This window comes from Macaca mulatta, chromosome 6, assembly GCF_049350105.2.
Source record: "Macaca mulatta isolate MMU2019108-1 chromosome 6, T2T-MMU8v2.0, whole genome shotgun sequence".
In the NCBI taxonomy this organism is placed as follows: domain Eukaryota; kingdom Metazoa; phylum Chordata; class Mammalia; order Primates; family Cercopithecidae; genus Macaca; species Macaca mulatta.
The window spans coordinates 44,148,290-44,206,191 of NC_133411.1; the positions used below are offsets into that span (position 1 = coordinate 44,148,290).

Here is a 57,902-nt window from a genome sequence, read left to right on the forward strand (position 1 = left end):
ACTTTCCTCTGGGGTGCATCAGGCCTGGGTTTCAACAGACCAGGTACCAGGACTCCAGAGGCCACCAACCCTGAGCTCAGGGGATTGTGTGCCCTGTCTGCTCCATTGTATATTATTGCACACATACAACCAAATTCTGCAATACTTTAAATTTAGCAATTCAACAGTAGAAGACAATACTGGGAGAGTGAAAGACCACATTAAGAACTGGGCAATGGGCCGGGCGCGGTGGCTCAAGCCTGTAATCCCAGCACTTTGGGAGGCCGAGATGGGCGGATCACGAGGTCAGGAGATCGAGACCATCCTGGCTAACACGGTGAAACCCCATCTCTACTAAAAAATACAAAAAAAAACTAGCCGGGCGAGGTGGCGGGCGTCTGTAGTCCCAGCTACTTGGGAGGCTGAGGCAGGAGAATGGCGTAAACCCGGATGGCGGAGCTTGCAGTGAGCTGAGATCTGGCCACTGCACTCCAGCCTGGGCGACAGAGCGAGACTCCATCTCAAAAAAACAAAAAACAAAAAACAAAAAATTAAAAAGAACTGGGCAATGACCAGCCTGGGCAACATAGTGAGACCCTATCTTTACAAAAACTACAGTAAAAAACAAATGAGCCAGGTATGGTGGCACAAACTTGTATTTCTAGATTTCTAGCTACTCTGGAGGCTGAAAGGGGAGGATCACTTGAGCCTGAGAGTTCGAGGCTGCCAAGGCCATGCCAGTGCATCCCCAGCTGAGTGAAAGAGCAAGACCCTGTCTCAAAAAAAAAAAAAAAAAAAAATTGGTCAAGTAATAGGGAAAGCATCCTAAGCAAAAAAAAAAAAAAAAGAAGAAGAAGAAGAAGCCCGAGGCATTACATTGTCCAACTTCAAACTATTCTATAAGGATGCCATTACCCAGAGCAAATAAATGCAGAAACACATATTGTATGTTCTCACTTATAAGTGGAAGGTAAACCTCATACACAGGAACACAAAGATGAGAACAGGGCAGGATGTGGTGATTCACGCCTGTAATCTCAGTACTTTGGGAGGCCAAGGCAGAGGGGCAGGGAGGGATCACTTGAGGTCAGGAGTTTGAGACCAGCCTGGCCCACGTGGTGAAACCCCATCTCCACTAAAAGAAAAAAAAAAAAAAAAATATATATATATATATATATATATATATATATATAGCCTGGCATGGTGGTGGGCACCTGTAATCCCAGCTACTCGGGAGGCTGAGGCAGGAGAATTGCTTCAACCCAGGAGGTGGAGGTTGAAGTAAGCCAAGATCATGCCACTACACTCCAGTCTCGGTGACAGAGACCCTGTCTCAAAAAATAAATAAATAAAATAAAATAAATATGAGAACGATAGAAAACTGAAGGACAACAAAAGGAGGGAAGGAGATAAGGGGGTATAGGCTGAAAAACTTCCCACTGAGGACTATGTTCACTCTCTGGGTGACAATATCAATAGAAGCCTTAACATCACACAATATACCCTTGTAACAAATCTACACATGTACCCCCTGAATCTAAAATTAAAATTTAAAAAGAGGCCACATAACACAATAATATTATGAAATACCATAAAAGGCCAGGCATGATGGCTCACGCCTGCAATCCCAACACTTTGGGAGGCCGAGGAGGGCAGATCACCTGAGGTCAGGAGTTCAAGACAAGCCTGGGCAACATAGTGAAACCCCGTATCTACTAAAAATGCAAAAAAAAAAAAAAAATTAGCTGGGAGTGGTGGCAGGCAGCTGTAATCCCAGCTACTACGGAGGCTGAGGCAGGGGAATCATTTGAATCCGGGAGGCGGAGGTTGTGGTGAGGGGAGATCTTGCCATTGCACTCCAGCCTGGGCAACAAGAGCAAAACTCCCTCTCAAAAGAAACAAACAAGCAAACAAACAAAGAAAACAAAACAGGTATTTTTATTTTAAAAATGGGCGACTACCCTGGCCTCCTCCTCAGTAACATTTTGACCCTTCAGGCATCTGACAAGCATTGCTCTGGGGTAGAAAAGGATCCAGTCTGCTCCAGGACTATTAATGCATTTGTAGGCAATAATGAACTTTCTAACGAGAGTCCCCCAAAACAGATTTCCCTGCACCAGAAGGGTAGTATTTTTTCTTTTCAATCCCTAAAGCAGCGTGTTTAACTAGATAACTTCATCTCAGATGATAGGACTCTATGTAAATCTCATTAATTCCATCTCTTGACGTAATTTGCTTCTGAGATTAAGGTTCCCACCCACCTCCCTGAAATCTGATTTGGACCCCCAGGAGTCCAGAAGAGTATAAAAACGCAAAAGATGTTGACTTCTGAGTCTCACATACCCGGCGTCAGCTGGTGAAAAAAAGACGCGAAGGAGCTGCTGTCTCCCCTCCGAGTTTGGCAGGCCGGGGGATTCCGCAAAGGAGGCCGCGGTGTCAGATGCCTCCAGCCCTGACCTCAGTACATTCGGTATCCTGGATGCTCCCTTCCTGTCCTTACCCTTGCGAGCTTTCCTGGGACGGCCTAGATTTCCACTGGGACCTACTTTCCGCTTCCTGCGTGCTTCTTTGCTGAAACTGCCAGCGAAAAAATTTCTTTCCCAAGCCTCAGAGCACCTTGAGGCGGAGCCCAGAGTCCCCCGCTCTGGATCCCGCGCAAGAGACCCAGGAGGAGCCGCAGGAGCCCTCAGGAGGGCCGGTGGCTGCAGAGTGTCTCTAGGGACGCCCGCCCCCGCAGCCTCCCTCGCAACTCGCCCCTCGCTCCTCAGGCAGACAACTCCAGCCTGACAGGTCCATCCGAGGAGATCTTTCAGAGTGTCAACCAACTACGGACCTCGGAGCCACCAGCCAAAGTTCCAAGACTGCTGCCTGCAGATTGCATGCGCTTGGGGTAGACGCCCTAAGAATGTGTCCACCGCCCGTCTTTGGAGTCCTGAGCCCTGAGATTTCCGCTAAGACCTTCTATGGAACGATCTCTTGTAACAGATGTTCTTACAGTAACACGTGAGTTCGCTCAAAAGCGATGGAAGAAGTTTTGTCTTGCGATCACTTTGTGCCTTTTTCTTTCCCCTTCTCAATAAAATTGTACACAAATGTGAAATTCCTGTTGCCTACGTTCCTGTTAATGTTGGGTAAGGATGAGGCTCAAGGGCGGGGTGGCTGGCTGCTGGTGCCAAGACCATCACGGGTACCCTGAATCCCCTAGATTTGCTGGTTACAGGGCAAACAAAAAATATAAAAAGTGTGTGTCTTATGCAGAGATTGGAGGGGAGAATAGGCCAGGGGTTGTGCATGGCTGGTGACTCACAGGCTGAGTCTACAGGAAATCCGGTAAACAGGCATCAGACCTGAGAACTTACTGCAGGAAATTCTCCTGTCCTGAAGCCTTGGAACTTTCTCCCTCTGAAGGTTTGCACCTTTCTATCTTGAGATCTTACTAAACTCACTCATAATTTCTGGAAGTTTTCTTCTAGACTCTTTAAGATTTTCTCCACAGGCTCATGTTCTGCAAGTATGGATAGTTTCATTTTTTCACTTCCAATGTATACGCTTTCTTACTCCTTTTCTCACCTTATTGCACTGGCCAACAATTCCTGTACCTTGTTGAATAGAAATTGTTGGAGCGAATTTCTTGGCCTTGTTCCTGATTTCATGGGAAAAGCATTGAGTCTGTCACTGTTTCATACAATTTAACTATAGGTTTTTGTAGACGTTCTTTGCACGGTTGATGAAAATCCCTCAATTCCCACATTGCTGAGAGCTGGTTTTTAAATTTCAAATCACAAATGGATATAGATTTTCTTAAATGCTTTTTGTGCATCATTCGATAGGATTATACAGTGTTTCTCATCTAGCATAGGGTGAATTATACTGATTGACTTTTGAGTATTAAACCAGCCTTACATGTGGAATAAACCTTACGTGGGCATGGTATTGTTCTTTAACATATGTTTCTGATTTCTATTTGTTAGTATTTTGGTGAGGATTTCTGCATCTATATTTAGGAGCAATATTGGTCAGTAGTTTTCCCTTAGTGTCCTCTGTTTGCTAGGAAAATGCTGATCTCATAAAATAAGTTGGGAAGTATTCCATATTCTTTTATTTTCTAGAATAAATTGTGTAGAATTCATGTTATTTATTCTTTGAATATTAGGTAAAATTAGTGAAATAGTAAGAACCTCTGGGTTTGTTTTTTGGAAGATTTTTGACCATGAATTCAATACCTTTAATAATCACAAAAATTGTCAGATTGTTTTTCATGAGTTGGGTAGACTGGATCTTGTGGGATTGATGCACTTTATCTAATTTGTTGAAATTATGCGTATGTTTTTAGACCATTTTAAAAAGTTACCATTGTGGGCCAGGTGGGGTGGTTCATGGCTGAAATTCTTTGGGAATTTTGGGAGTCCAAGGTGGGCAGGTCACTTGAGGCCAGGAGTTGGAGACCAGCCTGGCCAACATAGCAAAACCCTGTTTCCACTAAAAACACGAGAAAATTAGCCGGGTGTGGTGGTGCACGCCTGTAATCCCAGCTACTCAGGAGGTTGAGTCACAAGAATTACTTGAACCTAGGAAGCAGAGGTTGCAGTGAGCGGAAATCATGCCAATGCACTCCAGCCTGGGTGACAATGGGAGACTTTCTCAAAAAACAAACAAACAAACAAACAAAAAAATTTACCGTTGTGAATAGGTTGATCAACATAAAGACACTGCTAGGTAATACTTTGCCTCTCTAGATCCGCTTAAGGCTCTTCAGTCAGCACTATGTTGCAAGAAGCAACTTGTATGGACAGCACTGGAGAGCTACTTTTGCTCCCAGACTTCTGAATGAGTTTAGGCACTGAAAGACACCAGCTGTACAGAGATATGGATTAATAATTTATTACTTTGTTTTGTTTCACCTGGACCTCAGGGTATTTATTTTATCTGAAGCCGAAAATAGGCTGGCTGTGGTGACTCACATCTGCAACCGAAGCACGTTGGGAGGCCGAGGCAGGAGGATTACTTGAGGCCAGGAGTTCAAAACCATCTTGGGTAATAGAAAGATAACCTGTCTACACACACGCGCACACACCACACACACACACACACACAGTAGCCAGGCATGGTGGCATGTACCTGTAGTTCCCGGTACTTATGAGGCTGAGAAGGGAGAATTGCATGAACCACGATGGTTGAGGCTGCAGTGAGCTATGCTTGTGCCACTGCACTCCAGCCTGGGTGACACAGCCAGACCTTGCCTCAAAAAAAAGTGAAAAAAGAAAAAAGCCAAAAAATACTGTGGAGTAGCCTTTTCTTCAAGCATTTGCTTGCTTTCTCTAACACCACTCATTCTACTGCCCCTACTGAGCTTGAAATGATAATGCTTTCTTCAGGTGCCAGGTCTGGAGTGCTGATGCACCTATCTCAAAATGCTGTCTCAAAACTCCAACAGGGAGCACCTAACTGTACTGGGTGCAACATTGCTAACACTGAGCAAACAGCAGTCCAGGACCGTGGAAACAACAGTCTCTGGGAAACCAAGGACTCTGTGACCAAGAGAAATCGCCGATTCCAGACATAGCCGGTCTTAGAGAGATGAATGGCGTCGTCATCGAAAAAACAGGGACTCGATTGTTTGTAACAGAAATACCGCCACAAACCCTGGTACAGGACAGCCGACACCGAGAACCACGGGAAGTGGCTGAGAGCTGCGCCCCCACGGAATAACTGCCAGTCGACACAGTGCGAGTGAGAAACCGGTCACTTCATGCAAAGACCAGTACTGCCACGGAAAAGAATCCGACGTCCCCAAAAAGCGGTGCTACTAAGAGAAACGGCCGCTTTTGAAGAAAACAGCCGGGAGCGCGACTGAGAGACACTCGGCTCCCAGGAAGAACGGGCATTTGTTCCAAAACACAGCCGGATAAACTGAGAACCTTCGGAGTGGTTGCACCGAAATGGGGTTACCCAGCACCTCAGCGTCCTGGGCTCTAGCAAGCCTCACAGAAACAACCGGCAGTGCTACCTCCGAGGAGCACCTAGAGCAGCAAAATTAGCAGTAATGCCATCGACGAAAGGCCAGTTAGGCGAAAAGAGTAGAGTATTTAGTTCCGGGGATTATAGGCCAGCGCTAACCAGACAACATAAAGCTGAGGGTTGACAAACCAAAAATTAGTAACAATTCTTTTTAAAGGGCAAGTTAGCTGAAACACACACACCCCGAATAAAAACAATACATTTGGGAAAATTCATCAAATGAAAATGCAAAACATAGAAAAATTGACTCTACAAAGAAGAAAATGCAAACACCTCTAAACAATGTGGTTTCACAGCTGTGATATCGCTGTCAGGCCTATATCAATATCTGCTCGGTCTCACCAGGACTTCTAAGGGACTGCAGGCACCGCTAAACCGCTACTTTCTACTCCTAAAATATCTTCTTTAACGACATGCCCGGACTTCTATATTTAAAACTCAGGCATCAGTAAAGCAGGATAAGTTATTATGAAACCGAAAGTTACTGGAAATAAGGAGTCGCAGGTATGGCTATGCTAGTACTGGTTGCGACTAAATATGGACTTGCAAGAGCTAAAAAATCACATTCACAGGGGCACTTGCAATCGAAGCATGTACTTGTCACTCTAAGAAATCCCTAACCCAGGACTCGCTCAGAATATTTCAAAAGCAGAGTTAAGCATCTTTATCGCAGGTGAAATAAGCCGTTACTTATTCCGCTTAAATCCGAACTTCCTATGCAGAGAAACCACAGTCAGGGCTATATTCCGAGTGTAGGAGGTTTAAAATTCCCGAAAAGGCAGTCAAAGCAGGCAGGGCCAAGCCGGACCTGCTGTGCCTACCGGAATTGCTAAACCCAGTTGTGGTACTATTAAGTAATTGGTAGTTCTCTTGTAAGCCACTCTAAACTGTTCCAAAGAAAAAGACACAGAAAACACTGCTAGCCGTCACCCATGAATAAGTAATCTTCTCAATTATTTATTTATTTTGAGACAGGGTCTCACTCTGCTGGAGGGCGTTGGTGCTATCGGCTCAAGCCCACTGCAGCCTCAACCTCCTGAGCTCAACCAACCAGCCCACTCCACCCTCTGGAGTAGCTGGGACTATAGGTGCACGCCACCTCCCCCGGCTAATTTTTGTATTTTTTGTAGAGACAGGCTTCACCCTCTTGCCCAGGCTGTTCTCAAACTTCTGAGCACAAGCAATCCGAATGCCTCCAACGCTAAAAGTGCTGGGATTACTGCTGTGAGCCACGCTGTCACACCAGAATAAGTAACACTAAGAACTGATCATGTGTGAAGTTATATTAATATAAGTAATTGCGTGGTCCTTCCACGAGACATAGCAACGATTGATCAAACTCCCACTCTTGAACGTGAATAAAATTTCTGAGTGTAAAACAAAATGAATTGATAAACTGAAAAACAGAAACACTTGTTAAAAATAAAATTAAAAATTGAAATTAAGAAGACGTTATAATAACGTAAAAGACTTGATATAAAATTAAAAGTAAACAAACAATATATTTAAAAAGGAATAATTAGAAAAATACTATAAATAAGATTTAAAAACAAAATGGAAAAAAAATTATAAATTTGCCAAAAAGTAAGGATTCTATACTCATAAAATAGATTTCTCAAAGTTAAAACAGATACAAGTGAAATATTTAATAAAATAAATATAAGTGTTTAAAAGACAAGGAAACTGAAAGTAATAAGCCACACGAAACAAGAAAGAAACATCAGGAAAAAGGAGAATTCAAAAACGGACAACCAGCAATGAAAGCCCATCTTAATGTATTTTTATTTTCTAGGTGGAGACGCTTGGTAACTGAGCATCTTTTCAAGGAGAAGAATCCAAAAAGCCTCCTGCTGATATCTAAGGCTGTTTAGCTCCACAGATTCGTAGGCAGCACGCCCAGAGTACAGAGAACGCGGCAAAACCAACGCGAAGAATCCGCTCCAGGCAGTCTGAGAAACCCCCCGGGGGGTGGCGCCACAGATGGAGGGCAGGAGGATGGCGGCCTTCCAAAAGGCACCCGCTGTCAGAGACGTCGGTGTCCTGCTGTCTGTTCCAGGAATGCGGAGGACTGCACCAGGAAAGCTGCTGGAGCGTGAGTCTGTCGGGTTCCTCTCCCTGCCCCACCTCTTCCACGGATGCCTCTTGCTGCTTCTGTGTCCCCGGCCAACCGAACTCAGGGGACTTCGCTGTACCTGGTTCCAAGGTGCTCTGGACTCCAGGAAAGAGTCCGTTTTGCCAGTAGACTCCCGGTAGCCGCCAGCAAGGACTGGAAAGCAGTCCCAAATCACAGCTGTCCAATGAGTACTCTCCTAGTACTGGATACAAAGGGAGGGGCCACGGCCCACGATCTTCTGAACTCACAATAGGCGGAGACCCGGGCTCTGGCGCCACCTCGGGGGAATCCCAAGGCCGCTTCACACAGCCAAGAAAATGTTGCTCCATCGCTTAAGCCTCAGACCAGGAGGAAACAAACGGTTGCCCTGATCAAGGAGGGAGAGCCTTCTGCACTACCCTCAGCCTGGGTATTTATGCTCTACCAGAGCCCGTGGGCGGAGGCCAGTCAGATATCAAGAAACTCATTAGTAGCAAATGCACGAAGATTCGTAGACAAATGAAAAACGATAAAATTTTAGAGAGTTCATAGAACCAAAACGAACCGTGATTCCGACAGAAAAACATAGCGAGAAAAGAAACCGAAACGAAACAACGCTAAGCAAACCTTGCAGAGAACTAGCACTACAGAACGCACGTATTAAAGAGCGCTGCAAGGACCAAGAACCACTCGTTTTCGGGAAATGGGCGTTGCTGCCACCGGAAAACTGTCCGCTGGGGCTCTGCGCTAATAACCGTCTTGCTAACGAGAAACTGGCACGTTGAACTTAGCAAGCGCCGGCACCTAGCGGATAGCGCCGGTATTGCCAAACAAATATCCGTTTCGGCGCCGTAAGTGGGGCTGCTAAAGAGAAAGAGCGTGCTCTTAGAAAAGAGCGGTGCTTCCACGCCTAAACAACCTGTTTGGAGGAAATGAACCAACTCTGTTTAAATGTGTCGTGCCAGGAAAATGTGTTGTGGCATGTTAATGTGTTTTAATCCGCTCAGTGTGTTTGACAGGTTTAATATGTTTTAACCCGTTTTAATGGGTTGTGACAGAAAAAGCACCGGCTAATGGTACCACGGAGTTACTAGTGCCAACGGCAGCTGGGTGCAATCACCGTTCTGCATGGCAAAACGGGGTTCAGGAAGTTCCTGCGAGATACTAGCGGTTCTAGGAGCGACAAAGTGACAGCACTGAGAACGTAAGGACCCCGCGAACGGGAAACGTCACGTTGGGAGCGGCAACTGAGAAAACGCCCAGTGGGCGCTGCTAGCAAACGTGCTGATACAAAACCGCCAGCTCCGCATGGGAAGCGGAGCCGCCAGACAGAACCCGGAGCCTAACACCAGCGAGGCTAAGACCGAGCTCGGCTCCCCGGCTCCTGAGAGAATGAAAGTCAAGAAGCACGAAGCTGAGACGCTCAAAATTAGTAGGAAAAACAAAAACAAAAACGTAACATTTAAATAAAAATAAAAATTTAAAATAATGAAAGTCTGAAATGCAAGTAAAAACGCAAAACACATCGGTAACACTGTCCTCAGAGCAAAATACACAAAAATAATGTGCATTTATTAGCGAAAATTACAGAGAGCGAACCGTACAAAGAAGAAATTACAAATATGGCTAAACGATGCAATGCCTACCATTAGAATGTTTCTGTCACATCTAAAGCCCTGCAGGTTGCTCCTGTCATAATTTCCTATGACAAACAAACATAGCCACGGTTAAACGTGTTTAGGTGCGACTAAAAAATCGTAGTAACTGGTATATGCCGATTCGGTCCACAGGAGGAAAAAGTCGCGATGGGCGGGACTTGCTATTGTCAAAGGGAGCTCGGTAAAACCGAGAAATCGCGTTCGCCGGCCTTCCTGACTTCCCTGGGAGTTCTGAAGACACTAGACCACAAGCCTAGCTAAGACGGGACTCGCTATTGCGAAACCAAACTTGGCATAAGAGCTCCCAACACCGCTAAACTGACCATCACTAAACCTTTACAAAACGAAACAAAACAAAACAAAGAAACGCATTCGCTGGTACCCAGATTTCCACAGGAGTTAAACGTCTCCTGCGCAGCTAAAGCAAGGCTCATTAGTAGGAAACCGGAACTTGCTAGGACTAAGAAACTTGAGGCTGGGTTGACCCCACGGCTGTTACGATTAGAAATCCGAGGCTACCGGAGACCCGGAGCTGCTGACAAATGAGTCACAGAGTAACTTCGCCTTCCTATGGCAAAACGGTGACTTCCTACGGCCCAGATATCGCAGCCAGGGCTAGACCGGTGTTTGTCTTAAGTCAGGACTTGCTTGGGCTGAGAAATCACATTTTGGCCGTTCCCCTACTTGGACCGGGGGTAGAAATCCTGGGCACCGCGAAATGGAAACTTGCTAGGACCCAGAAGCCAAGGTCGCGGGAAACCGCGGGGTCCTGCGACAGAGACGCGCAGCGGCGCCGCCCCAGGACTGCGTTCTGGCGGCCGAGCCGGAACCCGTGCGGCGGCCCTGGGAAGAGACTGTGCCCGTGCAGCTCCCCTGTCACCGGCTCCGAGGAGCCTTGGGCTCCGCCCGCCCAGCCCTGCAGCACCCGTCCGTCCCGCAACGCCAGACTCAGCGCAACTGGGGCACCGGCCACTTCCAATCTCTCAGATCCGTGGCCTGAGGGCTGCCGCCACCGAGAAACGGAGGCACAGAGCTGCGAACAAGAGACCACCGCTCGGCGAAATGGCGGTGCCAGGAGCCTGGGAGGGAATGCAGCCAGCGACGTTGTCAAGGACAACATTCGTTTTGGCGCAACCAACGGTGCTGTCACCAAGGAACCGTCGACTCCGAGAAAAAAAGAGAAGTTCGGCCACCGAGAAACTCCGTGCAGCAAGTGCTGTGACAGCAAAACCGCCGGCTCCGCGCCGGTGGCGAAAGAGTCGACGGAAAGGCCGGGTGCTGCCACCGCGACGCCGGCACCAGAGGGCCTCGGATGGAGAAAGCTCCGCACCGAGACAAGGAAACTGTGTACGGCACAGCTAGCGGTTGACACAAACAGAAAAGTGTCTGGTCTGCTAAGAACTCTACAATCATAAAATAGATTTCTCAAAGTTAAAACAGATACAAGTGAAATATTTAATAAAATAAATATAAGTGTATAAAAGACAAGGAAACTGAAAGTAATAAGCCACACGAAACAAGAAAGAAACATCAGGAAAAAGGAGAATTCAAAAACGGACAACCAGCAATGAAAGCCCATCTTAATGTATTTTTATTTTCTAGGTGGAGACGCTTGGTAACTGAGCATCTTTTCAAGGAGGAGAATCCAAAAAGCCTCCTGCTGATATCTAAGGCTGTTTAGCTCCACAGATTCGTAGGCAGCACGCCCAGAGTACAGAGAACGCGGCAAAACCAACGCGAAGAATCCGCTCCAGGCAGTCTGAGAAACCCCCCGGGGGGTGGCGCCACAGATGGAGGGCAGGAGGATGGCGGCCTTCCAAAAGGCACCCGCTGTCAGAGACGTCGGTGTCCTGCTGTCTGTTCCAGGAATGCGGAGGACTGCACCAGGAAAGCTGCTGGAGCGTGAGTCTGTCGGGTTCCTCTCCCTGCCCCACCTCTTCCACGGATGCCTCTTGCTGCTTCTGTGTCCCCGGCCAACCGAACTCAGGGGACTTCGCTGTACTTGGTTCCAAGGTGCTCTGGACTCCAGGAAAGAGTCCGTTTTGCCAGTAGACTCCCGGTAGCCGCCAGCAAGGACTGGAAAGCAGTCCCAAATCACAGCTGTCCAATGAGTACTCTCCTAGTACTGGATACAAAGGGAGGGGCCACGGCCCACGATCTTCTGAACTCACAATAGGCGGAGACCCGGGCTCTGGCGCCACCTCGGGGGAATCCCAAGGCCGCTTCACACAGCCAAGAAAATGTTGCTCCATCGCTTAAGCCTCAGACCAGGAGGAAACAAACGGTTGCCCTGATCAAGGAGGGAGAGCCTTCTGCACTACCCTCAGCCTGGGTATTTATGCTCTACCAGAGCCCGTGGGCGGAGGCCAGTCAGATATCAAGAAACTCATTAGTAGCAAATGCACGAAGATTCGTAGACAAATGAAAAACGATAAAATTTTAGAGAGTTCATAGAACCAAAACGAACCGTGATTCCGACAGAAAAACATAGCGAGAAAAGAAACCGAAACGAAACAACGCTAAGCAAACCTTGCAGAGAACTAGCACTACAGAACGCACGTATTAAAGAGCGCTGCAAGGACCAAGAACCACTCGTTTTCGGGAAATGAGCGTTGCTGCCACCGGAAAACTGTCCGCTGGGGCTGTGCGCTAATAACCGTCTTGCTAACGAGAAACTGGCACGTTGAACTTAGCAAGCGCCGGCACCTAGCGGATAGCGCTGGTATTGCCAAACAAATATCCGTTTTCGGCGCCGTAAGTGGGGCTGCTAAAGAGAAAGAGCGTGCTCTTAGAAAAGAGCGGTGCTTCCACGCCTAAACAACCTGTTTGGAGGAAATGAACCAACTCTGTTTAAATGTGTCGTGCCAGGAAAATGTGTTGTGGCATGTTAATGTGTTTTAATCCGCTCAGTGTGTTTGACAGGTTTAATATGTTTTAACCCGTTCTAATGGGTTGTGACAGAAAAAGCGCCGGCTAATGGTACCACGGAGTTACTAGTGCCAACGGCGGCTGGGTGCAGTCACCGTTCTGCATGGCAAAACGGGGTTCAGGAAGTTCCTGCGAGATACTAGCGGTTCTAGGAGCGACAAAGTGACAGCACTGAGAACGTAAGGACCCCGCGAACGGGAAACGTCACGTTGGGAGCGGCAACTGAGAAAACGCCCAGTGGGCGCTGCTAGCAAACTTGCTGATACAAAACCGCCAGCTCCGCATGGGAAGCGGAGCCGCCAGACAGAACCCGGAGCCTAACACCAGCGAGGCTAAGACCGAGCTCGGCTCCCCGGCTCCTGAGAGAATGAAAGTCAAGAAGCACGAAGCTGAGACGCTCAAAATTAGTAGGAAAAACAAAAACAAAAACGTAACATTTAAATAAAAATAAAAATTTAAAATAATGAAAGTCTGAAATGCAAGTAAAAACGCAAAACACATCGGTAACACTGTCCTCAGAGCAAAATACACAAAAATAATGTGCATTTATTAGCGAAAATTACAGAGAGCGAACCGTACAAAGAAGAAATTACAAATATGGCTAAACGATGCAATGCCTACCATTAGAATGTTTCTGTCACATCTAAAGCCCTGCAGGTTGCTCCTGTCATAATTTCCTATGACAAACAAACATAGCCACGGTTAAACGTGTTTAGGTGCGACTAAAAAATCGTAGTAACTGGTATATGCCGATTCGGTCCACAGGAGGAAAAAGTCGCGATGGGCGGGACTTGCTATTGTCAAAGGGAGCTCGGTAAAACCGAGAAATCGCGTTCGCCGGCCTTCCTGACTTCCCTGGGAGTTCTGAAGACACTAGACCACAAGCCTAGCTAAGACGGGACTCGCTATTGCGAAACCAAACTTGGCATAAGAGCTCCCAACACCGCTAAACTGACCATCACTAAACCTTTACAAAACGAAACAAAACAAAACAAAGAAACGCATTCGCTGGTACCCAGATTTCCACAGGAGTTAAACGTCTCCTGCGCAGCTAAAGCAAGGCTCACTAGTAGGAAACCGGAACTTGCTAGGACTAAGAAACTTGAGGCTGGGTTGACCCCACGGCTGTTACGATTAGAAATCCGAGGCTACCGGAGACCCGGAGCTGCTGACAAATGAGTCACAGAGTAACTTCGCCTTCCTATGGCAAAACGGTGACTTCCTACGGCCCAGATATCGCAGCCAGGGCTAGACCGGTGTTTGTCTTAAGTCAGGACTTGCTTGGGCTGAGAAATCACATTTTGGCCGTTCCCCTACTTGGACCGGGGGTAGAAATCCTGGGCACCGCGAAATGGAAACTTGCTAGGACCCAGAAGCCAAGGTCGCGGGAAACCGCGGGGTCCTGCGACAGAGACGCGCAGCGGCGCCGCCCCAGGACTGCGTTCTGGCGGCCGAGCCGGAACCCGTGCGGCGGCCCTGGGAAGAGACTGTGCCCGTGCAGCTCCCCTGTCACCGGCTCCGAGGAGCCTTGGGCTCCGCCCGCCCAGCCCTGCAGCACCCGTCCGTCCCGCAACGCCAGACTCAGCGCAACTGGGGCACCGGCCACTTCCAATCTCTCAGATCCGTGGCCTGAGGGCTGCCGCCACCGAGAAACGGAGGCACAGAGCTGCGAACAAGAGACCACCGCTCGGCGAAATGGCGGTGCCAGGAGCCTGGGAGGGAATGCAGCCAGCGACGTTGTCAAGGACAACATTCGTTTTGGCGCAACCAACGGTGCTGTCACCAAGGAACCGTCGACTCCGAGAAAAAAAGAGAAGTTCGGCCACCGAGAAACTCCGTGCAGCAAGTGCTGTGACAGCAAAACCGCCGGCTCCGCGCCGGTGGCGAAAGAGTCGACGGAAAGGCCGGGTGCTGCCACCGCGACGCCGGCACCAGAGGGCCTCGGATGGAGAAAGCTCCGCACCGAGACAAGGAAACTGTGTACGGCACAGCTAGCGGTTGACACAAACAGAAAAGTGTCTGGTCTGCTAAGAACTCTACAATCATAAAATAGATTTCTCAAAGTTAAAACAGATACAAGTGAAATATTTAATAAAATAAATATAAGTGTATAAAAGACAAGGAAACTGAAAGTAATAAGCCACACGAAACAAGAAAGAAACATCAGGAAAAAGGAGAATTCAAAAACGGACAACCAGCAATGAAAGCCCATCTTAATGTATTTTTATTTTCTAGGTGGAGACGCTTGGTAACTGAGCATCTTTTCAAGGAGGAGAATCCAAAAAGCCTCCTGCTGATATCTAAGGCTGTTTAGCTCCACAGATTCGTAGGCAGCACGCCCAGAGTACAGAGAACGCGGCAAAACCAACGCGAAGAATCCGCTCCAGGCAGTCTGAGAAACCCCCCGGGGGGTGGCGCCACAGATGGAGGGCAGGAGGATGGCGGCCTTCCAAAAGGCACCCGCTGTCAGAGACGTCGGTGTCCTGCTGTCTGTTCCAGGAACGCGGAGGACTGCACCAGGAAAGCTGCTGGAGCGTGAGTCTGTCGGGTTCCTCTCCCTGCCCCACCTCTTCCACGGATGCCTCTTGCTGCTTCTGTGTCCCCGGCCAACCGAACTCAGGGGACTTCGCTGTACCTGGTTCCAAGGTGCTCTGGACTCCAGGAAAGAGTCCGTTTTGCCAATAGACTCCCGGTAGCCGCCAGCAAGGACTGGAAAGCAGTCCCAAATCACAGCTGTCCAATGAGTACTCTCCTAGTACTGGATACAAAGGGAGGGGCCACGGCCCACGATCTTCTGAACTCACAATAGGCGGAAACCCGGGCTCTGGCGCCACCTCGGGGGAATCCCAAGGCCGCTTCACACAGCCAAGAAAATGTTGCTCCATCGCTTAAGCCTCAGACCAGGAGGAAACAAACGGTTGCCCTGATCAAGGAGGGAGAGCCTTCTGCACTACCCTCAGCCTGGGTATTTATGCTCTACCAGAGCCCGTGGGCGGAGGCCAGTCAGATATCAAGAAACTCATTAGTAGCAAATGCACGAAGATTCGTAGACAAATGAAAAACGATAAAATTTTAGAGAGTTCATAGAACCAAAACGAACCGTGATTCCGACAGAAAAACATAGCGAGAAAAGAAACCGAAAGGAAACAACGCTAAGCAAACCTTGCAGAGAACTAGCACTACAGAACGCACGTATTAAAGAGCGCTGCAAGGACCAAGAACCACTCGTTTTCGGGAAATGGGCGTTGCTGCCACCGGAAAACTGTCCGCTGGGGCTCTGCGCTAATAACCGTCTTGCTAACGAGAAACTGGCACGTTGAACTTAGCAAGCGCCGGCACCTAGCGGATAGCGCTGGTATTGCCAAACAAATATCCGTTTTCGGCGCCGTAAGTGGGGCTGCTAAAGAGAAAGAGCGTGCTCTTAGAAAAGAGCGGTGCTTCCACGCCTAAACAACCTGTTTGGAGGAAATGAACCAACTCTGTTTAAATGTGTCGTGCCAGGAAAATGTGTTGTGGCATGTTAATGTGTTTTAATCCGCTCAGTGTGTTTGACAGGTTTAATATGTTTTAACCCGTTCTAATGGGTTGTGACAGAAAAAGCGCCGGCTAATGGTACCACGGAGTTACTAGTGCCAACGGCGGCTGGGTGCAGTCACCGTTCTGCATGGCAAAACGGGGTTCAGGAAGTTCCTGCGAGATACTAGCGGTTCTAGGAGCGACAAAGTGACAGCACTGAGAACGTAAGGACCCCGCGAACGGGAAACGTCACGTTGGGAGCGGCAACTGAGAAAACGCCCAGTGGGCGCTGCTAGCAAACTTGCTGATACAAAACCGCCAGCTCCGCATGGGAAGCGGAGCCGCCAGACAGAACCCGGAGCCTAACACCAGCGAGGCTAAGACCGAGCTCGGCTCCCCGGCTCCTGAGAGAATGAAAGTCAAGAAGCACGAAGCTGAGACGCTCAAAATTAGTAGGAAAAACAAAAACAAAAACAAAAACGTAACATTTAAATAAAAATAAAAATTTAAAATAATGAAAGTCTGAAATGCAAGTAAAAACGCAAAACACATCGGTAACACTGTCCTCAGAGCAAAATACACAAAAATAATGTGCATTTATTAGCGAAAATTACAGAGAGCGAACCGTACAAAGAAGAAATTACAAATATGGCTAAACGATGCAATGCCTACCATTAGAATGTTTCTGTCACATCTAAAGCCCTGCAGGTTGCTCCTGTCATAATTTCCTACGACAAACAAACATAGCCACGGTTAAACGTGTTTAGGTGCGACTAAAAAATCGTAGTAACTGGTATATGCCGATTCGGTCCACAGGAGGAAAAAGTCGCGATGGGCGGGACTTGCTATTGTCAAAGGGAGCTCGGTAAAACCGAGAAATCGCGTTCGCCGGCCTTCCTGACTTCCCTGGGAGTTCTGAAGACACTAGACCACAAGCCTAGCTAAGACGGGACTCGCTATTGCGAAACCAAACTTGGCATAAGAGCTCCCAACACCGCTAAACTGACCATCACTAAACCTTTACAAAACGAAACAAAACAAAACAAAAAACGCATTCGCTGGTACCCAGATTTCCACAGGAGTTAAACGTCTCCTGCGCAGCTAAAGCAAGGCTCACTAGTAGGAAACCGGAACTTGCTAGGACTAAGAAACTTGAGGCTGGGTTGACCCCACGGCTGTTACGATTAGAAATCCGAGGCTACCGGAGACCCGGAGCTGCTGACAAATGAGTCACAGAGTAACTTCGCCTTCCTATGGCAAAACGGTGACTTCCTACGGCCCAGATATCGCAGCCAGGGCTAGACCGGTGTTTGTCTTAAGTCAGGACTTGCTTGGGCTGAGAAATCACATTTTGGCCGTTCCCCTACTTGGACCGGGGGTAGAAATCCTGGGCACCGCGAAATGGAAACTTGCTAGGACCCAGAAGCCAAGGTCGCGGGAAACCGCGGGGTCCTGCGACAGAGACGCGCAGCGGCGCCGCCCCAGGACTGCGTTCCGGCGGCCGAGCCGGAACCCGTGCGGCGGCCCTGGGAAGAGACTGTGCCCGTGCAGCTCCCCTGTCACCGGCTCCGAGGAGCCTTGGGCTCCGCCCGCCCAGCCCTGCAGCACCCGTCCGTCCCGCAACGCCAGACTCAGCGCAACTGGGGCACCGGCCACTCTGAACGTCTCAGATCCGTGGCCTGAGGGCTGCCGCCACCGAGAAACGGAGGCACAGAGCTGCGAACAAGAGACCACCGCTCGGCGAAATGGCGGTGCCAGGAGCCTGGGAGGGAATGCAGCCAGCGACGTTGTCAAGGACAACATTCGTTTTGGCGCAACCAACGGTGCTGTCACCAAGGAACCGTCGACTCCGAGAAAAAAAGAGAAGTTCGGCCACCGAGAAACTCCGTGCAGCAAGTGCTGTGACAGCAAAACCGCCGGCTCCGCGCCGGTGGCGAAAGAGTCGACGGAAAGGCCGGGTGCTGCCACCGCGACGCCGGCACCAGAGGGCCTCGGATGGAGAAAGCTCCGCACCGAGACAAGGAAACTGTGTACGGCACAGCTAGCGGTTGACACAAACAGAAAAGTGTCTGGTCTGCTAAGAACTCTACAATCATAAAATAGATTTCTCAAAGTTAAAACAGATACAAGTGAAATATTTAATAAAATAAATATAAGTGTATAAAAGACAAGGAAACTGAAAGTAATAAGCCACACGAAACAAGAAAGAAACATCAGGAAAAAGGAGAATTCAAAAACGGACAACCAGCAATGAAAGCCCATCTTAACGTATTTTTATTTTCTAGGTGGAGACGCTTGGTAACTGAGCATCTTTTCAAGGAGGAGAATCCAAAAAGCCTCCTGCTGATATCTAAGGCTGTTTAGCTCCACAGATTCGTAGGCAGCACGCCCAGAGTACAGAGAACGCGGCAAAACCAACGCGAAGAATCCGCTCCAGGCAGTCTGAGAAACCCCCCGGGGGGTGGCGCCACAGATGGAGGGCAGGAGGATGGCGGCCTTCCAAAAGGCACCCGCTGTCAGAGACGTCGGTGTCCTGCTGTCTGTTCCAGGAACGCGGAGGACTGCACCAGGAAAGCTGCTGGAGCGTGAGTCTGTCGGGTTCCTCTCCCTGCCCCACCTCTTCCACGGATGCCTCTTGCTGCTTCTGTGTCCCCGGCCAACCGAACTCAGGGGACTTCGCTGTACCTGGTTCCAAGGTGCTCTGGACTCCAGGAAAGAGTCCGTTTTGCCAATAGACTCCCGGTAGCCGCCAGCAAGGACTGGAAAGCAGTCCCAAATCACAGCTGTCCAATGAGTACTCTCCTAGTACTGGATACAAAGGGAGGGGCCACGGCCCACGATCTTCTGAACTCACAATAGGCGGAAACCCGGGCTCTGGCGCCACCTCGGGGGAATCCCAAGGCCGCTTCACACAGCCAAGAAAATGTTGCTCCATCGCTTAAGCCTCAGACCAGGAGGAAACAAACGGTTGCCCTGATCAAGGAGGGAGAGCCTTCTGCACTACCCTCAGCCTGGGTATTTATGCTCTACCAGAGCCCGTGGGCGGAGGCCAGTCAGATATCAAGAAACTCATTAGTAGCAAATGCACGAAGATTCGTAGACAAATGAAAAACGATAAAATTTTAGAGAGTTCATAGAACCAAAACGAACCGTGATTCCGACAGAAAAACATAGCGAGAAAAGAAACCGAAAGGAAACAACGCTAAGCAAACCTTGCAGAGAACTAGCACTACAGAACGCACGTATTAAAGAGCGCTGCAAGGACCAAGAACCACTCGTTTTCGGGAAATGGGCGTTGCTGCCACCGGAAAACTGTCCGCTGGGGCTCTGCGCTAATAACCGTCTTGCTAACGAGAAACTGGCACGTTGAACTTAGCAAGCGCCGGCACCTAGCGGATAGCGCTGGTATTGCCAAACAAATATCCGTTTTCGGCGCCGTAAGTGGGGCTGCTAAAGAGAAAGAGCGTGCTCTTAGAAAAGAGCGGTGCTTCCACGCCTAAACAACCTGTTTGGAGGAAATGAACCAACTCTGTTTAAATGTGTCGTGCCAGGAAAATGTGTTGTGGCATGTTAATGTGTTTTAATCCGCTCAGTGTGTTTGACAGGTTTAATATGTTTTAACCCGTTCTAATGGGTTGTGACAGAAAAAGCGCCGGCTAATGGTACCACGGAGTTACTAGTGCCAACGGCGGCTGGGTGCAGTCACCGTTCTGCATGGCAAAACGGGGTTCAGGAAGTTCCTGCGAGATACTAGCGGTTCTAGGAGCGACAAAGTGACAGCACTGAGAACGTAAGGACCCCGCGAACGGGAAACGTCACGTTGGGAGCGGCAACTGAGAAAACGCCCAGTGGGCGCTGCTAGCAAACTTGCTGATACAAAACCGCCAGCTCCGCATGGGAAGCGGAGCCGCCAGACAGAACCCGGAGCCTAACACCAGCGAGGCTAAGACCGAGCTCGGCTCCCCGGCTCCTGAGAGAATGAAAGTCAAGAAGCACGAAGCTGAGACGCTCAAAATTAGTAGGAAAAACAAAAACAAAAACAAAAACGTAACATTTAAATAAAAATAAAAATTTAAAATAATGAAAGTCTGAAATGCAAGTAAAAACGCAAAACACATCGGTAACACTGTCCTCAGAGCAAAATACACAAAAATAATGTGCATTTATTAGCGAAAATTACAGAGAGCGAACCGTACAAAGAAGAAATTACAAATATGGCTAAACGATGCAATGCCTACCATTAGAATGTTTCTGTCACATCTAAAGCCCTGCAGGTTGCTCCTGTCATAATTTCCTATGACAAACAAACATAGCCACGGTTAAACGTGTTTAGGTGCGACTAAAAAATCGTAGTAACTGGTATATGCCGATTCGGTCCACAGGAGGAAAAAGTCGCGATGGGCGGGACTTGCTATTGTCAAAGGGAGCTCGGTAAAACCGAGAAATCGCGTTCGCCGGCCTTCCTGACTTCCCTGGGAGTTCTGAAGACACTAGACCACAAGCCTAGCTAAGACGGGACTCGCTATTGCGAAACCAAACTTGGCATAAGAGCTCCCAACACCGCTAAACTGACCATCACTAAACCTTTACAAAACGAAACAAAACAAAACAAAGAAACGCATTCGCTGGTACCCAGATTTCCACAGGAGTTAAACGTCTCCTGCGCAGCTAAAGCAAGGCTCACTAGTAGGAAACCGGAACTTGCTAGGACTAAGAAACTTGAGGCTGGGTTGACCCCACGGCTGTTACGATTAGAAATCCGAGGCTACCGGAGACCCGGAGCTGCTGACAAATGAGTCACAGAGTAACTTCGCCTTCCTATGGCAAAACGGTGACTTCCTACGGCCCAGATATCGCAGCCAGGGCTAGACCGGTGTTTGTCTTAAGTCAGGACTTGCTTGGGCTGAGAAATCACATTTTGGCCGTTCCCCTACTTGGACCGGGGGTAGAAATCCTGGGCACCGCGAAATGGAAACTTGCTAGGACCCAGAAGCCAAGGTCGCGGGAAACCGCGGGGTCCTGCGACAGAGACGCGCAGCGGCGCCGCCCCAGGACTGCGTTCTGGCGGCCGAGCCGGAACCCGTGCGGCGGCCCTGGGAAGAGACTGTGCCCGTGCAGCTCCCCTGTCACCGGCTCCGAGGAGCCTTGGGCTCCGCCCGCCCAGCCCTGCAGCACCCGTCCGTCCCGCAACGCCAGACTCAGCGCAACTGGGGCACCGGCCACTTCCAATCTCTCAGATCCGTGGCCTGAGGGCTGCCGCCACCGAGAAACGGAGGCACAGAGCTGCGAACAAGAGACCACCGCTCGGCGAAATGGCGGTGCCAGGAGCCTGGGAGGGAATGCAGCCAGCGACGTTGTCAAGGACAACATTCGTTTTGGCGCAACCAACGGTGCTGTCACCAAGGAACCGTCGACTCCGAGAAAAAAAGAGAAGTTCGGCCACCGAGAAACTCCGTGCAGCAAGTGCTGTGACAGCAAAACCGCCGGCTCCGCGCCGGTGGCGAAAGAGTCGACGGAAAGGCCGGGTGCTGCCACCGCGACGCCGGCACCAGAGGGCCTCGGATGGAGAAAGCTCCGCACCGAGACAAGGAAACTGTGTACGGCACAGCTAGCGGTTGACACAAACAGAAAAGTGTCTGGTCTGCTAAGAACTCTACAATCATAAAATAGATTTCTCAAAGTTAAAACAGATACAAGTGAAATATTTAATAAAATAAATATAAGTGTATAAAAGACAAGGAAACTGAAAGTAATAAGCCACACGAAACAAGAAAGAAACATCAGGAAAAAGGAGAATTCAAAAACGGACAACCAGCAATGAAAGCCCATCTTAACGTATTTTTATTTTCTAGGTGGAGACGCTTGGTAACTGAGCATCTTTTCAAGGAGGAGAATCCAAAAAGCCTCCTGCTGATATCTAAGGCTGTTTAGCTCCACAGATTCGTAGGCAGCACGCCCAGAGTACAGAGAACGCGGCAAAACCAACGCGAAGAATCCGCTCCAGGCAGTCTGAGAAACCCCCCGGGGGGTGGCGCCACAGATGGAGGGCAGGAGGATGGCGGCCTTCCAAAAGGCACCCGCTGTCAGAGACGTCGGTGTCCTGCTGTCTGTTCCAGGAACGCGGAGGACTGCACCAGGAAAGCTGCTGGAGCGTGAGTCTGTCGGGTTCCTCTCCCTGCCCCACCTCTTCCACGGATGCCTCTTGCTGCTTCTGTGTCCCCGGCCAACCGAACTCAGGGGACTTCGCTGTACCTGGTTCCAAGGTGCTCTGGACTCCAGGAAAGAGTCCGTTTTGCCAATAGACTCCCGGTAGCCGCCAGCAAGGACTGGAAAGCAGTCCCAAATCACAGCTGTCCAATGAGTACTCTCCTAGTACTGGATACAAAGGGAGGGGCCACGGCCCACGATCTTCTGAACTCACAATAGGCGGAAACCCGGGCTCTGGCGCCACCTCGGGGGAATCCCAAGGCCGCTTCACACAGCCAAGAAAATGTTGCTCCATCGCTTAAGCCTCAGACCAGGAGGAAACAAACGGTTGCCCTGATCAAGGAGGGAGAGCCTTCTGCACTACCCTCAGCCTGGGTATTTATGCTCTACCAGAGCCCGTGGGCGGAGGCCAGTCAGATATCAAGAAACTCATTAGTAGCAAATGCACGAAGATTCGTAGACAAATGAAAAACGATAAAATTTTAGAGAGTTCATAGAACCAAAACGAACCGTGATTCCGACAGAAAAACATAGCGAGAAAAGAAACCGAAAGGAAACAACGCTAAGCAAACCTTGCAGAGAACTAGCACTACAGAACGCACGTATTAAAGAGCGCTGCAAGGACCAAGAACCACTCGTTTTCGGGAAATGGGCGTTGCTGCCACCGGAAAACTGTCCGCTGGGGCTCTGCGCTAATAACCGTCTTGCTAACGAGAAACTGGCACGTTGAACTTAGCAAGCGCCGGCACCTAGCGGATAGCGCTGGTATTGCCAAACAAATATCCGTTTTCGGCGCCGTAAGTGGGGCTGCTAAAGAGAAAGAGCGTGCTCTTAGAAAAGAGCGGTGCTTCCACGCCTAAACAACCTGTTTGGAGGAAATGAACCAACTCTGTTTAAATGTGTCGTGCCAGGAAAATGTGTTGTGGCATGTTAATGTGTTTTAATCCGCTCAGTGTGTTTGACAGGTTTAATATGTTTTAACCCGTTCTAATGGGTTGTGACAGAAAAAGCGCCGGCTAATGGTACCACGGAGTTACTAGTGCCAACGGCGGCTGGGTGCAGTCACCGTTCTGCATGGCAAAACGGGGTTCAGGAAGTTCCTGCGAGATACTAGCGGTTCTAGGAGCGACAAAGTGACAGCACTGAGAACGTAAGGACCCCGCGAACGGGAAACGTCACGTTGGGAGCGGCAACTGAGAAAACGCCCAGTGGGCGCTGCTAGCAAACTTGCTGATACAAAACCGCCAGCTCCGCATGGGAAGCGGAGCCGCCAGACAGAACCCGGAGCCTAACACCAGCGAGGCTAAGACCGAGCTCGGCTCCCCGGCTCCTGAGAGAATGAAAGTCAAGAAGCACGAAGCTGAGACGCTCAAAATTAGTAGGAAAAACAAAAACAAAAACAAAAACGTAACATTTAAATAAAAATAAAAATTTAAAATAATGAAAGTCTGAAATGCAAGTAAAAACGCAAAACACATCGGTAACACTGTCCTCAGAGCAAAATACACAAAAATAATGTGCATTTATTAGCGAAAATTACAGAGAGCGAACCGTACAAAGAAGAAATTACAAATATGGCTAAACGATGCAATGCCTACCATTAGAATGTTTCTGTCACATCTAAAGCCCTGCAGGTTGCTCCTGTCATAATTTCCTATGACAAACAAACATAGCCACGGTTAAACGTGTTTAGGTGCGACTAAAAAATCGTAGTAACTGGTATATGCCGATTCGGTCCACAGGAGGAAAAAGTCGCGATGGGCGGGACTTGCTATTGTCAAAGGGAGCTCGGTAAAACCGAGAAATCGCGTTCGCCGGCCTTCCTGACTTCCCTGGGAGTTCTGAAGACACTAGACCACAAGCCTAGCTAAGACGGGACTCGCTATTGCGAAACCAAACTTGGCATAAGAGCTCCCAACACCGCTAAACTGACCATCACTAAACCTTTACAAAACGAAACAAAACAAAACAAAGAAACGCATTCGCTGGTACCCAGATTTCCACAGGAGTTAAACGTCTCCTGCGCAGCTAAAGCAAGGCTCACTAGTAGGAAACCGGAACTTGCTAGGACTAAGAAACTTGAGGCTGGGTTGACCCCACGGCTGTTACGATTAGAAATCCGAGGCTACCGGAGACCCGGAGCTGCTGACAAATGAGTCACAGAGTAACTTCGCCTTCCTATGGCAAAACGGTGACTTCCTACGGCCCAGATATCGCAGCCAGGGCTAGACCGGTGTTTGTCTTAAGTCAGGACTTGCTTGGGCTGAGAAATCACATTTTGGCCGTTCCCCTACTTGGACCGGGGGTAGAAATCCTGGGCACCGCGAAATGGAAACTTGCTAGGACCCAGAAGCCAAGGTCGCGGGAAACCGCGGGGTCCTGCGACAGAGACGCGCAGCGGCGCCGCCCCAGGACTGCGTTCTGGCGGCCGAGCCGGAACCCGTGCGGCGGCCCTGGGAAGAGACTGTGCCCGTGCAGCTCCCCTGTCACCGGCTCCGAGGAGCCTTGGGCTCCGCCCGCCCAGCCCTGCAGCACCCGTCCGTCCCGCAACGCCAGACTCAGCGCAACTGGGGCACCGGCCACTTCCAATCTCTCAGATCCGTGGCCTGAGGGCTGCCGCCACCGAGAAACGGAGGCACAGAGCTGCGAACAAGAGACCACCGCTCGGCGAAATGGCGGTGCCAGGAGCCTGGGAGGGAATGCAGCCAGCGACGTTGTCAAGGACAACATTCGTTTTGGCGCAACCAACGGTGCTGTCACCAAGGAACCGTCGACTCCGAGAAAAAAAGAGAAGTTCGGCCACCGAGAAACTCCGTGCAGCAAGTGCTGTGACAGCAAAACCGCCGGCTCCGCGCCGGTGGCGAAAGAGTCGACGGAAAGGCCGGGTGCTGCCACCGCGACGCCGGCACCAGAGGGCCTCGGATGGAGAAAGCTCCGCACCGAGACAAGGAAACTGTGTACGGCACAGCTAGCGGTTGACACAAACAGAAAAGTGTCTGGTCTGCTAAGAACTCTACAATCATAAAATAGATTTCTCAAAGTTAAAACAGATACAAGTGAAATATTTAATAAAATAAATATAAGTGTATAAAAGACAAGGAAACTGAAAGTAATAAGCCACACGAAACAAGAAAGAAACATCAGGAAAAAGGAGAATTCAAAAACGGACAACCAGCAATGAAAGCCCATCTTAATGTATTTTTATTTTCTAGGTGGAGACGCTTGGTAACTGAGCATCTTTTCAAGGAGGAGAATCCAAAAAGCCTCCTGCTGATATCTAAGGCTGTTTAGCTCCACAGATTCGTAGGCAGCACGCCCAGAGTACAGAGAACGCGGCAAAACCAACGCGAAGAATCCGCTCCAGGCAGTCTGAGAAACCCCCCGGGGGGTGGCGCCACAGATGGAGGGCAGGAGGATGGCGGCCTTCCAAAAGGCACCCGCTGTCAGAGACGTCGGTGTCCTGCTGTCTGTTCCAGGAACGCGGAGGACTGCACCAGGAAAGCTGCTGGAGCGTGAGTCTGTCGGGTTCCTCTCCCTGCCCCACCTCTTCCACGGATGCCTCTTGCTGCTTCTGTGTCCCCGGCCAACCGAACTCAGGGGACTTCGCTGTACCTGGTTCCAAGGTGCTCTGGACTCCAGGAAAGAGTCCGTTTTGCCAATAGACTCCCGGTAGCCGCCAGCAAGGACTGGAAAGCAGTCCCAAATCACAGCTGTCCAATGAGTACTCTCCTAGTACTGGATACAAAGGGAGGGGCCACGGCCCACGATCTTCTGAACTCACAATAGGCGGAAACCCGGGCTCTGGCGCCACCTCGGGGGAATCCCAAGGCCGCTTCACACAGCCAAGAAAATGTTGCTCCATCGCTTAAGCCTCAGACCAGGAGGAAACAAACGGTTGCCCTGATCAAGGAGGGAGAGCCTTCTGCACTACCCTCAGCCTGGGTATTTATGCTCTACCAGAGCCCGTGGGCGGAGGCCAGTCAGATATCAAGAAACTCATTAGTAGCAAATGCACGAAGATTCGTAGACAAATGAAAAACGATAAAATTTTAGAGAGTTCATAGAACCAAAACGAACCGTGATTCCGACAGAAAAACATAGCGAGAAAAGAAACCGAAAGGAAACAACGCTAAGCAAACCTTGCAGAGAACTAGCACTACAGAACGCACGTATTAAAGAGCGCTGCAAGGACCAAGAACCACTCGTTTTCGGGAAATGGGCGTTGCTGCCACCGGAAAACTGTCCGCTGGGGCTCTGCGCTAATAACCGTCTTGCTAACGAGAAACTGGCACGTTGAACTTAGCAAGCGCCGGCACCTAGCGGATAGCGCTGGTATTGCCAAACAAATATCCGTTTTCGGCGCCGTAAGTGGGGCTGCTAAAGAGAAAGAGCGTGCTCTTAGAAAAGAGCGGTGCTTCCACGCCTAAACAACCTGTTTGGAGGAAATGAACCAACTCTGTTTAAATGTGTCGTGCCAGGAAAATGTGTTGTGGCATGTTAATGTGTTTTAATCCGCTCAGTGTGTTTGACAGGTTTAATATGTTTTAACCCGTTCTAATGGGTTGTGACAGAAAAAGCGCCGGCTAATGGTACCACGGAGTTACTAGTGCCAACGGCGGCTGGGTGCAGTCACCGTTCTGCATGGCAAAACGGGGTTCAGGAAGTTCCTGCGAGATACTAGCGGTTCTAGGAGCGACAAAGTGACAGCACTGAGAACGTAAGGACCCCGCGAACGGGAAACGTCACGTTGGGAGCGGCAACTGAGAAAACGCCCAGTGGGCGCTGCTAGCAAACTTGCTGATACAAAACCGCCAGCTCCGCATGGGAAGCGGAGCCGCCAGACAGAACCCGGAGCCTAACACCAGCGAGGCTAAGACCGAGCTCGGCTCCCCGGCTCCTGAGAGAATGAAAGTCAAGAAGCACGAAGCTGAGACGCTCAAAATTAGTAGGAAAAACAAAAACAAAAACAAAAACGTAACATTTAAATAAAAATAAAAATTTAAAATAATGAAAGTCTGAAATGCAAGTAAAAACGCAAAACACATCGGTAACACTGTCCTCAGAGCAAAATACACAAAAATAATGTGCATTTATTAGCGAAAATTACAGAGAGCGAACCGTACAAAGAAGAAATTACAAATATGGCTAAACGATGCAATGCCTACCATTAGAATGTTTCTGTCACATCTAAAGCCCTGCAGGTTGCTCCTGTCATAATTTCCTACGACAAACAAACATAGCCACGGTTAAACGTGTTTAGGTGCGACTAAAAAATCGTAGTAACTGGTATATGCCGATTCGGTCCACAGGAGGAAAAAGTCGCGATGGGCGGGACTTGCTATTGTCAAAGGGAGCTCGGTAAAACCGAGAAATCGCGTTCGCCGGCCTTCCTGACTTCCCTGGGAGTTCTGAAGACACTAGACCACAAGCCTAGCTAAGACGGGACTCGCTATTGCGAAACCAAACTTGGCATAAGAGCTCCCAACACCGCTAAACTGACCATCACTAAACCTTTACAAAACGAAACAAAACAAAACAAAAAACGCATTCGCTGGTACCCAGATTTCCACAGGAGTTAAACGTCTCCTGCGCAGCTAAAGCAAGGCTCACTAGTAGGAAACCGGAACTTGCTAGGACTAAGAAACTTGAGGCTGGGTTGACCCCACGGCTGTTACGATTAGAAATCCGAGGCTACCGGAGACCCGGAGCTGCTGACAAATGAGTCACAGAGTAACTTCGCCTTCCTATGGCAAAACGGTGACTTCCTACGGCCCAGATATCGCAGCCAGGGCTAGACCGGTGTTTGTCTTAAATCAGGACTTGCTTGGGCTGAGAAATCACATTTTGGCCGTTCCCCTACTTGGACCGGGGGTAGAAATCCTGGGCACCGCGAAATGGAAACTTGCTAGGACCCAGAAGCCAAGGTCGCGGGAAACCGCGGGGTCCTGCGACAGAGACGCGCAGCGGCGCCGCCCCAGGACTGCGTTCCGGCGGCCGAGCCGGAACCCGTGCGGCGGCCCTGGGAAGAGACTGTGCCCGTGCAGCTCCCCTGTCACCGGCTCTGAGGAGCCTCGGGCTCCGCCCGCCCAGCCCTGCAGCACCCGTCCGTCCGGCAACGCCAGACTCAGCGCAACTGGGGCACCGGCCACTCTGAACGTCTCAGATCCGTGGCCTGAGGGCTGCCGCCACCGATAAATGGAGGCACAGAACTGCGAACAAGAGACCACGGCTCGGCGAAATGGCGGTGCCAGGAGCCTGGGAAGGAATGCAGCCAGCGACGTTGTCAAGGACAACGTTTGTTTTGGCGCAACCAACGGTGCTGTCACCAAGGAACCGTCGACTCTGAGAAAAAAAGAGAAGTTCGGCCACCGAGAAACTCCGTTCAACAAGTGTTGTGAAGGCAAAACCGCTGGCACCGCGCTGCTGGGGAAAGAGTCAATGGAAACGCTGGGTGTTGCGACCGCGACGCCGGCACTAGAGGGCCTCGGCTGGAGAAAGCCTCGCACGGAGACAAGGAAACTGTGCACAGCACAGCTAGCAGTTGACACAAACAGAAAAGTGTCTGCTCTGGTCTCTGTGACAAAGCGCGGATCAAAAAGAGCAACTCAGTGGAGTGAACCCCGCAGCCACTGAAGAAGTTACCCGCGTGGCTGTGGGGCCAGAGAAACACCGCGATTTCGACGACAGCCTTGGGGATACGACAGAGAAACATTCGCGGCCACAGAAGTACCATCCAGCTCCGCGCAACCAGTGGTTCTGCGATTCAGAAACCACTGTCAGCTGGACTCGACTAGAAACTTCTGAAAAACTGTCGTCTCATAACAGCTTTCCTACCCATGACAGAGAATCGCCTTTGGAGGGCACCTAACAGTGCTGAGACCGGCCTGGGCTAGCACAAAGCACAGAGCGGTGCCAAGAAACGCCGGACTTGGTGAAACCAACCTTGCGATCAGCGAGTCCACTGGCTTCGCAGGACGCAATGGGCGAAGGCGCAGCGGAGAAACCGCGGGCTCGGTTCACCGATTATGCTCCTGGCGGGTGATGGTGGGGTGGGGTGGGGCACCCGCAAAGTTGTGAAACCAGCGGCGCTGGGACCCAGCGATCACCTGCCCGTAGCAAATGCCTGTGCAGTTGCAAAAGACAACTTTTGGCGGAAGGAAGGTTGCAGTCAGAGAGCATCCGATAACGCTGACAAAGGAGTGGCGTTGGCAGTGAGAAACCGCTGGCGCTGGGAAAGGAACGGTGCAGCGACCGACCAACCGCGCGCTTGGTGCCTCCAAAGTGCTACCGGTTCTACCCACTCTGTCCCCCACAGGCTTAGGGAAGTCTGTTGTCCTTTTCTTTTTTCCTCTCTGGCCTACGCTGGTGCAGTGGTGTCATCTTGGCTCAGTGCAGCCTCGACTTCCTGGGATCCAGCGATCCTCCCGCCTCAGCCTCTAGAGTAGCCGAAACCACAGGTGAGTGCTACCACCCCCGTCTAATTCGTGTGTGTGTGTGTGTGTGTGTGTGTGTGTGTGTGTGTGTGTGTATTAGAGACTGGGGTCTCGCTATGTTGCCCAGGCTGGTCTTGAACTCCTGAGCTCAAGTGATTTGCTCGCTTGGGACTCCCAAAGTGCTGGGATCACAGGCGTTGGCCACCGAGGCCGGCAGGAAGTCTGTACTGTTCTTGCATTCCACGCATTGCGTTGCGCAGTGGGAGAGTAGTTGACTTATGCCCTGAGAACCACGCAGATCCTGTTGGTCCCAGGAACAAAGTAAAAACCATTCTGGTCGCCAACAGCTTCCTACGCAGCAAACAGCCATCCAGCCTCCGTGACTGGGCTCTTCCAGGTCACCCCTGGCTCCCAGGCTCTCTTCCGGGTCCGGAACCCACAGGATCCTACAGGAGGGGCCGACAACTGCTTGCCTTGAAACACTTGAAACTCTCGGTCTAAGGTTCCCTAGGAGCGTAAAAGGCACAGCGTTTTCTGACCGCAGCTTCAGGTCTCCCTCGCCTGTCCCGGTACCACTCCTGCAGGAGCGAACTCTGTGGGAACCGCTCGTTGATTCTGATGGTTAACTCTGTCAGATGTCTTTGATATTGGGCATAGGAGTTGGAAGAGGGCTGGAGAGAAAAATGAACTGCAAGACTCCAGCACAGGAGGTGGGATTGATGGCAGACGTCTGTTCCCTCTCTAAACCCAATAAACATCTCAAATTGCCATCCACTTTCCTATACCCTTGATTTGTGAAATGGATCACTGAGGCTTTCTCTGTCTTTCCGGAAATGCAAACAGCTGAATTTTCAAGAGCTTGAATTCTCTCACACTTTTCAGTCAAGAGTGGGGCTATAAACTCCTTCCTCACAGGAAATAAGGAACTGCCACGGCTTGGAAGAAAAACGTATTTTTCCCATAAGCTTTCATATTTCCCAAAAAAACACTACACATCCGGATGTAATTCCCCCCCCCCCAAGAGATTTACAGACCCTACCAAGGGCGTTCCCACGCAAACGCATCATCTCCCAATCGCATCCTGAAGGCACCATGCAACCAATTCCATCCTTTTCTGGATGAACCTGGGCAGAGGACAGGTGCAGAGGAGCCCAGAGAAGGGCCTTGACAAGTCAGGAGACCCAATTTGGGGTCGCAATTCTCACCCACTCCCAAGGTGTTTGTTTTGATCTTCCCCTCCCACCATACTACTTCTTCTGCTACCTGGTTTCTCCCTGTATTCCAGGATCCTCCAATTGCCTTCTGGTCTTACAGACGGGAGAATAAATGAAAAATGGCATCGTTTCCACCTTAAAAGTTACAAGCACTTCACCAAAAGGAACAGCCTAGGTAGAGCCTTTTTAAAACAAATGCCCGCCCACTGCTTCACCCTCCTCATTTCCACCTCAGCAGAGCATTTTAGCAGAAAAGCTGACTCAGAGCAGTAGCTCCCTCCTGTAGTCCCAGCACTCTGGGAGGCTGAGTCAGGAGGATCTCTTTAGTCCAGAAGTTCAAGACCACCCTAAGCACAAAGTAAGGCCCTTGCCTCTACAAAAAAAACAAAAAAAAAGAAAAAAAGAAAAGAAAAGAAAAAAAATTGAAAAATTAGTCAGATTTGGTCTTGAGTGCCTGTAGTCCCAGCTACTAGGGAAGCTGAAGTGGGAGGATCTCTTGAGCCCTGGAGATTCAGGCTGCAGTGAATAGTGATTTGTGACTGCACCACTGCAGTTCAGTCTGGGTGACAGAGGGAGATGTTGTCTCAAAAAAATAAAATAAAATAAAATAACATAGCTGGGATTACAAGCCCTGCAAGAAGGGGTCACTTGAGACATTATTACATATACCATTAACAGAGGAGAATGCTGCAAATTGTACTGTGTCCCAATGGTAAGAGGCCACCCATTTAAAAATATATACATGTTTCAGAGATACTAAATGATAAAAACATTTACCTTAGAATTGATTAAATTCAGGTATCCACTCCTTTGTTTTCAATCTTTAGTGCCATTTTTTAGTTTATGTCTTGAAAATAGCATAGAGATTAGAGTTGTGATTTTTTACTTTTTTAATTATTTTTATTTTGTTCACTTATTTATTTTTGAGACAGAATCTTGCTCTGTCGCCAAGGCTGGAATGCAGTGGCATGATCTTGGTTGACTGTAACCTCTGCCTCCCAGGTTCAAGCCATTCTTGTGCCTCAGCCTCCCGAGTAGTTGGGACCATTGGCTCCTGCCATAACACCCAGGTAATTTTTGTATTTTTAGAAGAGACGGGGTTTCACCGTGTTGGCCAGGCTAGCCTCGAACTCCTGGTCTCATGTGATCCACCCGCCTCGGCCTCCCAAAATGCCAGGATTACAGCCATGAGCCACCATGCCAAGCTGAGTTGTAATTTTTGAAACCTTTTTTTTTTATTGTATTTGGTTTTTTTTTTGCGGTGTAGCTCAATACATTGAAATGGTTGGGTGAGTGGGAAAATCATCTTCCCCACTCCTCCAGTATCTGTAAGGTGCAATTTCTCAGAAACAATTTCAGCTTCTTGCCTCCCCTTTTAGTTTACTCACATATTGTGTGGTTTGTGGCATAAAAATCATTATTTGTGACAGACACCATGCCAACTGTATTTTGTGCTTTACCTTGTTTCATTCTCAACTGAAAACTGTGGTGAGCACGTGCTTTGTGCTGGGCTTGCTTCTCAGTTCTCTCCATTTTGTAGTTGCACAGCCTCACTTAGGGAAATTGGAGTGTGTATAGCTCTGCCTGTGACTGAATAGATAAATGTAATTTTAGCATTCAGTGTTAAGAAATCAACTCTTGGTGCAAATTTAAGACTCATCTTCTCATGGTGTGTGTGTGTGTGTGTGTGTGTGTGCGTGTGTGATTTTACTGTGTCCCTTCTCCCTAACACTCCAGTTCAAGATACCAACCTACGTTCTGAGTTGATTATTCTGGATACACTCTACCAAAATATGACTGTTGGACACCAGAATCACCACCCCAATATACCAGTATAACAATATACCTCTGGCATATTGATTATTTCGGGCCTGGCATGGTGGCTCACACCTGTAATCCTAGTGCTTTGGGAGGCCAGGAGTTCATGAGAAGGCTGAGCACATAGGGAGTCCCATCTCTACAAAAGTATTTTTTTAAAAAGTAGTCCTGGTTACTAGGGAGGCTAAAGCAGGAAGATGGCTTGAGTCCAGAAGTTTGAAGTTACAGAGAACTATAATCATGCCACTGCATTTCAGCCTGGGTGACAGCGTAAGACCCTGTTTCTAAAACAAAAACAAAATAGGACTGGGAACTGGTGGCTCACGCCTGTAATCCCAGGATGGTGGGAGGCCGAAGTGGGCAGATCACTTGAAGCCAGGAGTTTGAGGCCTGCCCAACATGGTGAAACCCAGTCTCTATTAAAAATATAAAAATTAGCTGGATGTGGTGGTGCATTCCTATAATCCCAGCTACACAAAGATTGAGGCATGAGAATTGCTTCAACCCAAGAAGCAGAGGTTGCAGTGAGCCCGGATTATGCCCCTGCACTCCACCCTGGACAACAGCGCAAGACTCTGTATTAAAAAAAAAGAAATTAAATTAAAATTTAAAAAAACAAAACAAGATGAGAGAAAACCCTCATCTGTACTGCTATACTCCTTACTCCTCTTTATGACAGAGCAACACAGAAAGATAAAGACAAAGAAAAGACTATTCTGGGAGGAAAGAGGATGAAACAACATGATTCTTACCACAAAGTACCAGAAAGTACAACAGAGTCGATACACCGGCACTAGTCACACAAATCCTTTTCTCCCATCAGTCAAGATTTTGGACAGGAAAAATAAACAGAGAGTGACCAGATTCCACAGAGTGGAGCCTGGAATCTGGCTGGTAAGAAATTCTTATCCTTATGCTAGCTGATCAGCTCCTGCTTTCCCTCAACCGTGGGCTTCCAAAAGAGCCAAACTTTCTGTTCCTGCTCAAAGCACCCAATTTTCAGGGGCCCAGGGAAATCTTTCTCTTAGCACTCTGAAAGTTTGCTCTAAAAATCAACTCACAGAGGCAGATTAATAGGAGAAAACACATACAAAATGTGTGATTGCCCAGCCCCTCAGTGAGGTGCAGGAGCTTATATACTATCCTGAGTTTACAGAAAAAAGTGGATCATGGCAAAACAAGTTAAAGGTGGGAGAAAACCTTTAACGGTTCCAGACTCTCTGTTAATTCTTCCTAGATGTGGACAAGAGAAGGCCTTTATGTATCAGTGCAGATTGTCCACAGATGTAAATTTTTCCCACAAACCACAGCATTGCAGGGCTATTTCTTGTGCTGGTTCTCTGACAGCCATCTGAAAATATGTCAAATAAATGTATTTTGGGGTTAAACATTTTTTATTTCCTTCAAAGTGGAATATTAACTGTATGTCTCTTATAGATATAGTTTTAAATAAATAAGGGAATCCACTTTTTCTAATTTGTTAAGATATGTTTTGTTTTAATAATAATAATAAGTTAAATTTTAAACAATTTTCTGCATCTACTGATATTATCATATAGTTTTATTCCTTTTTAATGTTAATGTGAATAATATTAACTGATTTTCAAATGCTAAACCAATATTGAGTTTGTGGAATAAATCCCACAAGATCATGATGTATTTTTAAAAACTTACATTTCTGGATTCAGTACGCTAATCCATTATTTATAATTTTTTAATACCTGTGATCATAAGAGTTATTGGCTAACCAAAAATTGGGGGATTGATAAGACTGATATGCAAAATTGGCTTATAAATATTCATACTTGCTTGATACTTAAAAAGGCCTTTCTATGTATTTTTTCTGCCCCGCTCAGGCAGACTTATTAAATACTGGCATCATGTCTCATTCGGGGCCATTCAAAAGTCAATAGTGGACTGAATCATTCTATTTTTGTAGGCACCCTCATAATCTTTTCAGTACAGATTGAATTATTGAGGATTCAGACAGCAAAGGAAAAAGGTCAAAGCATGTAAGTTAAGCAGAGAGACATATTTTTCTTCACCTGGCTTCCCCAGGAAGTGTTAGCTAAAGTGAAAACTTATGTGAAACCTTTTAATTCAAAAGTGAGTTTTTGTTTGTTTGTTTGTTTGTTTTAAAGAGAGTGGGAGTTAAAAGAGAGGAAAGTGAAAAAGGAAGGAGTAAGAGGCAATTCCATGCTGTGCTACCTCATTGGCCCAAATTGGGTCAGGGTCAGAGGTGAATTTACCATGCAGCTAAGGAAGCTTAGCTTTTAGGATCCCTTTAAACAGGTCTATAATCTTGTACTCAAAAGTTTTATTCTTTTTCCTAAAGAGAATTCCCCACTACCTGTAACAACACTGGGTTCTATGAACTGAACCTACCATGAGCACAACAGTTTGCTTGATCACATGGAACCATCTTCTAGGTAGCCCTATTTTTGACTGCTTCTCAGAATAATCCACTTAGGAAGAAAGAAAGGGGAAGAACATATCCACTGTGGGGGAAATAAAACAATCCTGACAACAAAAAGACCCCTGTGTACCCAATAGAAGAGACAGAGAACACTAGTATTGAGTTAGCCTTAAGAGATTTACATGCATGTAAGGTAGCATGACAATAACTATAAAGCTGGGCCATATCTCATATGTTTTAAGCAAAGAACATGGCCGGGCACAGTGGCTCATGCCTGTAATCCCAGCACTTTAGGAGGCTGAGGTGGGTGGATCACCTGAGGTCAGGAGTTCGAGACCAGACTGGGCAACATGGTGAGAGCCTGTCTCCCCTAAAAATGCAAAAATTACCTGGGCATGGAGGCGCTCGCCTGCAATCCCAGCTACTAGGGAGGCTGAAGTGGAAGAATTGCTGGAACCCAGGAGGCAGAGGCTGCAGTGAGCTGAGATTGCGCCACTGCACTCCAGTCTGGGTGACAGAGTAAGACCCCGTTTCAAAAAAAAAAAAAAAAAAAAGTGTAATTTGAGATTCCTTATGAAAAGGTCCCGAAAAGCTAACTTAAAGAGAGCCTATGTGATAAACCACTATTCCTTCTGCACTTGTGTAAATAATTAGGCCAACTTTAACGACATCAAATTTATTTTGCAAACAAATTAGTTTTATTAATACTTTCATGTTGTTTGATAGAAAAGGGCATAAGCATACAGAAAAAAAATTTCAGGAAAAAAAAAAAAACTATAGTGTACCTGTCATTAGATTCTAGCTCATTGTTTTTGATGTCATCTTCCTGAAATCTAGACTGGATCTTGAACTTTTTGTTCCCTTTAATATAGGGCAATCGGCTGGGTGTCAGGCTCACACCTGTAATCCCAGCACTTTGGGAGGCCGAGGTGAGAAGATTGCTTGAGCTCAGGACTTCAAGGCTAGCCTGAGCAAAATGGCAAAACCCTGTTTCTACAAAAAGTACAAAAATTAGCTGGGCATGGTGGCATGTGCTTGTGGTCACAGCTACTTGGAAGGCAAAGGTGGAAGGATTGCTTGAGCCAAGGAGGTAGAGGCTGCGGTGAGCCTTGTTTGTGCCTCTGCACACCAGCCTCCGTGATAAAGCAAGACCCTGTCTCAAGAAAAAAAAAAAAATCTAACTATGGCTGTTCAAACTAATATTTCTAACTTTCCTTCTATCCTTGTGGCTTGGAATTGCTGAAGTTAAACTATACTTTTCCTGAAGACCTGTAAGCTGAAGCTGGATGGTTTAATATAGACTGCAAAGAAATCAAATCATCACAACTCATGCATGGACTAAAAACTATTACTTTTTCTCCCCTACGATAGACACTGGCTGTAATGAGAATCTAACATCCCATGGAATTTCCCTCACTTCCCCTTTTCTTACCTGATTCAATCATAACAACCCTGATAATTTTCAATTGTGTCTACAGTTTTCACCTTAATCCTATCAGGTCCTAAGGCAATTTTTCCAGGCAAATTAGTGATCATCTCCCCAACTACTTGGACTTTGGTGTCTGCCATTCTGTATATGACAGAGCACACTCCGTACTGTACTGAATCATTTACTCCCTTTCCTAGACAAGCCACATAGCTTTGCCTGATCTAGAGGCTAAAATATGGAGCCCCATTCATCATCTTTGGAAGGGCTGTCTTGAAAGCAGTATGTCCAGAGCCCCACATGCCACCTGGCCTAAACCTAAAATAAGCCAGGACTGGGAACTGGACAGCCTTACTGCACTGAGCCACTACTGTCAGTGTCCCCAGTTCTGTGCACATATGAAGTGCAGTGCATTCAGGCTGCCATGCTGGGCTTACATAAGCTAGAGTCATTCCTGAAGTTTAAAGGGGACAAAAAAATGTTGTTGAGACCCACATGTCTGGGGCCAATTGCTGAAACCAGAGAAGAGCTATACACACTTGAAAAACAGGTGTAAGCTATAGACAACACAACACAATGGGCCCTGACCCAGCCAGGAGATGCCAACCAGCGAAGATGGACAGACAGATGCCCAGAGCAACTCTCAGAGCCCAGGCTGCCCCCAAGAAATTGCTGAAAACTGAGGCTTAGGACAGACAGGAACCCAGAAAATAAAGGAACCCAGTCTTGCTCATGGCTCATGGCACCAGCCCTTTCTACCAATGCCTTGGAATCAATTAATGCACCCCAGTGGGAGCCCTCATGCTGTTCTTGTGGACTTCCATAGGACTATGCCCTGCCTGGAACTGGAAGTGTCTGCAGTGAAGATCCTTCCATATTTTGCTCTTCATTTTCTGAATCACTTCAAGGCTTTCAACTGGAAAAAAATCTGTTCGTATAATCAATAATGTGCTAAGGAACTTTACTTTTAGATCTCAGAATTCATAGTTCTTTGTACATGAGGATCGAAGCCTTCTTCCATATTCTCCACCCGTGACATAGATTTGGAGTGGGTAGAGTCAGGATTGGAAGCACATATAGGTGGGCATGGTGGCATGAAGGGGACTGGGACCCACATCAGAGCTGGAGGCTGAACTCCAGGGAGTCTTTGAATAACTATGGATATGATGTCAACAGGGTGGGAAAGGGCAGTGGTCCACTGTCCTGGGGTAATCTTGAAGCTGAGCATAGCCTCCATGCTGAGAGCAGAGAACAATCATCAATAAACATTCCTTCAGTGGTCTGAAGTTTATATTCACAGGGTGGAAGTAGAAATTAAATTTATGGAGCCATGAGGAAGACCCCCAGCCCTGTGCCTTTTGAATTGACAACCATGGGATTCCAGGGCATCAGCTCCAGGTCAGACATTCCAGGCAGTTGCAGAATTCTGCCAATGTGGGTCATGCCCATCTCAAGAATTCACATGGATTGAATCCAGCAAAACTGAATATCCAGCAAAACTTCAAAATCCAGCAACACTGAAGGCTCAAGAACATCACCGGTGCATACTTGGCCCAGGGAGGCTATTCTCTCACAGTCTCTCCCCATCTCAGGGCCTGCAGCATCTGAGACTCACTCCTTCCTGTAGGTATCCCAGGAGAAAGATTTATGCATCCCCATAGCTTCAACCTGCAGTGTGCCAGGCACAGAAAAATGGGTGTCTTCAGAAAGAGATGAAAAAACTTGCAGTAGCAATCACCCTTTGGACTTCAACACTTTTCTGTCACCTTAGATGTGATAAATTAAAACCCAGAAACTCAGTGTTGGTATTAATTGTGTCTAGCTATGAGGTCATTTTTTTTTCCCACACTGTCACAGTTTTAAATTTGAATATAGAGGAGCTTAGGTGCTACAATCTGAATGGAACGTGGGAATAAAACTGTCTTTGCCTTGCACTTCTTGTTAGATTGATTAAATGCCAGTTATCGGTATAAGAAAATGGCAATAAATTGTCAAAGTAGAATTGGAAAGTGGTTTTGTGATTTGGATATGGAGCAGGCTTCCCATGTGACCATTCTCACTTCCTATTCTGAAGTCTTACAGTCTACTTTTGTTTCTCTCCCTCTCTTCATCGATTCTGGCGTTTGGATACTCTGGGAACTGAGCTTTCATCTCCTATGTTAGCCACAGAGATGAGGGCTTTGAGGGCGCCATGGAATCAGATTGTTGGAAATGACATAGAAATCACAGGCACTCAAGCCCAACAGAGCTTAAAGTAAAAAAAAAAAAAATTAAAAATCAGGCACACACACAAAAAAACAAAACAAAATAAAACAAAAATTAAAAATCAGGTGCACACACACAAAAAAAAACAAAAAAAATAAAACAAAAACAAAAACAAACCAACAAAAAATGAGAAGACTGCTAAACTCTACAATTCTATAAAGAAGGACTGCAAAAAAGAAATCACAGAAAACAATAAGAAAATTTGGCCAGGCGCGGTGGCTCACGCCTATAATCCCAGCACTTTGGGAGGCCGAGGCGGGCGGATCACAAGGTCAGGAGATCGAGACCACAGTGAAACCTTGTCTCTACTAAAAATACAAAAAAAAATTAGCCGGGCGCGGTGGCGGGTGCCTGTAGTCCCAGCTACTCAGGTGCCTGAGGCAGGACAGTGGCATGATCCCGGGAGGCGGAGCTTGCAGTGAGCCGAAATCGCGCCACTGCACTCCAGCCAGGGGGACAGAGCGAGACTCCGTCTCAAAAAAAAAAAAAAAAAAAAAGAAAGAAAATTTAAAGTGATATCAGAAAATATAGCATACAGGGCCAGAAAGATTTTAGAATATGAGATGGTTTTAGAAGGCAGGATGGAATTCGGAAAAAAATCACATTTAAAAAATAGAAATGTAAAGGGAGTTGAAAGGAGAGAAATTGAACAACAGGAAATGGATACCATGCATCTCTGAAATAATAACTGTTTAGTATTAGACTGTGTCAATTTTAGGATTTAATGCAATATTATATACAAGTGGATAAACAAGTATAAGTACGTGGCACCAGTTATGAAAATATGTCTTAAAATAAGGACTATGATAGCTGTATTACTCAGTGTCATGCCTCTAATGGCCAGTTTTTGTTTTTTTTTAAAGAAAGAAAAGCCCCTATAAATGTTTTGTAACATGTTTATACTGAAAACATTTATGGAGCTGGGTTTAATGGCTCATGCCTGTAGTACTGTAGTACCAGCTACTCGTGAGGCTGAGGTGGGAGAATTGCTTCATTCCAGGAGTTTGAGACCAAGCTGGGCAGTACAATAAGACCCCAACTTTAAAATAAATAAATAAATACAAAATGATGAAAAATAGTTAAAACTAACTTGTGCCAGGTGTGGTGGCTCATGACTGTAATCCCAGCAGTTTGGAAGACCGAGGCGGGCAGATCACCTGAGATCAGGAGTTCGAGACCAGCCTGACCAACATGGAGAAACCCTGTCTCTACTAAAAATACAAAATTAGCCGAGCATGGTGACACATGCCTGTAACCCCAGCTACTCGGGAGGCTGAGGCAGGAGAATCGCTTGAACCCGGGAGGTGGAGGTTGCGGTGAGCCGAGATCATACCACTTCACTCCAGCCTGGGCAATAAAAGCAAATTCCGCCTTTAGAAGATACAAAGAGTAGTGGACATGGTTGATGATAACGGTTGCAAAGCATTATGAACTGTACACATAATGCTTAAGATGGTAAACTTTATGTGTAAACTTATGTGTATTTTACAGAGAGAGAGAGAGAACTAGGAACTTACTCTTGCGTGCCCCTCACTAACATCCCAAATGTTCCTTTCTAATCACCCCTACGCATTTTTTTCCTGGCAGGACAGAATTCCAGTCTCTGCTCAGGAGCAACTATGTGATTTGGGGAAATGATAAACTTTCTATAAACCAGGGTTCCCCAGAAAAACTTTCTCTTCATGGGCCCAATACTGCCTTTTTTTTTTTTTTTTTTTTCATCCCCTGAACCAAACTATTTGACTCTGGATAGCTTTTGCCCTAGATTATAGAATTTTATGTTAGTGTCATTAATTCCCTTTTCATGTGCAATTTGCTTCAGGATTAAAGTCATCAGCCAGGTTCCTAAGCTATGTGGAATGACCAGGGCCAGAAGAGTATAAAATTACACAAACTGGTGGCTTGTGAGTCTAAGAGTCCCTGATTACCTGCGACAGGCACGGTGGCACAGCACTTTCTTCGCGGTGAGCCAGAGGTCTGGGGTTCTGCTGAAGAGGCCCAGGGACCCTAGAGGCTGCAAGCCCTGAGCTCAGTATATTCTGGACCCTGTCCTCTCACTTTCCATCCATCGTGTGCCCCCCAATACTTGTGCCAGTTTTCCAGGAACAACCAAGAGTTCAACTGCAACCTGCTTCTTCCCCAACACCCCCCTCCTCCCTCCCCTCCCACACTTCTTTTTTGGGAAGTTTTTTAAAAATTAGGTTATTGTATCCATGAAACTTTCTGTATTTCTTGTTTTGTTTTGTTTTGTTTTTTGAGAGAGACAGTCTCGCTCTGTCGCCAGGCTGGAGTGCAGTGGCAGGACCTCGGCTCACTGCAAACTCCGCCGCCTGGGTTCAAGTGATTCTCCCGCCTCAGCCTCCAGAGTAGCTGGGACTACAGGAGTGCATCACCAAGCCCAGTGAATTTTTGTATTTTTAGTAGAAACGGGGTTTCACCATGTTGGCCAGGATGGTCTCAATCTCTTGACGTCGTGATCCGCCCCCCTCGGCCTCCCAAAGTGCTGGGATTACAGGCGTGAGCCACCACGCCCGGCCAACTTTCTGCATTTCTTTTAAAGTCATTGTGCTACTAAATTACAAGGCTTTGACTCCTGGATCTAAAAAGGTCGCTAACTCCTGCTAAATCTTAAGCATTGATAGCAATTAAAGCGTCATTTTCAGACATAGGCGAAGATGAAAATCAGAATAAGGGGCATTCATGAGACGTGGGGCCAGAAATAAAAACTATTCAACCCTCTTAATCCCTGGGAATATTGCAGAAGAAGTGGATTATGAGTTTGTAAGGACCCATTTTCAGAGACAAAATTAGTTCAGAGTTTCTCTATAAATTAAACAGTTGTGTTTTTGTTATTGTCGCTGTTGTTGTTTTGAGACAGGTTCTAGCTGACCCAGGCTGGAGTGCAGTGGTGTGATTCTGGCTCACTGCAATCTCTGCCTCCCACACTCAAGTGACACTGCCACCTCAACCTTCCAAGTAGCTGGGACTACAGGTGTGCACCACCATGCCTGGCTAACTTTTGGATTTTTTTGTAGAGACGGGGGTTTTAACATGTTGCCCAGGTTGGTGTCGAACTCCTGAGCTCAAGAAATCCGCGCACCTAGGCCTCCCAAGGTGCTGAGATTACAGGCATAAATCACTAAGGCCAGCCTATAAATGAAACGTTAGTATGAAAGGAACACTAATGCAAGACCAGTATGTGGGCCCCTGGGTCAGATTAACAATGTTTTATTGGAGCATTAAGACATTCTTTATTTAAAAATTATGAAAGGTTATGAAAAAGTTTATAAAAATTATATCTTATGGTCAAGATGATTACAATTTAATAGATTTGTCTTTAAGATTTGAGAAACAGATTTAGTTGACTTCCTCCTGTCTTTATTAGGTCTCATGTTTGGGAAAGAAAGACTCAAAGAGTAAAAGTTTTTGCCTTTCTGTTTTTGAAATCTTTGAGTTACCATTTTGACTAAATGAATGACTTATTTTACAACGACCTGTGATCCTATTTTATATCAAATGTTTTAAAACTTTGATGTTTGACAAACTTTCTAAAATCTAATTCTAAATTCAGTGTTTTTGCCCTCACTAATTTTTTTGACATTACTTCCCCTGAAATCCAGAGAGGCATATTTGGCTCACTTGGCATAATAAAATCACACAAGTATTATCAAATATGAAATGATGTTTAACCTTTTTGGATTGTATTTATATAAATGTGTTATTAATGTGTGTTCCAAAATGTTATGAGAGTCCTGTGATTCTGAAATGTCTTAGTATATGTTATCAGAACTAATTATCATCATTATATTAAATTGTGGTATGTCATAAATATAACCAATTTCCTTGTTGATTGTGTCTTTAACCATTGCTATTCTAATAATTTTATCATCCACAATTATTGTTTTACCTTGATCCTTTTATAGGGTAGTTTATAATCAGTTATAGAGCTCTGAACACTACCCTTTTTTTTGTTCATTTATTTGTTTTGAGACAGGGTCTCACTCTGTCACCCAGGCTGCAATGTGGTGGTGGCATAAGCACTGTTCATCCTCAATCTCCTAGGCTCAAGCAATCCTCCTACCTCAGCCTCCCAAGTAGCTAAGACTACAGGTGTACCCCACACACCCAGATAATTTTTTAATTTTTTGTAGAGATGGACTTTCCCTATGTTGCCCAGGCTGGGCTCAAACTCCTGGGCTCCAGCAGTCCTCCCACCTCAGCCTCCCAAAGTGCTGGGATTGCAGGCATCAGCCACCACACTGAGTCTTTTAATACATTTACTGACTCTTCATTTACAAATACTAAGTGTCTATATTGTGCTATGTAGTGATCAAGGTGCCGGAGATAAGTGATCAACAAGCAGACACGGACTTGGCCATAAAGTATTTGACACCTTCATGGGTTGGAAAAAAATAAAAACAGTAAACATGACAACAAACAAATAAGATAGTGTTTATATGATAAATGCTATCAAGAAACTTAACACAAGTGAGCTGGAAAGGTAGCTAGGAGGATCCTATATTAGCTAGTGTAGTAAGGATAGAATTATCAGAGATACTTCCACTTTGGTATGAATAATGCAATGAACAAAGCAAAAAAAAAAAAAAATCTGGGCCATGCACAGTGGCTCACATCTGTAATCCTGGCCCTTTGGGATCACTTGAGGCCAGGAGATTGAGACCAGCCTGGCCAACATGGTGATAGCCCATCTTTACTAAAAATACAAAAATATTAGCCAGGTGTGGTGGCATGCACTTGTAATCCCAACTACTTGGGAGGCTAAGGTGGGAGAATCATTTAAACCCAGGAGTCAGAGGTTGCAGTGAGCTGAGATCTCAACACACACACACACACACACACACACACACACACACACACACACACACAAATGAAGGTGGAATTACCATCATGAGAGAAGATTCTAAGAATAGAACAACTTTATTATGGGTTAGGCATGGTGGCTCACATCTGTAATCCAAGCACTTTGAGAGGCTGAGGCAAGAGGATCACTTGAGGCCAGAAGTTCAAGACCAGCCCAGGCAACATAGTGAAACCCAATCTCTATCCCCGACCAAAAAAGAAAAGTTTTTAATTAGCAGGGTGTGATAGCTCCTGCCTGTAGTCCCAGCCACTCAGGAGGCTGAGGCAAGAGGATTGCTTGAGCCCAGGGGTTCAAGGCTGAAGTGAGCTATGATGGTACCACTATATTGTAGTCTGAGCTTACAGAGTGAGACCTTGTCTTGAAAATTAAAAAAAAAAAAAAAATGTTTATTACAGCTAGGGAAAGAGAGAAAACAAATAATGGCTTTCAGTGACCCATGTGGGAGGTCTCCAGATTACAACAATCTTCTAGTCTTCTGCCCAAGATGCCATGCTGGCCTCCAGGCAAACCTGATACATGATTAGGTAAAGATGTCAGTTTTGATTTAGTTTTGATTGAATTATTTAATTACTGATGATACAGTGCCCACATATATGATATTCACTCCATAAATTATGAGGTTGGCCAAAGATGTAGTCAAGGCATTTTTAAGGGAGCTCTAACTGATTGTGCTTGATGGTGTGTTTCTACATTTTCTCCCTGAGTATATCAGATTAGTTGACACCTATATCAGCTGACCTCTTTATTCTCTAGGTTATGACACATTAATTCTTCCAGGATATAAGAGAAAATAAATAAAATGTAAAAGCAAAATACTATAAGCAATTTTTTTACCCATTTCCCCTTTGCCCCAAGAATACAGGCAGGTGGCACATGCAGCTGCAGCATTTACCCCGAGATCATTCACAAATTTTTTTTTTTCCAGATCATATGGTATCTGTTTTCAGCTTTCTGTTCAAACAAGCTGTCCCAACCGTATCAGTCCTACTTTGATGTAATTCTCTGAAAAGCATTTGAGGATAAGTTTAGGACTGTAATCTACCAGTTATCTCAGGGTAAACAATACAGCTGCAAGCACCGCCAGCCAGTATTCTCAGGACAAATGGGAAATGGGTTAGTTAATTAGTGGACCCTTCCACAAATACTGGAGACCACTAGAACTTAGATATAAGTATAATAGTATAATTGCAGTTTGTGTAAATTAAGATTCTTTAACAAAGCATCACCTGCCTTAGCAGTTTTTGTCTAGGGGAGTTGAAAAGAACTAGTAGATTCTTTTGCACAGTTTGGAGGGAGAGGCATGTCCACATAAGAGCCTGGACAGCAGGTGTCTACCTGGGTGACACAGATCCCCTTTGGGAGTTGTCACTCTTATGTGTGTTATACCCATCCAGAGCACTGCCAACTCTCTATAATGCAAGTTTCTATTCACTGTTCAATCCTGGAGAGACATATGCCAGCTACATGCTCAAAGAAATGATAAAGCTACTTTTCTGAGATCACCACTGGTGTTTCGCTAGCAATTACTGGCAGGTAGGGGTTGCTCCTGCTCTCGGGATCCATTCTCCAGACATCCAGAGTCCATAAACCTTTCACCTAACAAGACCTTTCAATTTTCTGCCTTCTATATCTATTCTGTCATTCTCATTGTTTCATTATTTTTCATTTCCTGTTCTATAGTTGTATATTTTCCTTTTTTCAAGTAAAAAGAAACATGGCTTTGAAGGGAAGCATCACATTTGAACCTTGTCTTTCTGGTTTTCAAATCAGCTCCTGGAGTAAACACAGAGTTAGCTGTGTTCTGAACAGTCTCGAGATTATTCTCTCATTAGTAAGAGCTGTGAGAGCTGCAGCCAGTTCCTCATCTTTGTATTTGTGGCTCCCTTTATAGCCCCTGGAACACGGTAGGGTATCAAAACATGCTTGCTAAATTTTGGGATCAGGTTTTATAATAGTAAACAATAATGTTTGATTAAGTAATTCTATAATTGTAACCATTGATGCTTTGTAAATACCATGTTTGACTCACATGAATTCCGATTTCACAATGGATATGAAAAGGAAGAAATAATCTACAGAAAGAATACAACAAAGAAGGACCCATTTTACATTCATTCCGATTAAGGTTATCTTTCAATCCATGCTAAAATCTACAATGATAATATTGTTAAAAACTGAGCAAATTACTTTCAACCAGATACTGTCTAAACATTAACTTTTGCTATCAAAAGTATTCCTGATAGTTACTTTGTAAAATGAGAGTACATTGGGCTTCCATTTCAGAGGTAGTTAATAAAGGCTACAGGGATAGATAACGTGCCAAGGGTCACTCATCTAGAATGGCATATAACTTCTCTGTAACTTAGCCACTGGGGCCTGAGATTTTAGCTTCTTGCTATTGTACACAGAAGTGCTGAAATCTTTTTCTTTTTTGGAGACAGGCTCTTATTCCATTGCTCAGGCTAGAGTACAGTGGCTCAATCTCAGCTCACTGCTGCCTCAACTTCCTGGCCTCAGGTGATTCTCCTGCCTCAGTCTTTCAAGTAGCTGGACTACAGTTAGGTGCCACGACGCCCAGCTGACTTTTGTATTTTTCTTTTTCTGAGACAGAGTTTGGCTCTGTCACCCAGGCTGGAGTGCAGTGGCCGCAATCTCGGCTCACTGCAAGCTCCGCCTGCCGGGTTCACCCCATTCTCCCGGCTCAGCCTCCTAAGTAGCTGGGACTACAGACGCCTGCCACCACGCCCGGCTATTTTTTTTTTTTTTTCTTTTCGTGCTTTTAGTAGAGACAGGGTTTCACTGTGTTAGCCAGGATGGTCTTGATCTCCTGACCTCATGATCCAGCCACCTCGGCCTCCCAAAGTGCTAGGATTAGAGGCGTGAGCCACTGCCCCCGGCTGGTATTTTTCGTAGAGACAGGATTTTGCCAATGTGCCCAGGCTGGTCTCCTATTCCTGGGCTCAAGAGATCTGCCTGCCTTGGCCTCCAAAAGTGTTGAGATTACAGCTGTGAGCCACTGCACCTGGTCGAAATCTTCTTAATATAACAATTCAGCAGTAGACGACAAAACTGGGAAAGACCATACTAACAATTGGGCAACTATGCTTACCCTGCTCCTCAATAACATCCCAAATCATCCTTTACACATTCCCTCCCAAGTTTTTCTTTGCTGATACATAAGGTTTCAGTCTGCTCTAGGACCAGCAATGTGATTTGGTGCAGCAATGAACTTTCTATAAGAAAGCCAGGCACCATAAAAACAGCTTTTCCTCCACAGGCATAGTAGTACTTTTTCCTTTCATTTCCTAAACCAAACTGTCACTAATCTAGATAATTTCATCCCAGCTGATAAAATTTTTTGTTAACATCATTAATTCCATCTTCTGAGAAAATTTGCTCCTAAGACTAAAGTCATCACCCAGTTTCTTGTTATCTGCTTAGAACCACCCAAGAGAGCAGAAGGGTATAAAAATGCAAACACTGGAGATTTCTGAGTTCCTGATACTCTGTCACCAATTGTGAGATGGATGCAATGAAGCAGCACTTTCCTCCTGGGGTGCAGCAGGAGCAGGACTTTCCTCTGGGGTGCAACAGGCCTGGGATTCAACAGACCAGGCACCAGGACACCAGAGGCCACCAATCCTGAGCCCAGGAGATTATGTGCCCTGTCAGCTCCCTTGTATGTTATTGTACACATACACCCAAATTCTGCAATACTTTACATTCAGCAATTCAACAGCAGAAGACAAAACTGGGAGAGTGAAAGACCACATTAAGAATTAGGCAATGAGGCCAGGCGTGATGGCTCCTGCCTTTAATCCTAGCACTTTGGGAGGCCGAGGCGGGCAGGCCATTTGAGGTCAGGAGTTCCAGACCAGCCTGGCCAACATGGTGAAACCCTGTCTCTACTAAAAATACAAAAATTAGCCAGGCATGGTGGTGGGGGCCTGTAATCCCAGCTACTTGAAAGGCTGAGTCAGGAGAATCACTTGAGCCCAGGAGGTGGGGGTTACAGTGAGCCGAGATTGTGCCACTGCATTCCAGCCTAGGAGACAGAGCAAGACCCCATCTCCAGGGGCGGGTGAGCGGGGGCGTGGAGAATTGGGCAATGACTAGCCTGGGCAACATGGTGAAATCCCATCTTTGCAAAGAAATGCAAAAAAAAAAAAAAAAAAAAAAAAAAAATTAGCCAGGTATGTTGGCACATTCTTGTTCCCAGCTACTCTGGAGGCTGACCAGGGATGATCATTTGAGCCTGGGAGGTCCAGGCTGCCAAAAGCATGACACTGCATTCCCACCAGAGCTCCAGAGAAAAACAATGTCTCATTAAAAAAAAAAAAGGACAATGAATAGGCAAAGCATCCTAAGGGGGGGGAAAGCCTGAGGCATCACATTATCCAACTTGAAAAGGATGCCATTATCCTAAGCAAATTAATGCAGAAACAAATATTGCATGTTGTCACTTATAAGTGGGAGCTAAAACTGGTACAAAGGGACATAAAGATGAGAATAATAGCCCACTGGGGACTCCAAAAGGAGAGAGGGGAGAAGATAAGGGGATAGAGGCTGAAAAACTTCCTCCTGGGGACTTAGTAGTTCACTCTCTGGATGATGGGATCAATAGAAGCCTCAGAATCACGCAACATATTCTTTTAACAAACCTACACATGTACCCCCGAATCTAAAATTAAAATGCAACATGAGTCAACATAATACAGAATAATAATATAATAAAATACACAAAAAATGATATTTTGATTAAAAAATTTGGCAACCACCCTGGCCTGCTCCTCAGTAACATCGTGATCCTTTAGGCATCTAACAAGCATTACTCTGGGGCAGAAAGGGACCCAGTGTGCTCCAGTACCAGCAATGCATTTTGGGGGCAGTAAGGAACTTTCTAACCAGGGTCTCCTCAAAAACCTTTCTCTCCACAAGAAAGGTAGTATTTTTTTCTTTTCAATCCCTAAAGCAAACTATTTAACTAGATAACTTCATCACAGATGATAGGACTTTGCGTTAATCTTATTAATTCCATGTCCTGATGTAATTTGCTCCTAAAATTAAGGTTCCCACCCACCTCCCTTACAATCTGATTTGGACCGCCCATGAGGCCAGAAGAGTATAAAAACGAGATGTTGACTTCCGAGTCCCAGATACCCGGTGTCAGCTGCTGAAAGAAGACCGCAATGGAGTTGCTATCTCCCCTCCGAGTTTGGTAGGCCCGGGATTCCGCAAAGAAGGCGGCGGGGCCAGATACCTCCAGCCCCCAGCTCAGTACATTCGGTGTCCTGGATGCTCCCTTCCTGTCCTTACCATTGCGAGCCCTCCTGGGACGGCCTAGAGTTCCACTGGGACCTACTTTCGCTTCCCGCGTGCTTCTTCGCTGAAACTGCCGGCGAAAAGGTGTCTTTCCAAGCCTCAGAGCACCTTGAGACGTGCAGAGCACCTTGAGACCCTGAGGCGCAGGATCGCCTGCTCTGGATTCCGCGCCCGAATCCCAGCAGGAGCCATAGGAGCCCTCAGGAGAGCAAGAGGCTGCACAGGGTCCCAACGGACTCCCGCCCCCGCAGTCTCCCTCGCAACTCGGCCCTCGCTCAGAGGACATACGACTGGAGCCGGAGACGTCCGTCCGAGGAGACCTTTCAGAGTGTCAGCCTACTAGTGTTCCCCGAAGCCACCAACCAAAGTTCCAAGAATGCTGGCTACAGATTGCATGTGCTGGGGGCAGACGCCCTAAGACTGGGTACACCACCTGCTTTTGGAGTCCTGAGCCCTGAGACTTCCTCTGAGACCTCCCATTGGATGATCCTCTTGTTAAAAAAAAAAAAAAAAAAAAAAAAAGTTACAGTAACACCTGAGTTCTCTCAAATGCGAAGGAAGAAGTTTTGCCTTGAGATCACTTTGTGCCTTTTTCTTTCCCCTTCTCAATAAAATTGTACACAAATGTGAAAATTCTGTTACCTGGGTTCCTGCTGATGATGTTGAGTAAGGATGAGACTCAGGGGTGGGGTGTCTGGTTGCTGGTACCAGGACTGGCAGGAAACCTTGGGTCACCTAGATTTGCTGGTTGCAGAGCAAAATAAAATTTAAAAAGTGGTGCGTTTTATGCAGAGATTGGAGGGGAGGATCGGCCAGGGGTTGTGCACAGCAGGTGACTCACAGGCTGGGCCTACAGGAAACCGAGTGACCAGGCAGCAGACCTAAGAGCTTACTGCAGGAAATTCTCCTGTTCCAAGACCCTGAAACTTTTTCCCTCTGAGGCTTTGCGCCCTTCTATCTTGAGACCTTGCTAAACTCATGAGTTCTGGAAGTTTGCTTTCAGACTTCTTTTGTTTTGTTTTTTTGTTTTTGTTTTTGTTTTTTTTGTTTTTTTTTTTTGAGACAGAGTCTCCTTCCCCACCACGCTGGAGTACAGTGGCGCGATCAAGGCTCACTGCAACCTCTGCCTCCCGGGTTCAAGCGATTGTCCTGCATCAGCCTCCCGAGTAGCTGGGACTATAGGCGCGTGCCAGCACACCCACCTAATTTTTTTTTTTCTTTTTTAGTAAAGACAGGGTTTCACCATGTTGGCCAGGATGATCTTGATCTCCTGACCTCATGACCCCCTTGCCTCTGCCTCCCAAAGTGCTGGGATTACAGGCATGAGCCTCCGCACCCTGCCTGCTTTTAGACTCTTAGATTTTCTACATAGGCTCATGTTCTGTAAGTATGGACAGTTTCATTTTTTCGCTTCCAATGTATATGCTTTTTAGCTCCTTTTCTCACCTTATTTCACTGGCAAACAATTCCAGTACCTTGTTGAATAGAAATGGTTCCAGCGAATGTCTTGGTCTTGTTCCTGATTTCATGGGAAAAGCATCGAGTCTGTCACTATTACACACAATATTAGCTACAGGTTTTTGTAGATGTTCTTTGTACGGGTGAGGAAATTTCCTCTATTCCCACATTGCTGAGAGTTGGTTTTTAAATTTTAAATCATGAATGGGTATAGATTTTCTTAAATGCTTTTTGTGGTTGAGGCTGCAGTGAACTATGCATGTGCCACTGCACTCCAGCATGGGTGACAGAGTGAGACCTTCCCTCAAAAAACAAAAAAGCCAAAAATACTGAGGAGTGGCCCTTTAGCAGTTTCTCGCTTTCTCTAACTCCACTCATTCTCTTGCCTCTCCTGAGATAGAAATGGTAATGCTTTCTTCTAGGGCCAGGTCTGGAGTGCTCCCTACCTTTTGTTTCCTTTAACGTGTGCATACATGCGCATTGTAAGTAGTCAGTTACTGTGTTAAACTCTTCGCAGCTACCCCTTTAGAGTGCGCATCTGTTTTATGCAGCAATGTTAATGATACAGGTTCCACTGGCAAGTATAAAATTACTCCAAAATATTTAGGAAAGCAAGATATTTAATTCTGGGGCATTTCAGAGTTTGGACAAAGAAAGATGATAGAGCATTGGAGTAAACAGATGGGGTGTCTGCCGAAGCAAAAGAAAAAGACAGTGACATAACATGGAAGCTGAAGAAATACATTTGTTACACAAAGTGCTGATGAGAGGTTGAAGATTGTGGAAACAGGAAAATGAAATGGTGGAATATACGTTTCATTGTGCAGGATTCACTGGGGTTGCTTGCGGGAAACTAGGAGGACAGAAACATTTCCAAATAAGGAAAGAAGCATAGGCAGCAAGCTAGGACGTGCCTGAGCATGCCTGGACATGTCTGGGCATGTCCAGGCAGATCAGAGAACAAATGGGTGAGGCCTTCTGAAAACTGGAGATACAGAATATACAGTTCTTATGCTACATTTTAACTTTTTATTTAACAATAATTTAAAATATACAAGAAAAATGCAAGAATGAACCACAGAAATCCAGCATACCTTTTGTCTATAGTCCCCAACTTTTAATAATATACCACATTTGGCTCTTCTCTCTCTAAAGAATTTGCAAAAAGATTATACAACCTATGGCCAGTGTACTTTAATATTTAGTGTGTATTTCCTAGGAACAGGGATATTTTCTTACATAAGTACAGTAATCAAATTTAGGGAATTTAACCCTACTGTAATGCATGTATACAATATAAAGACCATACTCCAGTTTTGCCAATCTTCCTAATAATGCCCTTTACAGCACATATACTCCTATAGTACATGTTCTAGTCCAGATTCAAGTATCACCTTTTGTTTTTATTTTCCTTTAATATGGAACAGTTCCTTAACTCTTTCATGCCTTAACATTTTGAAGAAAACTGGCCAATTATTTCACTGAATAGTCCTCAGGTTGGGTTTTTTCTAATTTACCCTCTTGTTCAGACTCAGATTATGCATCACCTATTGTGGAATGCCACAGAAGTCATGTTATGCAACTACAAGGCATCACATTTAAAAGTATGCCATATCTTGCTGCTCATTGGTGATGTTTGATCACCCTAGAAAGATATTTGGTATCTCCACTAAAAAGCTACTATTTCCTCCCTCAACTTACAAGCAATCTGTTGGAAATGAAAACTTGGAGTCGCAAAGAAAACGAGCACTTGAAAAGATTGATCAGTAACGTGAATTTACTTCTGTAGAAGGGTGCTGCCTGTAAGCTTGATCGCCATGAGAGCACCCTGAACAAAGGAAAGCAGGCGTTCTTATCCCTGACACATTGGGTCCCTACTGCTGTGTCCTATCTCCATTGGCTGCAGCTGGACTGCATAATCTAGACTGATCCCAATTGGCTAAAAACTTAAACTTTCCTAAATAGGTAAAGGTGCAATGGGCAACAAAGAAAGGGAGGGGGTTGCTTGCGGGAAACTAGGAGGACAGTAACATTTCCAAATAAGGAAAGCAGCATAGGCAGCAAGCTTGGACGTGCCTGGACATGTCTGGGCATGTCCAGCCAGATCAGGGAACAAATGGGTTACGCCTTCAATTAATATTACAAGGACATAGGATATGCTTATTCTTTTACCGTATTTAACAACCACCCAGGGGACAACAAAGAGTGATTAGTAGAGTAAAAGATTTGTCACTATGAAACATAAAGGAAACCTGAAAGAAGCTTTTAAGAGGAACTATCCTTCTTAAAACTTATTATTCTTAACACGAAGGTAAAGTTTGAAGAGGAACTTTTATTCTTAAAAATTTTCCCCTCTTGATTTTACATTCTTCCTCTTCAAATCTTTTTAAAATGTCTTGACTCAATTGCTCTTCTTGGTCAGTTAGAAGGAGCAACTTATCCGAATAAGGAGGAGGAAAGTTGAAAAGGATTTTGGTAAGAGCTTTTTCTAAAAGCTTTTGCAGTAATCCATGAATACAAGGTATGATACGACATCCTACAAGGATAAGCACACTTACTATAAGGGCAGGTGAGGTGAAGACTGAGGACATGAGTCCCTTCCATTTGCCAAACTATCTCTTCATTAAGTTAGTGAAAGGATCATTTATCCCAGAATTTTTAGTTAGTTCACTTGATAAAGCAGTAAGACCTTGTAGTGTTTTTGTTATAGTTCCATCAGGGGCAGTATTATTGTGGATAAAGGTACAACATGGGGTTCCAATCATAATACAAACTCCACCCTTTTCTGCTAGTATCATGTCTAATGCTATTCTATTTTCCCAAGCCATTTGACTGGCGGGTCCTAATTGCTCAGCTATTCCTTTAATAGCATCTCTTATATAATTAACAAACTGTTGCTGGTTGTAGGAAATATAATTTATCCAGTCTACATTTTTACTGATAGTCACCCACCCAAATAATGACTCAAATCCTGCGGCTATTTGATTTTGGGCTTTAAATTCATCTGGTACTCCTTGTGGGACTCCAATCGCATCTATATAAACATTAGGGTCAAAGGACTTACAAGGGACATTTCTTGTGCTCCAGTGTTTGGTTATTATTTCCTACGGTGTATGAAATGTCAGGGTGAAAGGCACAGTCAATTGAATTAGAGCACAAGTACCACTCCAGTTACTTGACAGAGTGTCCAATAAAGGTCCACCACAATACCACCATACATCTGCTCGAGGATGGATAGGGGCGGATTGATGGGTTAGCTCTTGGAAGTGCCTGAGCTCACTGCATCCTGTTAGGTTTCCAAGGAACACCAAGTTTTCCCCCTGTCGTGAGAGACAGGAGGCAAAATTGGCCCTGGAAGATGAAGGCTGGATGGCCCTCAGGGGCTGACCTGCAGGGTGCTGGACCTCAGGGAATAGCAGAGAGAGTGTTTGGCACGATTTATTACCCCAGGCCGTGGGGTCTTGGAAGAGAGCCACCATGCAGTCCATGTCTGGTCAATTAGAAGACCATCCAAGTGGAAAGGGGACAGTTTGGGCCTCTGGTCTACCATGCACACAAGCGTAACAATAGCTTTTATTTAGAACGTGGATGGAATACTTAATCCATTCCAACCAGGCATTTGCATCTTGGTACCCTGTCTCAATTGCTAAAGTTTGCCTTAGGTCTTTTACTTCTACTATACTACTTTGGTTTTGTCATTGGGTATGAGATGGGTGATTGTTTTAGGAGGATGGGATAGAGAGGTTGAAGCAGCAACAAAGTGTATTTCAAAAAATCCTCTAGGATCTGTTCCTGAGATGTTGGTTCCCGTACCATAAATATGACTTAATGATGGGGAAGAGTTTGGGGATGTTGCAATAGTGATAGTAAGCTGTACAGGATTACACTGGTTATGTTGACAATTAGTAGGAGCAGCCTCTTTGGTAAAATGGATATATGGTTTTAAGAACTGACAAAGACTTGTGGGAGCAGTTCAGCCTAGACCTTTGGTGTTCCATAGGACATTAGATCAAGAATAGCAGATGGACTCTGTTTTAGGGGGACAAGAGTCCCATTCCCACCAGTTAATACAACTACTATTCTTGGGATTATTATCTATGTAGGAATTTACTATATCTTTCCAATCTGAGGAAGTCCAAGAGGGGCAGAGATATTTCTCTGAAGCAGTAACTGTCTTTGGTTTTGTAAATATCCACAGGATATGACTAAACAAGCATCAAAGGTAATAATCTGGGGTGGACTTGATCTAGTTACCTTAATTATAAGATGGGGAGCAGTTAAGGAAAAGAAAAGAAGAGATAGGTAGATTAAGCTTTTTTCTTTAACATTACTTTGGTGGGAGTTGACCCTGGGACAACCATCCATGGCTTTGGACAAGGTAATTGCTTTTTAACTGGAGTATAATGAGTCCACCCTTTCTCAGTGGCTCGGACTGCTGTCTTAGTTGTTATGAGCATCACATAGGGTCCTTCCCAGGTAGGCTCTAGTTTTCCCTCTTTCCAGCCTTTGATCAGAAGGTGATCTGTGGGTTGGTGTTGGTGGACTGGAAATTGGAGGGGTGGAGTCTGTGCTAGAAAGCCTTGAGTCCTGAGGGTAGAAAGGGTGGAAGAAAGACCAAATAAATGATTTCTAAGGAACTGATCTTTTGTTTCAAATGTGGGAAGGTCAGTAGTAGTGTTTAGGTAAGGCAACCCATAAAGCATTTCATAGGGAGACAGGCCCAGATCTTTCTAAGGGGCAGTTTGGATCCTTAATAAAGCAATGGAAAGGCATTTTGTCCATGACAACCGAGTTTCTAATATTAATTTGGTTAGATGATTCTTTAGAGTTTGATTCATTCTTTCTACTCTTCCTGAGGAGGGAGGGTGCAAAGGAGTATGATATTCCCATTTTATCCCTAGTGCTTGGGTTAGTCCTTTAATAATGTGTGCAGTGAAATGGGTTCCATGATCCAAATCAATGTTCTCTGTTAGTCCAAACCTGGGTATGATGTTCCAATAGAGCTTTGACTACATTACTGGCTGTTGCACTTGGGAAAGGAATGGCTTCTACCCAGTGGGTAAGATGATCTACTATTACTAGTAAATATTTAAGGCGGCCTATTGGGGGCATTTCAGTATAGACCACTTGAACACTTTGAAATGGGCTGCTACAGAGAAATATCCAGCTAGGCCCCTCCGCTTAAATCCACCAGCTCCGCTCTAGTAGAAACTGCGACCGAGAAAACACCGACCTGCTGCACCTCTCAAAACTGTGTCTGGAAACTCCTAACCTAACGGTGCTGGGTGTAATGTTGCTACCACGGAGTCAACAGCCGTGCAGGAACCTAGAAACAACTGGCTGTCACAAAGGACTGTGTGACAGAGAGCAATAGCCGGTTCCAGACACAGCCGGTTTTAGAGAAATGAATGGCATTGTCCTCAAGAAAACACTGGCTCTATGCAAATGTTTGTGACGGAAATACCACCACAAACGCCAGCACACGGAAACCCGATACTGAGAACCAAGGGGGTCTGCCAAGAGCGGCGCCTCCAAGGAGTAACTGCCAGCCGGCAAAGTGCGAATGAGAAACCGGCCACTCCATGCAACGACCCGTACTGCCACGGAAAAAGCATCTGACGTCGCTGAGAAGCAGTGAAGCCAGAAGTGGCCACTTTTGAAGAAAAAGGAATGCCACTGACAAACACCCAATTCCCAGAAATAATCGGTATTTGTTCCAAAACACAGCCGAATAAACCGGGAACCTGCAGAGTGGTTGCACCTATTTCAGACGCAACTGAGGAAACGGGGTCACCCAGAGCCTCAACTTCCTGGGCTCTCGCAAGCCTTTGTAGAAGCAACAGGCAGTGCTGCCAATGAGGAGCATCTGGCGGCAAAACTAGTGGTAATGCCACTGACAAAAGCCTGTTAGGCAAAAATAGTAATTTTTAGTTTCCAGGGATCATGGGTCAACACAGAGCAGACAGCATAAAGCTGAGGGCTGACAAAAGAAAAATTAGCAACAATTGTTTTTTAAAAGGGCAAGTTACCTGAAAATATAACACAATAGAAATACATTTGGAAAAATTCATTGAATGAAAATCAAAGCTAAGCAAAACATAAAAAACTGACTCTGCAAAGAAGAAAATGCAAACACTTCTAAACAGTATGGTTTCACAGCTGTAATATCGCTGTCATGCCTATAACAATATCTGCTTGATCTAAACCTGGACTTCTAACGGATTGCAGGCACTGCTAAACCAACACTTGCTACTCCTAAAAGATCTTCTTCACTGACATGCCCCGACATCCAGTTTAAAACTCATAGGCATAACTAAAGCAGGATAAGAAATTATGAAACCTAAACTAAGAAGTCACAGGCATGGTTATGCTAGTATTGGTTTGGACTAAATCTGGACTTGCAAGAGCTAAGAAATTGCATTCCCGCGGGCACTTAGAATCCAAAAATGAACTTGTTACTCTATAAGAAATCCCTATCCCAGGACTCACTCAGAATAGGATATTTTAAAAGCAGGATTAAGCACCTTTATCACAGGCAAAATAAACTGATACTTGTTCCACTTAAATTCAGACTCGCTGTGCAGAGAAATCACAATCAGGGCTATATTCTGATGCGTAGGAGGTTTAAAAATCCCATCAAGGCAGACAAAGCAGGCAGGGCCAACCCAGACCTCCTCAGCCTAGTGAAATTGCTAAAGCAAGTTGTGGTATGATTAAATAATTGGCAGTTTTCTTATAAACCACATGATTTATTCCAAAGAAAAAGAAACAGTAAGTGCTGCTATACCTAAGACCCATGAATAAGTAGTCTTATTTATTTATTTATTTGTTTATTTAGAGACAGGGTCTCGCTCTGTTGGATTACAGTGTCGGAAACTCGACTCACTGCAGCCTAGACCTCCTGAGCTCAAGTGGTCCTCCCATCTCAGTCTCCTGAGTACCTGAGACTACAGGTGCATGCCACCATGCCCGGCTAATCTTTGTATTTTTTGTAGCAACGAATCTCACCATATCGCCCAGGCTAGTCTCAAACTCCCGTGCTCAAGCAATCCGCATGCTTCAGCAGCACAAATTGCTGGGATTACAGGTATGAGCCACGCCGCACGGTCTGAAAAAATAATCTTAAGAAGTGGTCATCGGTGTGGTTGTATTAATATAAGTAATTGCCTGGTCCTTCCATGAGAAATAGCAAAGACTGATGAACCCCTCAATCTTTTTTTTTTTTTTTTTTTTTTTTTTTTTTTTTTTTTTGAGACAGAATCTTGCTCTG

At 46.3% G+C, this 57,902-nt stretch overlaps 10 protein-coding genes across 10 annotated transcripts; 4 read left to right on the forward strand and 6 right to left on the reverse strand.

The window, feature by feature from the left end:
• Window positions 1-7,760: 7,760 nt before the first annotated feature.
• On the reverse strand, window positions 7,761-8,439 carry LOC144329356 (annexin-2 receptor-like). Its single transcript, XM_078004702.1, has one exon. The coding sequence runs from the start codon at window positions 8,437-8,439 to the stop codon at window positions 7,855-7,857; it is 585 nt and encodes a 194-aa protein (XP_077860828.1). The 3' UTR covers window positions 7,761-7,854.
• Window positions 7,761-11,999, reverse strand: LOC114678782 (annexin-2 receptor-like). Its single transcript, XM_028849421.2, has one exon. It carries the CDS (start codon window positions 11,997-11,999, stop codon window positions 11,415-11,417), a length of 585 nt encoding a protein of 194 aa, XP_028705254.2. The 3' UTR covers window positions 7,761-11,414.
• On the forward strand, window positions 10,290-13,129 carry LOC106998739 (uncharacterized). Its single transcript, XM_078004698.1, has one exon. It carries the CDS (start codon window positions 10,290-10,292, stop codon window positions 11,160-11,162), a length of 873 nt encoding a protein of 290 aa, XP_077860824.1. The 3' UTR covers window positions 11,163-13,129.
• On the reverse strand, window positions 11,321-15,560 carry LOC114678781 (annexin-2 receptor-like). Its single transcript, XM_028849420.2, has one exon. The coding sequence runs from the start codon at window positions 15,558-15,560 to the stop codon at window positions 14,976-14,978; it is 585 nt and encodes a 194-aa protein (XP_028705253.2). The 3' UTR covers window positions 11,321-14,975.
• Window positions 13,851-16,696, forward strand: LOC144341402 (uncharacterized). Its single transcript, XM_078004699.1, has one exon. It carries the CDS (start codon window positions 13,851-13,853, stop codon window positions 14,721-14,723), a length of 873 nt encoding a protein of 290 aa, XP_077860825.1. The 3' UTR covers window positions 14,724-16,696.
• Window positions 16,697-18,449: 1,753 nt separating this feature from the next.
• Window positions 18,450-19,126, reverse strand: LOC144329411 (annexin-2 receptor-like). The gene has a single exon (XM_078004700.1). It carries the CDS (start codon window positions 19,124-19,126, stop codon window positions 18,542-18,544), a length of 585 nt encoding a protein of 194 aa, XP_077860826.1. The 3' UTR covers window positions 18,450-18,541.
• Window positions 18,450-26,260, reverse strand: LOC114678780 (annexin-2 receptor-like). Its single transcript, XM_028849419.2, has one exon. It carries the CDS (start codon window positions 26,258-26,260, stop codon window positions 25,676-25,678), a length of 585 nt encoding a protein of 194 aa, XP_028705252.2. The 3' UTR covers window positions 18,450-25,675.
• Window positions 20,984-49,799, forward strand: LOC144341400 (uncharacterized). Its single transcript, XM_078004695.1, has 2 exons — window positions 20,984-29,855; window positions 48,921-49,799. The coding sequence occupies exon 1, from the start codon at window positions 20,984-20,986 to the stop codon at window positions 21,854-21,856; it is 873 nt and encodes a 290-aa protein (XP_077860821.1). The 3' UTR covers window positions 21,857-29,855; window positions 48,921-49,799.
• Window positions 22,017-22,693, reverse strand: LOC144341403 (annexin-2 receptor-like). The gene has a single exon (XM_078004701.1). It carries the CDS (start codon window positions 22,691-22,693, stop codon window positions 22,109-22,111), a length of 585 nt encoding a protein of 194 aa, XP_077860827.1. The 3' UTR covers window positions 22,017-22,108.
• Window positions 24,551-49,799, forward strand: LOC144341401 (uncharacterized). Its single transcript, XM_078004696.1, has one exon. It carries the CDS (start codon window positions 24,551-24,553, stop codon window positions 25,421-25,423), a length of 873 nt encoding a protein of 290 aa, XP_077860822.1. The 3' UTR covers window positions 25,424-49,799.
• Window positions 49,800-57,902: the final 8,103 nt, after the last annotated feature.

What these genes read in the sequence shown, in the direction of transcription:
- LOC144329356 (XM_078004702.1), bottom strand. Translation starts at nt 8,439, where the DNA reads ATGGAGCAACATTTTCTTGGCTGTGTGAAGCGGCCTTGGGATTCCCCC.
- LOC106998739 (XM_078004698.1), top strand. Translation starts at nt 10,290, where the DNA reads ATGAGTCACAGAGTAACTTCGCCTTCCTATGGCAAAACGGTGACTTCC.
- LOC114678782 (XM_028849421.2), bottom strand. Translation starts at nt 11,999, where the DNA reads ATGGAGCAACATTTTCTTGGCTGTGTGAAGCGGCCTTGGGATTCCCCC.
- LOC144341402 (XM_078004699.1), top strand. Translation starts at nt 13,851, where the DNA reads ATGAGTCACAGAGTAACTTCGCCTTCCTATGGCAAAACGGTGACTTCC.
- LOC114678781 (XM_028849420.2), bottom strand. Translation starts at nt 15,560, where the DNA reads ATGGAGCAACATTTTCTTGGCTGTGTGAAGCGGCCTTGGGATTCCCCC.
- LOC144329411 (XM_078004700.1), bottom strand. Translation starts at nt 19,126, where the DNA reads ATGGAGCAACATTTTCTTGGCTGTGTGAAGCGGCCTTGGGATTCCCCC.
- LOC144341400 (XM_078004695.1), top strand. Translation starts at nt 20,984, where the DNA reads ATGAGTCACAGAGTAACTTCGCCTTCCTATGGCAAAACGGTGACTTCC.
- LOC144341403 (XM_078004701.1), bottom strand. Translation starts at nt 22,693, where the DNA reads ATGGAGCAACATTTTCTTGGCTGTGTGAAGCGGCCTTGGGATTCCCCC.
- LOC144341401 (XM_078004696.1), top strand. Translation starts at nt 24,551, where the DNA reads ATGAGTCACAGAGTAACTTCGCCTTCCTATGGCAAAACGGTGACTTCC.
- LOC114678780 (XM_028849419.2), bottom strand. Translation starts at nt 26,260, where the DNA reads ATGGAGCAACATTTTCTTGGCTGTGTGAAGCGGCCTTGGGATTCCCCC.